At 49.1% G+C, this 70,495-nt stretch overlaps 2 protein-coding genes across 4 annotated transcripts; both read left to right on the top strand.

Annotated features, from left to right (window-relative positions):
- Positions 1-11,796: 11,796 nt before the first annotated feature.
- SLC2A5 (solute carrier family 2 member 5) lies at positions 11,797-35,853 on the top strand. Of its 3 annotated transcripts, XM_036861283.1 has the most exons (13): positions 11,797-11,985; positions 19,208-19,306; positions 20,105-20,265; positions 25,096-25,220; positions 29,937-30,089; positions 32,845-32,970; positions 33,081-33,268; positions 33,387-33,497; positions 33,919-34,020; positions 34,321-34,396; positions 34,865-34,992; positions 35,085-35,314; positions 35,444-35,853. In XM_036861283.1, exons 1-12 carry the CDS (start codon positions 11,953-11,955, stop codon positions 35,286-35,288), a joined length of 1,506 nt encoding a protein of 501 aa, XP_036717178.1. In that variant the 5' UTR covers positions 11,797-11,952; the 3' UTR covers positions 35,289-35,314; positions 35,444-35,853. The 3 variants fall into 3 exon arrangements, with proteins under 3 accessions (XP_036717178.1, XP_036717102.1, XP_036717232.1); XM_036861207.1 differs by having other exon boundaries at positions 11,798-11,985; positions 35,085-35,853; XM_036861337.1 differs by lacking the exons at positions 11,797-11,985; positions 20,105-20,265 and having other exon boundaries at positions 19,223-19,306; positions 35,085-35,853.
- Positions 35,854-41,478: 5,625 nt separating this feature from the next.
- SLC2A7 (solute carrier family 2 member 7) lies at positions 41,479-64,929 on the top strand. Its single transcript, XM_036823020.1, is given in 16 exon segments — positions 41,479-41,547; positions 44,926-45,009; positions 48,191-48,351; positions 50,672-50,700; positions 50,703-50,795; positions 51,607-51,759; positions 53,546-53,671; positions 54,150-54,215; positions 54,218-54,340; positions 54,972-55,000; positions 55,002-55,082; positions 57,149-57,229; positions 61,449-61,546; positions 62,497-62,510; positions 63,342-63,436; positions 64,035-64,929. Coding segments are annotated over 16 exon segments (1,524 nt in total). The 3' UTR covers positions 64,257-64,929.
- Positions 64,930-70,495: the final 5,566 nt, after the last annotated feature.

Below are 70,495 nucleotides of genomic sequence, written 5' to 3'. Positions count from 1 at the left end.
CATTGCGTTGCGCGGGCTTCTCATTGCAGTGGCTTCTTTTGTTGTGGAGCACAGGCTCTAGGCACGCGGGCTTCAGTAGTTGTGGCTCGCGGGCTCTAGAGCACAGGCTCGGTAGTTGTGGCGCACGGGCTCAGTTTGCTCCGCGACATGTGTGATCTTCCCGGACCAGGGCTCGAACCCATCTCCCCTGCATTGGCAGGAGGATTCTTAACCACTGCGCCACCAGGGAAGTCCCTAAATGACCTTCTGAATGAAGCATGTGGGTCCCCCTACCAAAAAAAACCCCAAAACTCAGAATCACTTATTGGAGCAGAATCCAGGCTCCATGAAGAAAAGGTTTGCCTGGTGTTATGGGGTCAGGACATTGATAGTAGCTAACAGCTAATGTTTACTGAGCTCTTATTACATTTGGGGCCAAATGAGGTCACCCTTCTCAGCAGAGGCCCTAGTGACCACACAGGTTGCAGGCCTGCCATAGAGTCGGCCCAGCCTGTTGATAAGACAAAGCCGTGCATTGCTTGCAGGATAAGGAAAAGCACTCCCAACAGGGCCTTAATGGGGTCTCAGAGTGGGAGGGACATTTAGTGGGATATTTAGTGAATTTTTTTTTTTTTTTTTTTTTGGCCGCACAGCACAGCTTGCAGGATCTTAGTTCCCCGACCAGGGATCAAACCTGTGCCCCCTGCGATGGAAGCATGGACCCCTAACCCCTGGACCACCAGGGAATTCCCTTTAGTGGCATTTTTTTTTTAATTAATTAATTAATTTATTTATTTTTGGCTGTGTTGGGTCTTCGTTTCTGTGCGAGGGCTTTCTCTAGTTGCGGCAAGCGGGGGTCACTCTTCATTGCGGTGCGTGGGCCTCTCACTGTCGCGGCCTCTCTTGTTGCGGAGCACAGGCTCCAGACGCACAGGCTCAGTAGTTGTGGCTCATGGGCCCAGCTGCTCTGCGGCATGTGGGATCTTCCCAGACCAGGGCTCGAACCCGTGTCCCCTGCATTAGCAGGCAGATTCTCAACCACTGTGCCACCAGGGAAGCCCAAGTGGCATTTTTGAAGTGTGGTTTAAGGTGGGCCTTTTAATGTGCTGGGGATTGGGCGAGGATCATGACATTCCAGTTTTGCATCAGTGGGCATAGTGGGGTAAGCATCTGTTGGTGAAGAATTTAAAGAGTTTTGGGTGTAAACTGTCACGATGCTTTCTGTTAAAGAATGCATCGTTTCTTAAAAGCTCTTGGAGGGAAGTAGAAGTTACTTGTGGAAACAAAAAAATGTTGCCCACAATTCCAGTTCAACAAGGATGAAGTCATTAGTCCCTGACCTATAGCATACCCTGAAAGGAATTCAGGATGAAGCACTCTGTGTTTTGGGCACATGGGGCCCTAGATAGTTAAGATGCATGTCTAAGGAAGAATTTTGATGACCCCAGATTCTATGCACCTTCCCATGCACAGCAAAGCACTAAAATCATTAACTGGAGATATCTGTTTTCTGTGATTAGCAGTAATCTTTTAACAAGATGTAGGCTTGGCTACATGTATTTCCCAGTCAAAAAATTTCATATATACGCTCCTCCAATACCTCTTTTGGAGCAGTTTCTCAGAGCTCTCTGAGAGGCTGTATCCTGGGCCATAGTCATCAGTAAGATACTGAGTAGAACTCAACTCACAGCTCTTAGGTTGAGCTTTTATTTTTTTCCAGATGACACTTGCAACTTACATCTTTCTGGGCCAGTCTCCTGGGAGTAGTAAAGTGATGCTGATGAGGGCAGGGACGTCTTCACCCAGCCCTGTCTTGGTCGACAAGCCATGGTCCAAGAAAGGGGGTCAGGAGAGACAGGTGTGTGAACAACGAGGCTCTGGAAGGAGAGAAACTGGGTCAACCAGGCCTCTGCCATTCCTAATGGTGTTACTCTGGGCAAAGAATTGTGACCTCTCTTAGTCTCAATTTCATCTAAAAAGGAGATAATAATGAAACTAACATGAGACCCAGTGCTTACTACAAGGACTGAGCCAGAGGAAAGCTCTAGAAGCCGCAGCTGTCATTATTCTCGGTTAGCTTTTCTTGTGTCACCTAAGAGCCCCTGAAGGGTCTACTACTTCCTGCCCCTCCCCCACAGCTGGATCCTCCCCTCTGTTTCCAGTGCCCCAGGCCCAGTTCCAGACGGAACAATCTCACACCTACTCTTGTTGGGCAGTCCCTATTTAACAAGCATCTGGAGAATTTCCCATGACCATTATGTCAGAGATGGGAGCAGACTCTCACTTTTGCTAACATTTTCTGTAGCTTCTCTTCTCCCTGGCACCCAGCGAATCGCTGGATTTGCCTGGACCTGTTGCATCTGGGAGAGCTTCTCAAATACCAGCAGACAGCGTTTGTCTCTTCCCTGTCTTGGCACCACCACCCCAGGAGGAAAAGCAGACGGGGAGCGTCGGGCGTCGGAGGGCAGGTGCTGTCTGAAGTTAACCAACCAGCGCCATGATGAGTGACATGAGTGACGAGGAGAGCACTGGGGACACTGTGTCAACCCTGGGGGTGAGTCCGCCCTGGCTGGGCACAGATCCGGGAGACCTCGGGGCTGGGTGTCTAGGGAGAGTCGCCGATGCCACGTTCAGGAAAAGCGCAGAGCAGTGCTTCTGACTTTCTTGAGAGCCGGGACCACCCGGGGTTCTGGTTAAAATGCAGGTTCTGGTTGAGCGGGTCCGGAGTGGAGTCTGAGAGTCTGTATTTTTCACAAGCTCCCAGGTAAGGCGGCTGCTGCAGACCTAGGAGACCTAGAGGAATTCCGGTTCCGGGGGTTTCAAAAGCGTGGGCAGATGCTTGCAGGGTTTGGCTTCAAGGAGAACTTGAGTGGCCCGGCAGTACCCACTGGGCCTCTGGCTTCCGTAATATGCTCCTTAAGATCCCAGGTTGGACACGTAAAATGTATTCTCTGGTCCTGGGGCGTCACGTAGCACTAGATTCTGTGGGAGGCTGTAACCGTTCAACAACGGACCAACTGGAGGCGGGGGTGGCACTGATTTACAGCCTTTGCTGATATCTGTGATGTGCCCACCGAGGTTCTTTTCAACTGACTGTAGGGAAAAGCGTGTGCTTCAGGGGAAAGTCGCGCATTGTTTACTTCCCGCTGGCACAGCGCTCTGCCCTTGTACTACCTTTGAGCTTACAATTCTGCAAGTTATAGGTAACTGATGCTGGAACTCACACAACTCAACATCAAAAAAACCCAAACAACCCAATTTTAAAATGGGAAGAGGATCCGAAAAGACATTTTTCTAAAGACATACAGATGGCCAACAGGCACATGAAAAGATACTCAGTATTACCAATCATCAGGGAAATGCAAATCAAAACCATGATGAGATATCACCTCACATCTTTCAGAGCGGCTGTTATCAAAAAGACAAAAAATAAGTATTGATGAGGATGTGGGGAAAAGGGGACCCTCGCACTGCTGGTGGAAATGTAAACTGGCCCAGCCACTATGGAAAACAGTATGGAGGTTCCTTAAAAAATTAAAAATAGCACTACCATATGACCCAACAATTCCACTCCTGGGTATTTATCCAAAGAAAATGAAAACACTAATTTGAAAAGATATATGAACCCCTATGTTCACTGCAGCATTATTTACAATAGCCAAGATATGGAAGCAACCCATGTGCATTGAAATATGAATAAAGAGGTGGTGGGAATTCCCTGGTGGTCCAGTGGTTAAGACTCTGCACTTTCACTGCCAAGGGCGGGTGTTCAATTCCTGGTCAGGGAACTATGATTCCGCAAGCTGGGAGACACAGCCAAAAAGAAGAGGTGGTACACACACACACACACACATACACACACAATGGAATACTACTCAGCCATAAAAAAGAATGAAATCTTGCCAGTGGAACTAGAGGGTATTACGCTAAGTGAAACAAGTCAGACAGAGAAAAATAAATACTCTATGATTTCACTTATATGTGGAATCTAAAAGACAAAACAAATGAACAAACATAACAAAGAGATTCAGAGTCATAGTTACAGAGAACAAACAGGCAGTTGTCGGAGGGGAGGGAGCGGGGAGGAGGAGAGAAATAGATGAGGGAGAGTGAGAGTACAAACTTCCAGTTACAAAATAAATGAGTCACAGGCATGAAATGTACAGCGTGGGGAATATAGTCAATAACTATGTAATATCTTTGTATGGTGACCTATTTCATGTAACTAGACTTATCGTGGTGATCACTTTGAAAAGGATAGAAATATAGAATCACTGTGTTGTGCACCAGGAACTAACAGTGCTGTAGGTCAATTATACTCCAAAAACAACAAACAAACTCATAGAAAAAGAGGTCAGATTAGTGGCTGCCAGAGGCAGGGGGAAGGGAACTGGAGGAAGGTGGTCCAAAGGTACAAACTTCCAGTTATAAGATAAATAAGTGTTAGGGATGTAAAGTACCACATGATAAATATAATTAATACTGCTGTATGTTATATATCAGTGGTCCCCAACCTTTGTGGCACCAGGGACCGGTTTGGTGGAAGACAATTTTTCCACGGACGGGGCGGGGGGCAGGCGGGGATGGTTCAGGCGGTAATGCCAGCGATGGGGAGCGATGGGGAGCTGCAGATGAAGCCTCACTCTCTCGCCTGCCGCTCACCTCCTGCTGTGCGGTCCGGTTCCTAACAGGCCTGGACTGGTACCCGTACTGGGGGTTGGGGAACCCTGTTACATATGAAAGTTAAGAGAGTAAATCCTAAGCATTCTTATCACAAGGAGAATTTTTTTTTCCTTTTTCTTTTATTTTGTATCTATAGGAGACGATGGATGTTCACTAAATCATTTCGTGATGTACGAGAGTCAAACCATTATGCTGTACACCTTAAATTCAAACAGTGCTGTCAGTTGCATCTCAAGAAAACTGGAAGGAAAAAAAGTCATAATTTTTACCTTTTTTCTTGAAAATTATCCTTTAACACTATTAATGTAAGGTCACTAACCCCAGAGTCAGAAAGAGATGGGCAAAGTAGCATACTATTCTAGAGTATTCCAGCATTTATTCCCTTGCTTTTACTAAGGAGAAATTCACATAAAGTTAACCTTTTTAAAGTGTACAATTCGGTGGCATTTAGTACCTTCACAATGTTATATAATCACCACTCTATCTAGTTCCAAAACATCTGCATCACCCGCAAAGGAAACCCCACACCGTTAAGTAGTCACTCCCCATTCCCCTCTCCCCCCCAGCCCCTGGCAATCACCAATTTGCTTTCTGTCTCTATGGATTTACCTTTTCTGGATTTCTCATATAAATAGAATCATACAATATGTGACCTTTTTGTGCCTGGCTTCTTTCACTTAACATAATATTTTTGAGGTTCATGTAGCTTGTGTCAGGACTTCGTTTCTTTTTATAGCTGCATAATCTGTTGCGTGTATATATCACAATTTGTTTATCCAATCATCCATTGGTGGACGTGGGGGCTGTTTGCACCTTTTGGCTATTGTGAATAGCGTTGTTAGGAATATGCATATACATATATTTGCTTGAGTGCCAGTTTCTTTTTTTATTCTTTTGGAATTAAAATATATCTAGGAGTAGAATTGCTGAGTCGTATGGTAATTCTGTTTAACTTCTTAAGGAATCACCAAACTGCTTTCCACAGCAGTTGCACCATTTTACATTCCCACTGGCAACATACAATGGTTCCAGTTTCTCCACATCCTTGCTCAGGATATGGATGAACCTTGATGACATTATGCTAAGTGAAATAAGACAGTCAAAAAGACAAATACTCTACGATTCCACTTATATGAAACAACTAAAGTAGTCAGGTTCATAGAAACAAAAAGTGAAAGAGGTTGCCAGAGCTGGGGGGAGTTATTGTTTAATGGATATAGAGCCTTAGTTTAGCAAGATGAGAAAGTTCTGGAGACTGGTTGTACAACAGTGAATATACTTAGCACTACTGAACCGTACACCTAAAAAAGCAAACTTTCGTTATAAGTTTTTTACCACAGTTTGAAAAAAAAAAGAGTTGTCTACCCAAGGTAATGTGTAACCAACGAAGCCACTGGGGTCCCTGAGAAGCCTCATGGCCCCCTGGCTTTCATGCATTCTGTCCAAGATTCCCAAAGGTCACTCCTTAGTGCATGGGCACTCTGATAGGTGAGGTCAAATTCTATTCTTGGAAAGAAAACTTAGGAGCCTTGTATCATCTCTGAAGTTTACTCACCAGGTGTGTCAGCGTGATCCACAGCCTTTCTGCCTTGGGGGCATCTGATAAAATCTTGGCCTGTGGAGCAAGACAGTTTGGATCAGGCATGTTTTCTCCCTCTTCCTTCCACCCACGTCGCAGAGTTGGGTTCCGATGGCCAGAATCCAGGCAGGCCTGGGTGAGGGGTAGCTGGCCCCACTGGGTACTGGGCTTGGGAAGTCTTGTGTCATCCTACCAGGCCCCCTGCAACAGGAGCGCTGCCTGTGTAGATAGCTGGATGCATGCCGGGACCTGCTAATTTCTTCTTCCTTATCTACACCTGGAATGGGGATGACCCAGCGCTGTTTCCTGCCTTCCCGCACGTCCCTCCAATCGAGCAATCCACACACACTCTGCACCTTGGTAGCAGCCTTGTTTTGTGCCCTCCGAGGCACGTGCAGGCACTTCTGCTATAATGCGATGCACATGTTCCTAAAGAACCCCACTTTCTATCATACGGCACATAAATAAATAACAGGATTTAAGGGGAAAATAGGGTTGGGGCAGACCACCACGCAATTTTAAAATCTGAACACAAACAAAAACAAATACAGTCCTAATGAAAACAGCAGCCTGGGTAAATCTCCACTGACATTTGCACCCAGCAGCTAGGGGGTTCTCACTTTCTCCCTTAAAATGAGTGTTCTTAGGCCATTCGCTTCCAGTTGAGAGCCTGCAAGGGTAAGAGTCCCTTCCCATTTTCTGTCCTAACAGACTTTCAGGCAAATGTTTGATGGTTATATCAGTAAGAACTGGGTTTGGCCACAAGTGACAGAAAATGAAAAAGAGGAGTGTTTTTCTTTCATGGAAAGTCCAGGCAGTGGTCTGGGCTGGGGCAGCACTTCAAAGGGGAAGGGACCCAAGCTCCTTCCATCTTCTTGCTCTGTCCTGTGTTGCCTCAACCTTGTGGTCCAAGCTGGTGGCATCCGTATTCCAGGCAGCAGGATGGCAAAAGGAACAAAGAAGAGAGCAAGGTTCTTACAAGCCAGTACGTGACACCTTCGCATATGTTGCTTTAGAGAGAACTTGTCATATGTCCCTGCCAACCGCAAGGGTGATGGGAAACCTAATCTTTCCTTTGGGAAGCCTCAGGTCCTGCCCCAAATTCTGTTACTAGAAGGACTGGGCAAATGGACTTGGGGATGGGTTGGGGGAACCACAGCAGTCTGTACAATAGAGGCCCACGACAAAACTTTAAAATTCCAGAACATTCCTAGTAGACATGAGACCAAGAGTGACTTAAAGTCCTGGTATCGTCTGGTCTCAGAATGATGCCGAAAACTCGGTATCTGTGCACCAGTGCCAAATCTCGGAGACAGAGTTTTGGATGAAGTAGAAAAGAATGGCTTTATTGCTTTGCCAGGCAAAGGGGGACACAGTGGGCTCGTGCCCCTCACAAACTATGTGTCCCAACCCGGGAGGATTTGATGTGGAGTTTTACAGCTATAGTTCAAGGATGGGGTTGCTGATAAGATTAGGGTGTGTGCAGGGCCTGTACTCCTTTAATCTGGTCTCAGGTAATCTGATGAGCTTCTGTGGTTCCTTTAATCTGGCCTCATGTGGTGTTCTTGAAAAGCTTCTCTGGAATGAAGAATGCTGACATCTTCCATTTGTTGGGGGTTTTAGTTCCATAAAGAGCTTAAAGATATTGTCATGTGTATCCCTTGAGGCGAACCAGGACCCTGCCCCAAGGCCGCACTATTGTTTCTTGGCTGTTCCTCCCTTGTCTCTGCATTCCCTCCCGTCCCTGATTGGCAACTGTTCAGATCTGCCCTTTGGAACTGAGGGACGGTCATGGAGGCTGGACTCTGCTCCCTACAAACAAGAAATGGGAGACACAGAAATGCTTCCATGCCCAGGAGCCCCACAGGGTCCTGCTTGGTTTCAAGAACAGCCCAGGGATTTGCCGACCTGCTTTGTGATGCTAATTCAACAGCTTACATCCTGGTTAACTTTTCCTATACAAACTTTTTTTTTTAATTCTGAAAAGCTTCATTTTCAGAAAGACCATTTTTATTTTTTGTTTTATTATAAAAGTAATACAAAAATCCTCTTAATTCCCCTTGGTGTCAATCACCTAGTTTTGTCAATTTTACAACCTAAATATCTCTCAGATGCATTTGCTTCTCTAATCTCTGCCACCACGCAGGTCCAAGTCACTGGCATATCTCACTTGCTCTGCAGCAAAGAACAGCTCCCTCTCCTCTTCCCCAAATCCGATGGTCTCTTGTCCCCTCATCAGTTCTCCTCTAGGCAGACACAGTAAACTTTTCAAAACACAAATCTAGTCACCCTCCACCCTCTAATGCCTTCTTTCTGCTCCTAGAACAAAAATGAAGCTCTTTCACATGGTCTCTAAGAGCTAAATATAGTCTGGCCCTGCCTATCTCCCCAGCCTCCTTCTCCATCCAGCCTTCCTTTCTGCTTTGTGCTCTTCAGCTACACTGATTGCAATTTCTCTTGTACCACAGGGCCTTGGCACATACTGTTCCCTAGCTGGAAGGCTCTCTCCACCACCCCATCCCCACCCCACCCCTCCTTTGCTTAGGTAAGCTCTATTCATTCTTCCTTCCCATCTCAGCTCAAGCTCACTTTTTTAGGGAAGCCTTCCCTGACCAGCCCCCCAGCCCCCTTCTTTAGAGTTCTTTTATAGTTATACATTCATCAGTGTATTTATCTGACTAAATTCTGCTTTCTTAACTGGAGTCTAAGCTGCTTGAGGACAAGGCTTTTTTTTTTTTTTTTTGCACCCTGTTGTATCCCCCCTCTAGGACAGTCGTAGACTCAGTACATATAAATGTAAATATATGCTAGGATTGAAATCATTCCTAATCCCACATCCCAGAATAACCACTGTTTTCAGATTCTGATAAGTCTTCTAAAATCTTGTGCTAACATATTTACATTTTATGTTAATAATAACGTTTAATAGTAATAATATATGTTAATAATAATGATTTGGGAATTGAGATCTGGGACCCAAATCCTCATGTCAGAATCCTTGACAAGCAAGGATTCTTAGCAAGCACTTTCCCCATTGTGACAGGTTAGAGTGGACCTAACACACAGCCCTCTAAGAAAGAGGAAAATTAGCTTTGGGTCCTTTTCTCCCTCAATGATAAAATCCTAATATAATTTCCCTGTAATGAATCAAACTGTATGGAAGGTGGGAAAGAGAAAGTCAGGAAGGCCCTGGCAGAACGCGGGTCTAGTCACTTTCCTTTTACTTTAAAAGTGATTCTTTGGCTCTCAACAGAGGCAGTTTCAAGCACAGGTCCGTTTCTTGGAAACATTAGTACGTGTTCCTGTGACACACCTTGGCCTGCTATGTGCAATTAGCCAAAATATCCTTGGGTTAATCAATGTTGTTTATTATTGTCATTTTAAACCCCAAGGCAAAAATAGGTTTCAACTGGCAGGTCCCCTTCCTAGTGCAGGCAGGACAGAGACAAGGGCAGGGTGGGGAGGGCGAGGGCCAGTGATGGGACACTCTCTTCCTCCCCACCCCCGTTTTCAGCTCCCGTGGGTAATAAATAAATGTGGAAAGTTCACAAAAACAAAAAGACACTTGAAGTGGGCGAGCCCGGCCCACACACCTCAGGTCGCCCCGACGCTAGGGTCCTGCAAGATCCCAGCAGGGACAGTCCCTGCCTCGGACCAGTGGGCCACTCCCCATTCTGAGCCCCCAGATCCCTGGGCACCCAAAGGACCCCCTTCCCCCAAGGGCCTAAAGGCGGCCTGAGACCCCGAGGCTGCTGTGCCCGGGTCCCGGGGCCGGGAAGGACTGGGCAGGGGACACAGAGGACCTGGGCGGGGACAGTCCCCGAGCTCTGGGCCCACTCCCGACCGTTCCCGGCTCTCCGGGGTCCCCAGGTGCCCTCCCTCGGTGTCTACTGGCCGCCGCGGGGCTCGAGGGTCCCGGGCTGAGGAGGCCGCGGGCAGGGCTGAGGGGGACCCGGGGCAGGGGCGAGGGGACAGCGCCGCGCGGCCCAGCATCCCAGCATCCCAGCGGCCTCCCCGCCGCGTTCGCTCCGCTCGTGCTGCGCTCCCACCGCTGAGGCGTTGGTGATGCGAAGGCTGTACCTGCGCTGCCCCGGGGCCGCCGAGCCAGGTACTGCGGCTCGCCCCTCCCCCTCCCCTCTCCCTCCCCCTCCCCCCGGGACAGGGGGGCGGACAGGAGAGCCCCCTCCGGCCCAGGCCGGGCCGCCGGCTCCTCCCACCACCTCCACTCCAGGTGGGAGGTCGAGGCTGGAGGAGGGGAGGTCTGCAGCAGCCCACCACTAACCCCATCTCTCAGCTTTCAGCTCCCCAGGGAGCCAAGTGGAAGCTCTGGGCCCGAGAAGTGGTTCTCTTGATTTCCGCTGGGCCTGGCAATGACCCCTGGTGGCAAACTTCTGACAGCTCTTTTTGCTTTCCCAACCTGTCCCCTTCCCTTCACCCCCCACCCCTCCCCTGCCCGCCGCCCCGCCACTAAAGTGCATTTTCTTTGGAGAATTTTTCAAAACTCTTTGAAATAATTGGGAACCTCTGGTCTTGCCAAACCTCAGTGGGAAATCATGGTATTAGAGCTGTGACCCAGGAGAAAAAGGACAGGAAATGAAGTTAGAGAAAGGAAATGGTCAGTACCGCCCCCCACTGCTCCCCAACACCTCCCTCTCCCTCCAAACCCCCCACGTGAATGGGGAAGCAGGGACCAACACACACACACACACACACACACACACACACGCTGTCACCTTCCTCTCAGCCTCCCACACAGAGGCACCTGATGACAATTCCCGAGTTTGCCACTGATGCCAAGACCAGTGCCCGACACACAGTGGACCCCTAGTTAACTGTCATTTGAAGGTGAACAGGGGAAGATGTGACTACATTAACTGGATTTGTGCCACAGCAAATAAAACAGGGAACATGCCCTGTAAAGATGAAAGCCCATCGGCTTTGAGAGCCTGTTCTGGATTTTGGCCACTTGACCTGGTGTGGTGGCCGCATGGCAGCCGAACACGTGCTGGGCACAGGGAGCCAACAGGGGCCTGGCCATGCATGGAGGACCCAGACAAGCAGCTGTGACTCACTTTCCCTGCCCTGCAGATAAAGGGATTTGAAATATTTACTGCTTTTGCAATAGTGATGATTACACAGAAAAATCTCATCTCTAGGCGACTCTGAGTTCCTTAAAAAGGAAAATAAGAAACTTTCTGAGAGAAGTGTTGTGTGGTAGTTTGGGCAAAAGCCGACTTCCTAGTGGAGAGATTTGGCAGCAGGCTTCCTGGCAGGGACCACTCCTGAGAAGCCTCTAATGACCCCATCTCCTGCCCCTGTGTTACCTGGTGTGTTGTAGGGTCACTGGCACCTGCTGCTTTCCATGTGTTGGTGACAGAAATAACCCTTCCAGTCACTCATCACGAGCCTGACTTTCGCAGTAAGGAAATACCGCAGACTGTCCCAATCGGGAAGGCGCTGCGCCTGCAGTCCCTGGGGGGTGCCCACTTGCTGAGCTAGACCCCAGACATCTCCCTTAAAAGAAGAAGCGAAAACGAGACAAACCTCTGGGTTCCCGAAAGGGTTATTCTGCCTTAGCCTGCCTATAAAAATGCTATTGGCTGTTACCTGGCTTGGCCAAAGTACAGCCAGAATGTCTTCTCTCGCCATTCAGTGCATTTGTTATTTTGGCTGAAAGGAAATAAGCAGAACCCTGCACTTCCAGAGCAAAGATGGAGCAACGGGACACAATCAAGAGGGAAGGGGTAAGTTTGCTGTCAAGAGAGACAGCAAGGAGCAGCCCCACGGCAGGACCTGCTCAGCGTTGCTAGGCGATGCCCTTCGGAGCTCCGTGCACGGCGAGGACCACCGGGGCACCTGCCCTTCAGAGTTCACCCAGCAGCCGGACTTTTACAGGGACTAGAGAGAGGAGACATTTAGATTTAGAGGTTCTTTGGGCTGGAACCGAAATGATGAGACTCAAAGGATGAGTTTGTCACAACGTCCTTCCCCGTAAGAACTTGAGGTGAAGGGCTTCGGAAACCAGCAACAAAATCCTTACACATGGCCTGTGAGAGGTTTTTCATTTGTTTTGATTTTCGCTTCAGGGCATTTTCACTAACCTTTTCAGCAGGCGAAGAGCTAAGCCAGCACGAAAAGATAGAAAAGATGTTGCAGGATTTGAATTGAACTCAGATCTGCAGCAGAGGTTCCCTCCCTTTTAGATAATCAGAATCCTTTTTTTTAGAGACGAAAGATTTTTCTGAACCTCTTCCCACCCACCCTTGCCCTCCATATAATTGCCGTTGTACTTTTAGAGTCTTTTTTTTTTATAAATTTTTAAAAAAATTTTTTGTTTGTTTGTTTGCTGCCTTGGGTCTTTGTTGCTGCGCGGGCTTTCTCTAGTTGTGGTGAGCGGGGGCTACTCTTCATCGCGGTGCGTGGGCTTCTCATTGAGGTGGCTTCTCTTGTTGCAGAGCACGGGCTTTAGGCGTGCGGGCTTCAGTAGTTGCAGCATGCAGGCTCAGTAGTTGTGGCGCACGGGCTTAGTTGCTCCACGGCATGTGGGATCTTCCCGGACCAGGGCTCGAACCCGTGTCCCCTGCATCGGCAGGTGGATTCTTAACCACTGCGCCACCAGGGAAGTCCTAGAGTCTTTTGATTGAGGAAAATGCATAAGGACAGAAAGGTAACATAAATTTATTAACACTTTTAAGAGATTTGCATTTTATTCTTCACAACAGCATCTGCTTATATTGATGGGCGAGGTACTTATTTGTGCAAATTATTATTTATTCAGTTGTGGACAGGAGAGCCTTGCCATAGACAGGTTGGGTCCATGCTCTGTAGCTCACAGATTAAGGACAGGTCTGAGAGGTAGAAGTACCTGGGATTCGTTCCTGCTCCATCCTATTCTAGCTGTGGGAACTTGGGCAAGTTATTTAACTGCTCTGTGCCTTGGTTTTCTCACCTATAAAATGGGAATAATAACCATACCACCGCAGAGGGATGCTGGAACAAGTAAATGAGATCATGTGTGTAAACTACCTGGCACAGAGTGGATCCCCCATAAGTGTTATTATTTTTTGATCATCCTTTAGAGCAGAGCACTACTGACATTTGGGGGCTGGCCTGGGTGTTGTAGGATGTTGAGCAGCGTCCTGGTATCTACTCACTAGATGCCAGTAGCACTCTCGCCCCCGAGATTGCCTGCTTTAGAGATGACTGCGTCACTTCACAGGGATTGTCTTGTCGACTTCATGACAACAAGAACGTGTTAGGTCAAATGTTATCGCCTCTATTTTATAGAAAAGGAGCTGTGAGGTAATCAGAACTCAGGGATTTGGGGGTCAGGGGGGGCCCTGGTCTGGTCTGTGCCGTCTCTTCAAAAGAAGTGCACCGCCCAGCTGTGCCCCCAGGTGGAGCTGCAAAAGAACAGAAACACCCTGCGTGGTGGTCCCTGAAAATGAATGATAACATTTTGAAAGGAGATGATTAAACGGTCACAGGCAAAAGATATGGGCTGATCACAGCCACGTGCTCCTGCAATCCCCCAAGGAAGGGGGCCTCCTCCAGGGATCCATCCAGGGGGATTCAGGCTGCCCCTTCCCAGGTGCCTGAGGGCAGACCTGGCCCTTTGGGTGAATATGCGCTGGGTGTCCCAGGAGACATCAACACAGAACTATTCCAGTGGTGACTGTAAGAACCTTCAAATCACAAAGTGAAGCCAAGGAGGGATTTAGGAGCTGAGTGGAAGTGGGGGGACCAGTTCAGGCCACAGAGGCTGGGCTGCCAGGGGCCGCTCAGGGCTGGTGGGGAGGGCCCGGCTGTCTGTCCCCTGGTGGCTGTGTGACCACGGCCTCACGGGCCTGTGGGCTCCTCATATGTAAAGAGAAAAGACATGAATCTGGTGTGCATCAAGGACTTTCCGCCGGGAAAAAGGACTCTTGGCCTGAAAGAAACAAATAAGATGATTAGAAAAAAATGCCAAAATGCTCTGGAAAGTGAAAACAGAATTTTTTGTGGAGTGTCTCCACCACCAACTAGTTGAGTGTCATTGAGCTACTAACTTCCCCTCTGGGTCCTCATTGTTAATAATTAATATCGATAGCAAACCCGTGATATAATGTGTAATGCTTGGAGTGTGTACCACCACGAGCCAGCTGTGGGCCTGTTTCACATGTATGAACTCATTTATTCCCCACATCAGTCCTGTGAGGAAGGCAGTATCATTGTCCCCATTTTACAGATGAAGGAGCCAAGACAGAGAGAAGTTTAGCAGCTGGCCCTGGGCCACACAGCCAGCAGCAGGGGAGGCAGGATTCAACCCCTGGCTCTTGGGCTGCAGTGGCCACGCTCTAGACCCCCCGCAGCGGCAACACCAGGCACCTCCAGCTCTAAAAGTTTATGACGTTTGTCTCTCCTCTCTCCCCTCGTCACTCGGACCTCAAGGAATGTTTGTGAAACTTTGGGTTCATTCCATAGTGTGATAAAGTGACTTACAGTGTTAATAATTCATAGGGACTCACTTTTCCAGGCATATTTGCATTCTGACTGGAGATGCCTGACAAAGAAAAGTCTGAGACTGAGAGTGTCTCTCTGGTGGTAGAAAGAGAAATTGGAGACAAATTCCTAAGAGAGAGATGGTTTGGGTGGGGCTTGCTTCCCAGAGAGCTTGAATCACACCCTGTCAGAGGGCTAGCCCTGAAGGTGGTTGTTTCACTAAAGTCTCAGAATGTTCTCAACATTTTGAAAAACAGGAAGCCAGTTTACTGTGGGCATGAGGGATTTGGTTCCTAGTTTTTCTCAAAAGCACATCTCATAGTCCCGGCCCCCCCTGGCCTCTGAGGAGGGTCCCCTCTCGTGTCTTGAGGCCACTGAGCCATTTGTCATTTTCAATAAGATGGTCGGAGACCTGGACATCCTCTTCAGCCCCTTCCTCTCCCTCATGCCCTAATCCAGCCCAGTACCAAATTCTTTTCTTTCCCCTCCTGGAAAGGAAAGAAAAGGAAAAGAGAAAGAAAGAGAAAAGAAAAAGAAAGCTTAAGCCCTGAATTTCTCTTACATGCCTTTTTTATATAGTAACTTTATTGAGAATGTAACTCCCAGACCATACAATTCACCCCTTTAAAGTATACAATTCAATATATATTCACAGAGTTGTATATCCATCACCACGATCAATTTTAGAACATCTTCATCACCCCTAAAAGAAACCCCCTACCCACTGACAGTCACTCCGCATTTCCCCCCATCTCCTCCTCTTCTCCCCCAACCCTGGACAATCACTGATTTATCTCTGTCTCTGTGGATCTGCTTATTCTGGACATTTCACGTAGATGGAACCAGGTGGTTTTCTGTGACTGGCTTCTTTCACGTAGCTTGTTTTCAAGGTTCATCCACTTTGTAGCGAGTATCAGTGCTTCATTCCTTTTCATGGCCAAATAATATTCCATTGCATGAGTATCCCACATTTTGCTTATCAGTTCATCAGCTCATAGACATTTGGGTTGTTTCCACTTTTTGGTTATGATGAAAATGCTGCTATGAACATTTGTGATCAAGTTTGCATGAATATGTGTTTTCATTCTCTTGGGTATATACCTTGGAGTGGAATTGCTGGGTCACATGTTTACTCTGTGTTTAACTTTTTGAGGAACTGCCAGACTGTTTTCCTAAGTGGCTGCACCATTTTACAATCCCATAAGCAATGTGAGAGGGTTCCCATTTTCTCAACATCCTCATCAACACATTTACCTGTCTTGTTGGTTTTAACCATCCTGATGAGTGAGAAGTGGTATCACGTTGTGGTTTTGATTTCCATTTTTCTCAAGGGGTACCAAATCCCTTGATTTTACTTCCTAAATAGTCCTCAAAGCTGGTACCTCTTGCTCCCCTGCCAGTCACTCCCCTACCCAGGCCCCCATCCTCTCTCAGTCACTTTCCTGACTCCCCTCTTTAACCACTTCTGTGGATTTTCTTCATAAAACTTACTCCAGTTCTAGTTTCATTATTAAATTATTATGTAGTTTTAAAAAAATGTCTGTCTTTCCCATTGGACCACAGTCTTCTTGAGGGCAGCTGTTTTGCTCACCGGACTATAGCGTGGTACACAGATCATAGACAGCTGTCAATAAATATGCAATGCAATGTTTATTGCATCATCCATGAAAAAAATTAATCAACAGTCAATCTAAGAAAGAAATGAAATTTTTATTCGAGCCAACCTGAGGATTATAACCTGGCAGACAGTCTTTCAGAAAGATCTGAGGACTGTTCTTCCTGTTAGAAGTCAGAGCACAGTTATATAATTTTTGAGACGAAGTGTTATACATCAAAGTAACATATTGACAGTTTACATAGTCTAACAAGGTGAGTAGTGAGTTATTGTGACCCCTTACAGGATTGGGAAAGGAATGTTATCTCCTAAGGATTTATCTTGCTGGTGCCAGGAGGATATTGTTTGTTGTTGTTTTTTTTTTCTTTTCTTTTTTTTTTGTGAGTAGGCATTCCTGTGTCTTCTAAGGGGATCTAGTTAATGTGTAATGCATATGCTTAATGCACACTAAAGGGGAGGGGATAGTGGCTCAAATGGCAGAGAAAATTTTATGTTAAATTTTTCTTTTCCTGCCTTAAAAATAATTTTGTTTCATCAGAATGAAGGCATTTGGACCAGCAAGGTCAGTGAGAACTTGAGAACTTACCCAGAATGTCTTTGCTATTTCCACAAAGTGTGAGCCCTGATTCCTACGGGTCCTTAGAATGTGCCTATGGCTTGAATTCAAGGAGGAAGCCAAGGAATAGAAGTTGAATTATGTGCTCTAGGTTTAGACACTCTACAGCGTGAGGTCTCTGATAATTTTTGCTAGGATCCCATAAAAGCAGTCAGAGAGCTGGCTATCCACGTACTTGGCAGGATCCCCCCTGTCTGGGGCATGAACCTCAGGGCACCAGCCAGCTCCCCCACTGAGCTTTGCTAAGGACTTCAAACCTTAGGACCCATCAAAGCAGAATGTTGGAGTTGCACCTGCAGTATGAATGAAGCCTGGTATATTTATAGTTTATCATTTACTGGGAAGGGAATTAGAAGAGGAGAAATTTTAATCAACACTTTTTTCCTTCCTCTGCTCCTTACCTCCCCTCCTTCCTCCCTCCCTCCGTTCCTTCCTTCCTTGCTTCCTTCCTTCCCTCCCCTCCTTCTTTCCTCCCTCCCTCCCTCTCTCCCCTTCTTCCTTCCTTCCTTCCACCAAATCAAGCAATAGGACAGCTATAGGGCAGGGATCTTTGTTTTCTCCTCCACTATATCCCTAGTACCTAGAACCTAGAGCCATGGCTGGCTCACAGTGGGTGTTCAATCTGTGAATGAATGAATGAATGAATGAATGAATACCCAGAGCACTTCAGGAGGTGAAGTATAACATGGTTGGCCCTATGCTACCTCCTGGGTGGGGTTTTGTGGGTGGGGTGGGTATGCCTACTTGTGTACCCCCTGCCTTTAGAAAACACGGTGTAGCAACAGCCCTGGAACCCGCCTCCCCTCCTGGGCACCATCCCCTGCTCCCCCCCACTTCTGTCACCTGCTGCCCCGCTGGCCCGAGGGGGTGGTGGGGCCTGAGGAGAGACTGGAAACCAGAGTCCGCTGCTCCTTGATAGGCTGCCTTGTCTGTGGCTCTTATCGTCTTTACCAGAAACTTCCTGTGAATTAAGCATTTGTTAATTATCTGGTGGAAGAGGAGACGGGCAGTTTCACTTGCGGTTCTGCTCTTGACCGGGACTCCTGCGGGTCCTGCACCTGCTCTGTGGGGTCGGGGAGGGGGTCACTAGCTCAGCGGTCCCCCCCAGGCATGAGGCGAGGCCCAGGTGCCCCCTGTTTCTCTGCCTGTCCTGCTCCTACATGCCTCTCTCAAGAGATTCCCCCTTCAATTCAGAGGAATGCTGCCCAGAGGAGACACGAGGACCTCAGCTCGCCCCCAGAGGGGCTGAGTCTCATGTGATGGGGACCTCGGTTGTAGTACAGGATGAAGGGCGCCCATGGTGGGTGCAGAGAGCCCAGGCCCACCCCAGTCAGTGGATTCACCTCCACAGCTAGACGCTTCCATAACTAATCCTTGCAATAACTCCGAGAGGTGTTATTATCCTAACGCTAAAGATGAGGAAACTGAAGATCACAGAAATTAAGCCAGAAAGTGGCAGTGAGCAAATTCAAACTGAGATCCATAGATTCTAAGAGCAAAGCTCTTTCCACTTTTATTTTTCTCCCAATTTTCATTCTTTTACTGATGAATTCCCACGTGTCATTAAAGATTGTCTTAAATGAGTGTTCAGTTACCCAGGTGTCAAAGGGGATATTGTCACAGAATGTGTGTGTTTAAGAGTCCCCAGAAATCTATATTTAAATATTTCTTTCACCGGGCCTTCTGCCTCTTAGAGCAACAGTCCAGAGGCTAAAGGAAGTTAATCAGTGGCCCTAAATCATTAAAAATTTTCACATTTTCTCTCTGATTTTTGGGGGGGGTTGTGTTTGAGGCAGTGCCTGAGTGCATTTGCTGCAATCAGCAGAGGCAGTCCCGCGGCAGGAATGTCACAGAAGCAACTCAGACATTAGGTGGAGTGTTGGAGGGGGTGACCCTTCGGTTTTGTTGAGACCCAGTGATTGTCAACCAGGGGCGATTCCCCACCTGCCCCCAGGGACATTTAGCGATGTCTGGAGACATTTAGGTTGTCACAGGTGGGGGGAGGGGTGTCTCTACAATGCACATAGGACAGCCTCCCATAACAAAGTATTATCCAGGCTTAAGTGCTACGGTTAAAGAAACCTGCTCCACCCAAGGCGCGTGGAGGGTAGGTTTCCAGACACGGAGTGGTTGAAAGACCACGGGTCTTCAGATGCCATTACATCCATCTTTCTGCAAGACTCTGAGTAAATCAGGAGTTCCCCGGAACCCCGGGTTGCTTCCTTACCTAAAGCCGTGATCTCTCCTCCTGCAGAGGCTGACACCAGTGCTTGCTTTGGCGACGCTGATAGCTGCCTTTGGGTCATCCTTCCAGTATGGGTACAATGTGGCTGTTATTAACTCCCCTGCCAAGGTAGGTCGCTATGGTGGGCGAGACGCAGCCCCCAGGGAACCGGGAGGTGGGTTTGGAGCAGCCGGTGCCCGGGTGGCCACTAGGGTGGGACTGTACAGACGCTGAGGGCACACAGTGGGACCTCAAGTGAAGGGTGGGGGAAACCCATGAAATAAACAGCGCAAGCCCAAGGGGCTTGCAGGCACAGGGTCACGGGGACACACCAGGTTCTCGTGGAGAGCCAGGTCTGGCTGGGCACATGGTGGGCTGGCCTCCAGGGGTGGGGAAGTAGGTTTGGGGGCACTCTGATCTTCTGCAGCCTTGTAATCCATAGCGGAGTCTGGAGGGGCCGGGATCATCCAACATTGATTCCGTGATTGGAAGCCTGGAGTCATTCCTTTCTGGGATTAGAAACATCCTGGGCAGCGACTTCCCTGGCGGTCCAGTGGTTAAGACTCCAAGCGTCCACTGCAGGGGGCGCGGGTTCGATCCCTTGTCGGGAAACTAAGATCCCACATGCTGCGGGGCGTGGCCAAATAAATAAATAAATAATGAAGAGAACCAACCAAATTCTTAAAAAAAAAAAAAAAAAAGAAAGAAACATCCCTGGCAGCTTGCCCATCAGAGGCCTCACAGCCCCCCGCCCCGGCGTGGGTGCCCCCTGCTAATTGCTGTTAATCTTCACTCCCTCTCCTCCACTTAATCACGTTGATGTTCACGTGCCCAGCTCATCCCATTGGGTGGCCCAACAACGTACACTGTTCTTTCTGCAAAACCAACTCAAATTATTTTGGTGTTCTGTTTTGCTTTGCTCTCCAGCTCATGAAAGCATTTTATAACGAGACCTACTATGACAGAATCAGTGAATACATAAGCGAATTTTCCTTGACCTTGCTGTGGTCGGTTTCTGTGTCCATGTTTCCCTTCGGAGGCTTCCTCGGCTCCCTCATGGTCGGCCCCTTGGTGAATAAATTAGGCAGGTAAGGGAAGGTGAATGTTCAACTCCCTGAAACTCAAAGTTTAAAATCTGGGCCTAAAGCAGAAATCTTATCATAAAACCAGGTAATGACTGCTGCGATGATTTTTGTTTCCTAATGTGGTTAAGAAGACCAGACATTGGGCTTCCCTGGTGGCTCAGTGGTTGAGAATCTGCCTGCCGATGCAGGGTACACGGGTTCGAGCCCTGGTCTGGGAGGATCCCACATGCCGCGGAGCAACTAGGCCCGTGAGCCACAACTACTGAGCCTGCGCGTCTGGAGCCTGTGCTCCGCAACAAGAGAGGCCGCGACAGTGAGAGGCCCGCGCACTGCGATGAAGAGTGGCCCCCGCTCGCCGCAACGAGAGAAAGCCCTCGCACAGAAACGAAGACCCAACACAGCCAAAAATAAATAAATAAATAAATTCATTAATTAATTAAAAAAAAAAAAAAAAAGAAGACCAGACATTGACCAAGTGTTTGGGGACTTAGGCAATGAAGGTCTCAGGGCTGGAGTTGGGGGGGAGTCATGGGTCTCAGGGTCTGGGATGGGCATGGAAAGAGCAGAGAATGCTTCAGATATCAGGACTCACTCCCGCTCTCACCCTCTCTTGCCTTGAAATCGTCCTTTCCAAAACTTCCTTTTGGCCTTTAGAAGAGTCAAATGCCAGATGGCATGCATGGCCAAGACATCAGGCCCAATGTAGACCATAGACTGATGTTCCTGAACTCTGCTTCCTAAATGAACACAAGATAACTGCTCTGTTCTTTTACCTTGGAATCCAGTAATATGCAAAATGTAGCCCAAATTAAATTCCTGTAAAACTCTGAAATGGCTGAGATTAACGTCAAGCCCTTCAGTGTGAGACCGTGTGGTCCCAGGGCGACCCTCACTGTGAGTGCCATCAATGGCAAGAGCAGAGCTTAAATCTTTGCCCCTAATTCTAGAAGCATTAGAGATTCTGTATTTGATTCCAAGAAAGGTCCTTAAGCCCTCCCACTCCCCTGGTAAATGCCATGGGCATGAGAGAGCAAGCAGCCTTGTTATGAACAGTATTTAAGAGTTCTTCCCCTCCAACCCCCTCCCTTCGAGGATGGGCACACGGAGGCGGGTTGAGGTAAAGTCCCCGTTCTCGGCCACAGATCTAGTGAGCTCAAGGCCAGACCCCAGACCTTGGTTCCTTCTCCAGTCTTTTTCAAAAAGAATCTGAGAATAGAAACATACAAGCTGTGATTCAGGATCTAAGGTCCTGAAATCTTCCTGGGATGTTGGTGTTGAACGCACACTTCTCCCTGTGGACCACCAGTGGGCAGAACATCAATCAAGTCACAGATCTGCAGGATGCTTCTCCTTGAGTGAAGGGCTAGCTGTCTGGTCTGAAGATGGAGCTGACAGTTGCTAGTCCAACTGAAAATGTGATAAATGCTATTCAGTTGTTTGTGGTTTTCTTAAAGATTTATCAGTGTTCTTTAAATATCAGTAGCAGCTAACAATCAATTGATGGGTTCCTACTTGCCGGGCTCTATCCTAAGTGCTTTTAGGGGATATTAAGTCCACTAATCCTTACAAAAGCCCCATCCCCTTTTCACACATGGGAAAAGGAGGCACAGAGGGTGCTGGGAGGAAATTTCACTTCTGAGCACGTCGTGCAAGTAATGTCCACATTGTACTCTGTTGTATCCGGCATACGTCTTCTCAATCCGTTGCTTTATTTATTTATTTATTTATTTATTATTTTTTAAAATTTATTTATTTCATTTATTTCTTTGGCTTGTTGGGGCTGCACGCGGGCTTTCTCTAGTTGCGGCGAGCGGGGGCTACTCTTGTTGCGGTGCACGGGCTTCTCATTGCTGTGGCTTCTCTTGTTGTGGAGCACGGGCTCTAGGCACACGAGTTCAGTAGCTGTGGCACGCCGGCTCGATAGTTGTGGCGCACGGGCTTAGTTGCTCCATGGCACGTGGGATCTTCCTGGACCAGGGCTCGGACCCGTGTCCCCTGCATTGGCAGGCGGATTCTTAACCACTGCGCCACCAGGGAAGCCCTGTTGCTTTATTTTTTAATTGTACATGTAGTATCTTTTTGATACAAAATCTTTACATGTTCAAGTGATCACATTTAACTCATCTATGATTTTTGCTTTTTGTGTCTTAAGACAGTCTTCCCTACCAGACGTCATAAAGATAATCTTGTATAATTAAAAAAATAATTTTACAATTTTGTCTTTCCCAGATAGATCTGGAATTTTATTTTGTATTTAGTAGGTGAGTGGTGAGGGAAGGCCAATTTTATTTTAATTTTTTTCCATGTAAAAAATCACTTGCTCTCAAATTTATCTTAGTTATTCATGTTCCTTTAGTCTTCTGTGTTAATTTTAAAATCAGCTTATCAAAATCCCTGAAAAAGGGTTCTGCTTGGAATTTATTTGGATTTATCACTTAATTGGAGGAAAACTAAACATCCTTACACTGTTGAATCTTCCTTTTCATGAGCAAGCTGTGGCTGATTTATTTATCCCAGAACTCATGGCGGTTCCTTGTCTGAGGTTTCATGTCTTTGTCATCAGTTCTGGAAAGTTTTCAGCCATCATTTCTACAGATATTTCCTCTCCTCCATTTTCTATATTCCTCTGGAAGTTCCTCCGTGCCTTTGTGGTTGTTGTTGTTGTCTGTAAAAAGACTTCTTTAAAAAACTATTTTTCAAAAGTTGTGGTGGGAATTCCCTGGTGGTTCAGTGGTTAGGACTCCACGCTTTCACTGCCAGGGCCCGGGTTTGATCCCTGGTCAGGGAACTAAGATCCCACAAGTGACGTGGTGCGGCAAAAAAAAAAAGTGTGGTAAATATACATAACATAAAATTTACCGTTTTAACCAACTTTTAAGTGTACAAGTTTGTTTTTTTTTTATTTTTATTTATTTATTTATTTATTTGACTGCGTTGGGTCTTCGTTGCTGCGTGCAGGCTTTTCTCTAGTTGTGGCAAGCGGGGGCTACTCTTCTTTGCGGTGCACGGCCTTATTGCGGTGGCTTCTCTTGTTGCGGAGCATGGGCCCTAGGCACGTGGGCTTCAGTAGTTGTGGCACGCGGGCTCGGTAGTTGTGCTCGTGGGCTCTAGAGCGCAGGCTCAGAAGTTGTGACGCAGGGGTTTAGTTGCTCTGCGGCATGTGGGATCTTCCCGGACCAGGGCTCGAACCCGTGTCCCCTGCATTGGCAGGTGACTTCTTAACCACTGCGCTACCAGGGAAGTCCAGTGTACAGGTTTTTGGCATTAAGTACATTCACACTGCTGTGCAACCATCACCACCATCCATCTCTATAACTTTTCATCTTACAAAAACGGACACCATGTACCCATTAAACAATAACTCCCCTTTCTTGTCTTCCCGTAAGTCACCAATCAACTTTCTGTCTCTGTGCATTTGACTACTGTAGGGACCTCATATGAATGAATCCTACAAGATTTGTCCTTTTGTGACTGAGTTATCTGACTTAGCCTAATGCCCTCAAGGTGCATTCATCTTGTAGCACGTGTCAGAATTTCTTTCCTTTTTAAGGCTGAATAATACTCTGTTGTATGAATGTACTACATTTAGTTTATCCATTCATCTGTCGATGGACATCTGGGTTGCTTCCACCTTCTGGCTGCTGTGACTAGTGATATTATAATCCTCCCTATCTTAATCTGTCATACTTCCCATCTTCTCTCTCTCTCTCTGTGTTGCTTTCTGTGTAACTTCCTCATGTCTGCCTTCCTATTCATTAATTCTTTCCTCAGTTGCAATTCACCTACTACGTTTTTATTTCAATGACTATATTTTTCATTTCTAAGCTTTATTCATTTGCTTTTAAAATCTATCTTTTTTTGCTATTGTTTTGGATAGTTCTGTTTTATATATGTTCTTGTTCTTTCTATAGTACCCTTTTGATTCCTTATTTTATGACACTACTCATTTAAAACATATTTTATGGCTTCTATCTAATCCTGTTGTCTGAAGCTGTGCTGTTTGTATGTGCAGGCTCTTGCAGGTGGTGGATTGTTTTGTGTGTCCTGTAATGGTGATGCTTCATCTCAGGGGGTGGGGGTCCCTGGCTGGGGGACTCCTGGGGAGCCCAATGGGAGGGGCTGCTCCAGAGAAGCTTTCCCTTTGCCTTTGTCTGGCTCTCCAGGGCCCAAGTCCAACTCTAGTCTTGACTTAAATTGGACTGCTTTGTAAGTTGTATTAAGTTTGATTTTTTTATAGGTTTTCAGGAGATACCCTTTATCAGCTTACGTAAGTTCCCTCATTTTTATAGTTTGTTAAGGTTTTTTTTTAAAATCATGATAGATATCAAATTTTATTGACTTGCTTTGCTACTTCAATTGATAATCCTATATTTTTCCCCGGTACAATCTTTACTATGGTGTTTTTAAACTTGAAAGATTCTTATATATGCTGTTGAATTCAATTGGCTAATATTTCACTTAGGATTTTCACATCTATGTTGATAGGTGAGATTGGCCTAAACCTTTCTTTTAATGCCCTCATCCAGTCTGGGTTTCAAGATTACACTAAAATCATGTTAGTTTGTGGTTGCAGAACCCTTTACTGTATTGTAATATGCAAGCCTTTCCCTCTGTTCCCCACTACTGATGCCCTCTGCACTGGGGTCATTTACATCTGCTCCCACAGAGAATATTCCCACACCAGGCCATGAACTGGACCTGTATCCATCTTATGTCAACAGCAAATCGAACAACAGAACAGCAACTGCTGTAACTGAGTAGATACTCGGCAAACATTTGTTAAAGGAGTGGCAAATCCTTAAACCAAACCAACTGGTATTTTGTCCTCTGCAGAAAAGGAACCTTGCTGTTCAACAACATCTTTTCCATCGTGCCTGCGATCTTAATGGGATGCAGTGAAGTTGCCAGGTCATTTGAGATGATCATTGTGTCCAGACTTTTGGTGGGAATATGTGCAGGTAAACCGTTCTGTGATTCGGGATGGTCAGAGGGAGGGAGAACAGGCACCTGGGGTCTGAACCAATCTGGGGTCTCTGAAGCATACAGGTTCAAGCTGTTCCTACACCTCTGCTGTGGGTAGACGCTTAAGCCCCTGCGTTATAGGGATGTGTGTGGACCGCGGGCAGATCTTCACTGTGGAGCTTCCTGTGAAGAAAGCTGTTCTTTGAAAGACTGAGATACAGAATCTTAGGACCGGACTGGTCCTTCCAACCAATCCTTTATCTCAATGTTTTCTAAACTGCAGGTCGGGACTGATACTGACCAGGGTTCTTGGCCTTCCCCAATCAACAGAAATTGACTAGAGGCCAGACAAGAAATTCAGGCAAGCCTTTGTTGGGGCCCCTGCGGCCCCAGGAAGGAGCAAAAACAAGTAACAAATTCCCTTGCTCACTCTCCGAGGCGGGGGCGAGCTGGTTCCTTATGGGGTGAGGGAAGAGGTGTGTCCAGGCATCAGGCCAGAGGAGTGGCTTAGGCGTTTTGCCCACCCCTTTGTGCCGTTGAGTGCAGGGGGCATGCGCAGTACCCTGCTTTTGCTCCAGACATCCAGTGTTTTCTCCTGGCTCTTCAGAGGTGACAGTTGGGGTTTTTTTTGGTCTTTTTGTATCTTTTTGTCCATAATTTGCTGCAACTACACATGCACACAGTTATTTTTAGTCCCTTATAGTTTCTTTGTAGCTGGTTGCTCAAGGAGATGTTTGTCCAGGTGCAAACACTGCAGCAAAGGGTCCCAGGTCCCAGCCTGTCTCAGGATCAGTTGGTGGGTGGTGACATCTGTTTAGCAAACAGTATTTTCTTTTTTTTTTTTTTTTAACTAGGGTAGACTGTGTCACATGTAGTAAGGATAAGGATTGTCTTCTGAAACGTTTCAGTTCTTTATACGTATGTGAGAACCAAGTTGGATGTAAAATGTATTTCTGTATTTTGCACCGTGAGTTGTGGTCAAAAAAGCTTGAGAAATTATCAAATGCATGAATCCCTCTACCAGAAAAGAGTTAATGGTAGTAACGTCTCCAAAGCCATTCTGCCCAGGCCGGGTTTCCCTGGTTATAGAAAATTCCCCCATGATGGCCTCGGACTGAAGAGACATAATTCAGCCATGCTGTGGCCTTCCTCCAGGTTGGCTTCCTCTGTAGGCAGAAGGGCCAGGGCCGTCGAGGCAAGAGAGGCGCCCACTCTCGGGGCCGTGCACTGCAGGGTGGGCCCCCAAGGGTAAGCGCCCCTGGAAATGCTGCACCCTGGGCGCTTCACTCGCCCCCCACCAGGCTGTGGCATTGCCAAGTGACTCGTTCTCCTTCCAAACACGGGGATCAGGATGAAGAAGGGAAAATCTGGCCGGATGTCAGCAAACCCCTTCCCTGGAGTTTACTGACAATAGAGGAGACAGCAAGGAGCCTGGTATTGGGGGAAGTGGCGAGCGATTGCAGGGCTGGGGAGATAAAGAGGAAAACAAGATTCCCGAAGAGAGAAGAGGTCACCTCAAGGAGGGACTGATGGGCCCCCTGGCAAACTTCATTCATTCTAGCTTTCCCTGAGAGCACCTGGACATTTATCTACCGTCTGGGCAGGAGTCCCGAGGTGCCTGGCTCTGCTCCTGCAGGTTTTCCCTGCAGCCAGGCTCAGCTTTATGAAAAATGGACGATTCCTAGAAGTTGTCGGCAGTGGGCAGGTGCTGTCACGTTTCTATTGACAGCCAGCGATTCAGAGTTGGTTCCAAAATAGAAATGTTAGGCTCCAATAGAAAAATCACAGTTTAACATCCCAACCTTTGCTTTTTTTTTTTTTTTTTTTTTTTTTGGCCATGCCACACAGCTTTCCGGATCTTAATTCCCCAACCCAGGCCCTCGGCAGTGAAAGTATGGAGTTCTAACCACTGGACCGCCAGGGAATTCCCAACCAACCTTTGCTTTTAAATAAGCATGACTTCTGGTAACAACAGTTCTCAAACTTTTTGGCCTCAGGACCCCTTTACACTCTTAAAATTATTGAGGGTTCTAAGGAGCTTTTGCTCGTATGCGTTATACTGACCAATATTTACCATGTTAGAAATTGTAACCAAGAAATGTATTAATTCATTTTAAGATCACAATAATAAGCCCATTACATGTCTTTATGAAAATAATTCTATTTGCTAAAACAAAATAATTTAGTGGTATTGCTTTACATTTTTGCAAATCTCTTGAATGTCTGGCTTAACAGAAGACGGCCAGACTCTCAAACCTGCTTCTGTGTTCTGTTGGTGTGATGTCAGAGGGCATGTGATCTCTGGAAAACTGGTCAGGGAATGAGAATGAAAAGGGCAAGTAACATCTCAGGACGGTTCTGAAAACAGTTTTGATCTCACAGACCCCCTGAAAGGTGTCAGGAACCCCCTGTGTCTTCAGGTCATACTTGAAGAACTCCAGCGGAAGCCTAATCTATTTGCTGTTCATTCCTTCACGTAATTCCTGAAAAGTCAGGAAAGGGTGTCATCAAGCTCTGTGGTACTTAGACACCCTAAAAACGAAGTAAACGGCCACTCTGACCTTGGGGGTTCAGGGTCAATGCAGCTTGGACCCCCAGATGCTCAGTTTGCTGGTTTGCTCTTAGTCAACATCTTTGATAAGAACACTTCAGACTTTCAGTAATGGAATTTAAACTTTAAAAGCTGCTTCTCTGACTTTGGTGTCAGAACAAGCTGGCCGGGGGTTGCCCCGTGGAGTTGTTTTAAAACAGAATGAGACTGTCCTCCACCAGCATGAAGGGAATCCCATCTCTTCACAAACCTCCTGGTGTTTGTCTCTCCAGTGTTGCTGTTAACTAAGTTCAGAAGCACTTGGCCTTGAGAAGCGGCCACCAGGGCCTGAATGGTGACCGGGCAACACGAGGGCCTCGCTTTCTCCATAGCCCTTTGGGCACTGGGCCTGCAGGGTCCCCCCCGTCCACCACACAAGACACCTAAGAGCTGCTCTAAAGACTGTCCCTCTTTGTCTGAAAATCAGAAAGAATTGATATTAATTAATGAACAGTGATGTCCCTTTTAAAATATTAAGCAGAATCCCACTACTGGGCATATACCCTGAGAAAACCATAATTCAAAAAGAGTCAGGTACCACAATGTTCACTGCAGCTCTCTTTACAATAGCCAGGACATGGAAGCAACCCAAGTGTCCATCAACAGATGAATGGATAAAGAAGATGTGGCACATATATACAATGGAATATTACTCAGCCATAAAAGGAAACGAAGTTGAGTTATCTGTAGTGAGATGGATGGACCTAGAGTCTGTCAGACAGAGTGAAGTAAGTCAGAAAGAAAAAAACAAATACCGTATGCTAACACATATATATGGAATCTAAAAAAAAAAAAAAAAAAGGTTCTGAAGAACTAGGGGCAGGACAAGAATAAAGACACAGACGTAGAGAATGGACTTGAGGACACGGGGAGGGGGAAGGGTAAGCTGGGATGAAGTGAGAAAGTGGCATGGACATATATACACTACCAAATGTAAAATAGATAGCTAGTGGGAAGCAGTCACATAGCACAGGGAGATCAGCTCGGTGCTTTGCGACCACCTAGAGGGGTGGGATAGGGAGGGTGGGAGGGAGATGCAAGAGGGAGGAGATATGGGGTATATGTATATGTATAGCTGATTCACGTTGTTATACAGCAGAAACTAACACAACATTGTAAAGCAATCATACTCCAATAAAGATGTTAAAAAAAAAAGCCAAAAAATAAAATAAAATAAAATACTAAGCAGAGATGTCCTTGGGCAGGATTGCAGAGCTTGAAAACTTGGCCGTCAGTTTCCTCTTATCTCAGTGCTATAAAATACCCTCCCATCACCAGCAGCTCCAGCCTCCCCTCACCCCACACTGTTGCCCTTGGTCTGCCCTTGGCCACAGCCTCCGTCTCAGACCCCACGTCTTTCTGAGCATCAGCTTGCCTCTGGCTCCATGTGCGATACTTGGACCAGTAACAACCCACCTGACCTTCCTCCCAGACCCCCAACCTCTCATTGGACTTTTAGGAGAACTAAATGGGATAATATCTATGAAAATACTTTAGAGCCTATAAAATTAAATTTCACCTATTCGTAAGGGGGTCAGATATCGGTAAGACGGGAAAACCAACAAGTTCAAATACTGAGGATTCAGAAGTAGTTCAGTCATTACACAAATCCCAGAATGCAGTTAGTCTACAATATATATTTAATTTTTCAATGCTTACTGACAAATAAAGCTTGTGCTTCAATGTCTATGCATCAGCTTATTATGTAATATACAGTCTCAGAAGGTAAAGCTGGTGGGCAGGGGTCCTTGGCCTTTTATTAACAGGTTTCCCCCCCAAGGAGCAAGAGAGAAGAGATAGTCTAACCACACCTGGGCTTTTCCTCTCTGAAACCAAGCCAATCAGGAGGGAAGACCTGAGGTCCGGCTGGCCTGTGTCCCCAGGTGACACCAGTCTGGAAGCAAACGCGCTGTCCATGAACTTCTTTGGTCAGACTATTTTCTCTTAAAGTTTAAAAGACTAAGAATAGCAAGAGGGGTTGTTTGCTTACTCCTGCAGTTTTGAGAAAGTTTCAGCCCAACTAATGCGATTGCTGAGGAAGAATAAATGTGTTTGAAGACAGAGCTCATCCCTGCCAGATTAATGTTTCCTGATGGTGTCTTTATTTCACCCTCCCTCCCAGGTCTGTCTTCCAATGTCGTCCCTATGTACTTAGGGGAGCTGGCCCCTAAGAACCTGAGGGGGGCCCTGGGGGTGGTGCCCCAGCTCTTCATCACCGTCGGCATCCTTGCGGCCCAGATCTTGGGTCTTCAGAGTCTCCTCGCAAACGAAGAAGGTGAGCTCAGGACACCTCAGACCCCCAGCCCGTTCTATGAGCTGGTCTTTTCTCTCTGAACGACGGGGCCCCCGCACAGCCCCGACCCCACGGTGCTGAGCTGGAGGTTGCCCAGAGCGGGCCTGAACAAGTTGGTGGGGACAGACAGACTGACATTCTCTAGTCCCTCTTGGGACACGGAGGAGGGAGTTGTGAGGGAGCAGGAGGTGCTGCTATCTTTCTCTTGGTTGCTTGGTGGCTGTCACACAGGGACCCGGGGCGTGGTAATGACGGCCACCAGGGTCCCAGGCTCTGTGCTTAAGGCCTCCGGCACCATTGCACTGGAGCCTCCCAGCAATGCAGCTGCCCAGGGGCCCGTGGTCATCCCATCACAGACCAGGTAAGAGGGTCACAAGACCCAGCCTCCGTGGGTGAGGTGGTGAGCCTCAGGGCCGGTATCCACACCAGACCCAGACTTCGAAGCCACACCCCCCCACCCCAAGAGCCTGGGGCCTGGCACATAGTAGGTGCACAGCAACTCATAACTGTCGTTGTTTTTGCGTGACCTCCCTTTTTTTTTGTCTTGGGTCTCGAACCTCTGAAAGGGAAATCACCACTAACAAAGCACCAGTCAAAATGGATGGGCCAGACACGAAGTCTTTTATATAATCCATTTAATCCTCCAAACAACCTATGAAGCATGTACTGTTATTATACCCATTGTACAGGTGCAGAACCTGAGGCATAGAGAAGTTGGATCACATGTCCAATGTCTCCTTAGGACACAAATGCAGGCAGTGCAGGCCTGAGTCCGAGTTTAACTACCATCTCTCCCACCTTTCAATCGCCCTTGTAAAGAGCTGGGACCAGGAGTGGAGGAGCTAGCTTCCTGTCCCCCGGTGATGGCACGTAACCAACCAGCTGGACCCAGAAACAGCCACGGATCCCTGGCACCTGCGAAGTGCTCTGTGGTGTGTGGGAGGGAGCCATGGTTCCACCCAGGGAGGGGGTCTCAGAGAGGACCTGGGCTTGTGGGGGCGGGTAGGACCAGCATTCCAGATGTGGGCAGAGGGGATGGAAGCATAAAGTTCTTTGGGCACGCAGGGAGCCGCAGGTGTTGTGGTGGACTTTCACTTTGTCCCTCCATCCTTTATGGTGACTATTCAGCCATCGGTACCCTCCTCTAGACAAGAGTGTGGAGGGCAGGGCTTGGCCTTCCTCATCTTTGAATCTCCAGCACAATTCATGGCACATACTAGGTGCTCAGTGAAGAAGGAAGGAAGGATGGCAGGAAGGAAGGAAGGCCAGAGAGAACAGAGTTCTTGGAAGTGCGTGGGCAGTCACAGCACAAAGGCTGCATAGAAGTCATGGGGGTCACGATCGGAACAGGGTGTCTGGATTTGGCAGTTAGGGGTCACTGAGATCTCATGAGAAGAGTGTCAATGTAGGGGGTGGGGTGGGGGCCAGAGGGCAGACGGCAACGGCCCGAATGGCAGGCACGTCCATACTCGCTGCAGTCTGTGCAAGGGTGATAGAAGCGGGACCCGGATCAGCTAGGCCCTGGATTCGGAGCCAAGAGGTGGGAGAAGGTTGGGAGGATGGGGATTCAGGGTTCAATGTGCTTGAGTTCAAATCTCAGCTTTGCTCCTAAATAACTGATCTTGGGCAAGGGAGCTACATGCCCTCCAGGCCTCGGTGTCTGCAGGTGTAACATGGGGTTGATCCTGGTACCTGCCTCCTGACATTGCTATGATGGGGAAGTGGGCTACATGTGAAAAGCCATTAGACTCTAGTGCCTGGCACGCTGATGTCTGCAGTTATCACCTCCTGCATAGGAGAAAAGGGGTGAGTCGGGCGTTCACAGCTCCTAGAAGGAGCCTGAACCACTCATTCACTTATTTAACCGTTTTTATCGAGTGATGTAACATATATAAGGGTCCAGAACTAGAACTATGCCGGCCCCCTGTGCACCCCTCAATCACAGCCTTCCCGCCCCCAAAGGGAGCCATTGTGCCAACATTTATGATCATCGCATCCTTACTCTTCCCTATAGTTTCACCACTTTTCTAGAAGATAGAGTTAATTTCCCCTGTTTCCGGACTTAATACAATGGAAGCACGTTGTGTGGAACCACATTGCACCCAACATCGCATTGGTGGGATTGGCTCCTGTCCTGACTTGCTTCATTTTCATCACAGTATAAAATTCCGTCTTATGAATGAACCGTGACTTATGCATCCATTCTACTGTGTGGACATTCGCCTTGTTTCTAGGTTTTGTTTCTATAACCAGTGCTGCTCTGCCCTTGTCCTTCCGGTGTCCTGGTGGCCCAGGCGTGCGTTCCTGAGCGGGACTGCTGGGTTAGAGCATGTGGGTGTCCAGCACCACTAGCTCCTGCCAGACTGTCCCCTAAAGATGCCACGTGTCCACACAGCGGTGTGGACACTTCCCACCTGCCCACATTCTCGTCAGCGCTTGGTGTTGTCAGAATTTTTCACTTTGTCCATCTGACAGGTGGGTAGTGGCTATTCATCAGCCTCCATTCTCTAAGTATTTAGAGTGTCCACTCCTCGTTAGGCACCATCCTAGGTGCTGGGGACAGAAGAGTGAGAAAGATAAAGGCCCTTTCCCCAACCCTGACCCCCAGCCTGTGTTCCAGCTCCAAAGAAAACCAATCAGGATGATGGGCCAGAGCGGCTCCGTGGGGCAGGAGGCGGAGAGAAGCAGGAGAGGAGGCTGGGGCGCCAGCTCTCACCTAAGACTGGTTTCCTTGCAGGCTGGCCCATCCTCCTCGGGGTGACCGGGATCCCCGCGGCACTGCAGCTCCTTCTGTTGCCCTTCTTCCCCGAGAGCCCCAGGTACCTGCTGATTCAGAAGAAAGATGAAGCGGCTGCCAAAAACGGTAAGGCTTTCCCGGGAGACCAGGAGAAAGGACGCAGGTTGCGGCATCTTTGCCGGGGGGAGGGGGGTGCGCGGTTCAGCCCCCAGCGCCCACTCTGCTCCCTCCCCCAGCGCTGAGGAGGCTGCGCGGCTGGGACGACGTGGACGCCGAGACGGAGGAGATGCGGGAGGAGGACAAGGCCGAGAAGGCCGCGGGCTTCATCTCCGTGCTGCAGCTGCTCAGAATGAGGTCCCTGCGGTGGCAGCTCATCTCCATCGTCGTCCTCATGGGCGGCCAGCAGCTGTCGGGAGTGAACGCGGTACCAGGGCAGCCGGGGCCGGGGCAGCGGGCAGGCACGGGGGCGGGTGGGGGGAGGCATCCGCCGAGGGGTCCAGGCTGCCCGGCCGGCCTCACCAGCCTCGGGGGTGGCCTTCCAGATCTACTACTACGCAGACCAGATCTACCTGAGCGCTGGGGTGAGAGCACAGGATGTCCAGTATGTGACGGTGGGCACAGGCGCAGTCAACGTGCTGATGACCGTCTGCGCCGTGAGTGTCCCCGGGCACCTTGAGAGTGGGGAGTCTTGGCCCAGGAAGGAGCCCGGATCTCGGTGACGACGTGCCTCTCGGTCCCCTCCTCTCTAGCCTCTGGGCTGTCCTCAGATGACAGCCTGTCTCTTGGGTGGGGGGGCGGTAGCCTGTGGCACCAAAGATGGAGACCCGTCCCCACCGTCCACTCTGGAAGCTACGCCGTGAGACGTGGCTCTTCTCCAACGTCTCACACTGGGGACCACCACCTGTGCCAGGGCCACCGCGTGACAAATGGGGCCCCTGGACTGGGCAGTGCGGTGGCCCGCTGGCCATTCAAGGACACACACACACACACACACACACACACACACGGGCGGGTGGGCGCACAGGGGAGGTGAGCCGGCTGAGCCTCCCACTTTTCCTCGCCCTTTCCCTCCAGGTTTTCGTGGTGGAGCTCCTGGGGAGGAGAGTCCTTCTCCTCCTCGGCTTCTCCATCTGCTGCACCGCCTGCTGCGTGCTGACGGCCGCCCTGGCTCTGCAGGTGAGGAAGGTGCGGCCTGGGGTGCCGCGCACCCTCGTGCGCATGCGCGTTATCACGGCGAGTCCGCTGCCTGGGGATCACGTGCAGCCCTGATCCCCGCCCCAGCAGCGCATTGCCCACTTCCAGCCGATATTCCAGGGGCATCCAGGTGGCGCTGCTTGTAGAAGGGGGGGTGCCAGGCGCCCGCCTTCCCAACCCAGGCAGAGCTACTGGCCCTCCGGGAACCGAGAGTCCTGACGCTCCCGTCCCAGGTTGTCTCCGCTTTGCCAGGTGTGATCCAACTCTGTTTTCTCCCCACAGGACACAGTATCCTGGATGCCCTACGTCAGCATCGCCTGCATCATCTCCTATGTCATAGGACATGCCCTTGGGCCCAGTATGTACCCCAGAGCTGGTTCTGTGGTTTCACTGCCCCTCTCCTGTACCACCAGCCCTAGAAACTTCTGGCCTGAGCTCCTTAGAGAGGCTCCAGGGAGGGACGAATTCGGCCCAAATGGCTTCTCTGCCTGTGTCCTTGTGGCAGAGGGGTTTGGGCAGAGCATGACTAGAGCGAGGACAGTTAAGCAGCCTGTGTAGGCTGGAGCACGGTGCCCGTGTGGTTGGCACAGAGAGTCTTACAGGTGGTCATGGGCCCCCTTTAGGGACATCACAGGATGTCGCCTGTTGTGCCCGACTCTTGCTAGGGGCCTTCTCACACTGCTTCTCCACGAGACCAGGAGTCCTGGAGACGCACTGCTCCGCCTTGGGCCGGATGCCCCTGGAACCTTGCATGGGCAGGGGCTCCAGGACCCTTTGTGGGCTTGCTCAGCCGGCAGGGAAGACAGCTCTTCCTCTTCTTCCCCAGGTCCTATCCCCGCTCTGCTCATCACCGAGATCTTCCTGCAGTCCTCCCGGCCGTCTGCCTACATGGTGGGGGGCAGTGTCCACTGGCTCTCCAACTTCACTGTGGGCTTGATCTTCCCATTCATTCAAGTAAGTGCGACCCAGGGGCCCCAGATGCACAAAATACTCCAGCAGTAAATCGAGAACCTTTTCAAGAACGTGGACCCTCTCCCCTCCCACAGGTGGGCCTCGGAGCCTACAGCTTTATCATTTTTGCCGTGATATGTCTTCTCACCACCATCTACACCTTCCTGGTTGTCCCCGAGACCAAGTCGAAGACCTTCATAGAAATCAGTCAGATCTTCAGCAAGATGAACAAAGTGTCAGAGGTGCACCCAGAAAAGGAGGAGCTAAAGGACTTTCCGCCCTCTACTGCGGGGCTGTAACTCAAGAGCAGGAGCCTGTTAATCAGGTCTGCGTGGAGCTTCCCTCCTGGGCTATGAATCCAGAACTAGGACAAGTCCGGTGTGGAAGGCAGACCCTGATGGGACTGTCGTAAGGGCTTCTGTGCAGTTCTTAAAGCCAGGCTGTCTCTTTCCAGATTGACCCGTCACCAACCCCAGGGCATGCCGGGCAGCTGTCCTTCAACCATGCTGGGTCAGCCATTGTGTGGCTCCTGGCAACACCGGCTCTTATAATGAAAACCATTACCGTGGTGTTGAGATGGAAGGAATCAAATGTGGCCAAAGAAACTAATTCTTCTCCAGTCCCGTAGTCTTCCGGGGGCCACGGGCACGTGTTCAGGGTGGAATCCATCCTCTTGTGAGATCCATCTCCAGAAACACTAGTTTTGAAAAGTATGATGTCACAAGTAATGATGTCTAGGAATCTGGGAAGCAGGTCCCTATGGAGACTTTAACCAAGTCAGAGATTATTGTTCCCAAATTATATTATTAGAGGACAATAGAATTGCCTCTGTATACTCAATAAAACAAATATGATCACTTTTCACCAAGATGTGCTGCTTTTCTGTGAGCCGGTGGAGGGCAGGGGGGCATTCCCTGCTCCTTCAAGCAGCTTGGCTGCACTGGAGTGTCAGCCCCTTCAGGGCAGGGGTTTGGCCAGTTTTGTTTATCCCGGAATCCCCACCGCCTAAAAGAACCTGACATGGAGGAGGCCCCTCAGACGATATTTGCTGAAAGAAGGGGAGGAGTGAGAGATGAGGTGGTCGCTAAGTTGTGATTTTTAAGACTTAAGGTTGGGGAAGCCTCTGCATGTGTTCAGGTGCATAGCGAACACCAAGGGGTCCTGAAGGTGCATAGCAAACACCGAGGGGCCCTGAAGGTGCATAGCGAACACTGAGGGGCCCTGAAGGTAGACAGGGAAGGGTGTCGGGAGAAGAAGGCAGTGCCCCCTACACACACACAGCAGAGCTAGAGGCTTTCATAGAGGGGTGTGTGTGAAGAGGGCGTGTACAAAAAGGTGGAGAAAACTGAGGTGTAGGAAAGGAAAGTGCAGGGACCACCTGCTGAAAGGCTTCTGACAGGATGTGAAATCTTCTCCTGGGAGTTAGGGAGGCAGAGGCCAGGGGCCGGGTGGGACAGAGGTGGGGTTGGGAGCAGCTTTCGTGGGGGTGGAATGGGGATTCCCCAGGTGGTGAATTCCATGACTTACAAAAGTAGTGAAGGCCCAGACAAATTAAAGAGCACAATGCTGTGGTTGAACCATCCTTACCTTCTGCCACAGGGACCTACAGTGTGAGGGGGCACAGAAAACAACCATAGATGGCAGCTTGCAGTGCTGAGAAACAGTAAGACCAGAATGTCAGAATTAAGGGACTGTGGCATTATTAATTCAGCTCATGTTACCTGCAGCACCCCTAAACCAGGGGAGGCCCTGGAGTTCATGATTCTGTGTGTCTATTCTCTGGGGTCAACCATGGTTCTGCCACTTAGTAATTGAGCGACTTGGACAACTTATTTGGTTTTTCTGTACCTCGGTTTCCTTTTTGGTTGAGCTAATAGTAAATGCCTCACATGGTTGGTTATGAGAATTAAATACTATGCTTGTAGCTTTTAGATCAGTGCCTGGTGTGTATTAAGCACTTAGTTATTTTTAAGTGTTTGGGAGTGAATGTTGATCTTGTAGACAAACACACAGGGAAAATACAGTGAGAGACCACTCTACATGAATACTGGGATTAAACAAGTAAGTGGATGGCAGATGCTGGGAACCATCTCACAGTTGCAGTGAGAAATTACAGATAAGCCAAGAGAGAGAATCTAGAATGATCCATGTGGTAATAGACTAGAGTTGGAGATATTGTTCAGCTGAATATAGACACAGGTGGCTACACATAGAAATATTTATAGATATGTGGATTTACAAGGGTTGGTAAAATACAACAGGAGGAGAAAGAGATGGGCCTGGTGCTATGGTTGCACAGAAGGAAGATGGCGAATTAGGAAAGACAAAAAGGATTTCTCCAGGAGAAAATGCAGTAGGAAAGAGAAGAATGGTCATTCCAGGCGAGGAACAGCACAGAGAGATGATAGGGTTTGAGGGGAACGCCAGGTAGCTTGGTGTGAACGTGAAGCCAGAAAGCCCGAACTAGATCCTGTAGGTCCCTGTGAGCCACACTGAGCCTGAACCTTGTCCTCAAGATAAAGGTGGCGGGACTTCCCTGGTGGCGCAGTGGTTAAGAATCCGCCTGCCAATGCAGGGGACACAGGTTTGATCCCAGGTCCGGGAAGATCCCACACGATGGAGCAACTAAGCCCGTGCGCCACAGCTACTGAGCCCACGTGCCACAACTACTGAAGCCTGCCTGCTTAGAGCCCATGCTCAGCAACAAGAGAAGCCACCGCAATGAGAAGCCCGCCCACCATAACGAAGAGTAGCCCCTGCTCGCTCATCGCAACTAGAGAAAGCCCGTGCGCAGCAACGAAGACCCAACGCAGCCAAAAAAAAAAAAGATAAACCCGGTGGTACGTGACCGTTGAGTTTCAGAGAGTGCGGTTGCAGTAACAAGACCAGGCAGGACTTGGGGAGGGAGACCGATTGGTGAGAAATAATGAGGGCCCTGCAAAGCCAGCAGTGGTGAGACCGAGAAGTGAGGGAGAATTCAGAGAGACTTGGTGGGATTTAAGGGCCACTCGGCCACTGTAAGTGAGGCATCTGGCATACGTGCCAGGTTTCTAACAGGGGCCAATGGCGAATGGTTTGGGGAGCTGAGTGGCAGGTTTTGGGAGAAGACTAACATTTTTGGACCTGTTGAGATGGGGGAGCTCACGGAACACACGGCAGGCATCTAGAAGGAAGTTGACCGTATGGCTCGGAAGCCAGAAGAGCAAGGATGTAGATTCAGGGGAAACACACATGCTTATCAAGCATCTACTGTGTTCCAGGCACTGGGGCTGCAACAGTGAAGAAAACCATGTCACTGAGTGAGAGGTGCGATAAAGAAAAATCGAGTAGCGTGAGGGTGACAGGTGGAGAACGGCTGCTTTCCAGGGAGGGGGAGGAAGGCCTCCCTGAGGGAGGGAGAGAGGGGGCGGCCACAAGAGAATCTGCACAAGCACCGGCCTGGTGCAAACAGTCCTGAAGTGAGAGAGGGCTGGCCGCAGCTCGGGAGGGAGGTCGGTGGAGCCGGAGCAGAGAGGGAAAGGAAGGCGGTGGCTGGCAGAGACTCAGCAGGCCACCGGGAGGACTGGGGATTTTATTCAGAACGTGACGGGAAGTCACTGGTTGACTTGAGTCCGACAATTCTGATCTGATTTGCAATTTAAAGAGTCACTCCATTAGAAAATGTCAGGAGATGGGAGGTCCGTGGATGCTGATCAAGGTCAGTCAAGGTCAGGGCAGTTAGCAAGTGAGAGAGATGGCGGTGAGGGGCTACAGACCCTGTTTGTTCGCTGCTGTGTATCCACGGTGCCAAGAGCACGCGGCAGGGCTCACTGGGTGTTGTTTTGAATCGATGAGTCTTGGCCGGGAGGATTTTAAGTGCGAGAGCAGAGCAGCGTGAGGCTGAGCTGATGTAGGGAGAGCATAATTGGAGGAGTTGCCAGCCCCAAGGCAACACGTTCATAACCCCATGAGGCTGGTAGCTTTCACCAGTGGTTTCCACGCTTCTGGATTTCACAGACCAAAACTGGGTGAACTAGCGTTGGGCTGCCTACTTTTTATTTTGTAAGTAAAAACCTAAAATAGGGAATTCCCTGGTGGTCCAGTGGTTAGGACTCCATGCTTTCACTACCGAGGGCGTGGGTTCAATCCCTGGTCAGGGAACTAAGATCCCACACTGCGTGGTGTGGCCAAAAAAAAAGAAAAAAAACCTAAAATAATAATAATAACTCTCGGGCTTCCCTGGTGGCGCAGTGGTTGAGAATCTGCCTGCCAATGCAGGGGACACGGGTTCGAGCCCTGGTCTGGGAAGATCCCACATGCCGCGGAGCAACTGGGCCCGTGAGCCACAATTACTGAGCCTGCGCGTCTGGAGCCTGTGCTCCGCAACAGGAGATGCCGCGATAGTGAAGAGGCCCGCGCACCGCGATGAAGAGTGGTCCCCACTTGCCGCAACTGGAGAAAGCCCTCGCACAGAAACGAAGACCCAACACAACCATAAATAAATAAATAAATAAATTTAAAAAAATAATAATAATAATAATAATAATAATAATAACTCTCAACTACTATCATAATGAGAAGTAGGTGATTTAAAAGAAAGGGCATTTTACTATATAGGGAGGATGTGACCACAGAATAAATTTCAGTCCTTTAAATTGAATGGATTTTTCTTCATGGAAACCTCACTACATTGCCCTCTGTCCTGAGGTCACTTAACCAGCAGAAGACAGACTTCAGGAATGGGGGGGCAGCAACCCTGGCGATGTTTGTTACGGAAGAGCTTGGAGGGCAGAGTCTGAAGTCCCTCTTTGGAATGAAAGTGACACAGAGTCTTGCCATCTTCAATCCGCTTCCTCGAGGGCTGGTTCCTCAGTCCCCAGAGGAAGAATGAGGAGGCAGGTAGTTGCCATTCTGACCCTCACTTGCATGGGTTTCATCGTAAAAGTGCGTGGTGGTTTGGCTCTCTTACCCGTGGACAGTTCCTCTTCCTCCCCTCGCCTGTTATTCCTTAACCAGCTGATCGAGTGCTGCTGAGGGCTCTTCAGTCGCCCAACATTCAGCTCAGCACTGGGACACGGCAGAGTTGCCTACATGGCATCTGCTGTCTTCAAGGAATTTACAGTCTAGGCAGGAAGATGCAGACCACATGCAAAAAGGAATTACGGGGCAATAAGAATTGACAGAAGACTGTTGTATCTAGTTTTGAGTCTGCTCTGAGCATTAACCATCCGAGCAGCTCCAGTGCCTGATAGGGAGCTTGACACTTGTTGGCACTTAGTAAACGTTGACTGAATGGACGTGACCTGGAGTGGTCTTCAAGGAAAAGGTGGTGAGCTGAGCCTCTAAGAATGGGTGAGATTTGTACAGCAAGGGAGGATAAGGTGTTTGGAGGGTAGTGGGGGAGGGAGCATCATGAATCAAGGACATTCATTCATTCAACAAATATTTGTTGAGCACCTACTATGTGCCAGGCTGTGGATGTAATGGACCCAATGGTCAAAAATACAAGTAAGCAAATACTGGAGGTCATTTCAGATAGTGCTCAGGGGAAGGCAGTGGAGAGTGCCGGGTGAGGGGTGTGGGTTACTTTCGAAAGGGTGGTCCTAGTGAGGACCTCCCCAGGGAGGTGACATTTGACCTGAGACGTGGGGGAGGAATGTTTCAAGCAGAAGGAACAGCAGGAAGGAGCTTGGTTTTGCCATCAGCTTGACTTTGTTGCTGCGGTTGACTCAGAGAAAGGAGGGGAGGCAAACAGCGTTGAATCAGTGTTACTAGACTGTAAGCATTGTGACTAGGTATTGTGATTTCTGCCAAAAGGATACAGAATTCGGCTGATAAAGTGGAAAGATCGAGCGGATTGGCATTCGAGAGTCCTTAGGAACAAACTGAGAGATAACTGTGGTCTGCGAACCCTGAGATGGGAGACTGCTGTGGATTATTCAGGTGGGACTAATGTAATCACAGGGGGCGGGAGGAACCAGAAAGATGGCAGCATGAGAAAGACTCAGTCTGATATTGTTGGCCTTGAAGATGGAGGAAGGCTTCTAGAAGCTGGAAAAGGCAGAGAAATGGCCTTTCCTTACAGCCTCCAGAAAGGTGACACCTTGATTTAAGCCCACTGAGACCCTTGTCAGACTTATGACCTCCAGAACTGTCAGGTAATACATTTGTGTGGTTTTAATCCACTAAATGTGTGGTAATTTGTTACAGTGGCCACGGGAAACTCATACAGATCTTGGTGCTGAGAAGCAGGGGAAGCTGTAACAAATACCTAAAAATATGGAAGTGGCTTTGGCATGGGGCAATGGGAAGAGGCTGGAAGGTCTTTCAGGGACATGATAGAAAAAGCCTAGATGGCCTTGGACAGACGTGGTAGAAATAGAAATGTTAAGATTTCACTGTTCACTGGGGACCAGGCTATGCAGTCAAGGTTAAAAGGCAGGGAAGTGCCCCCCAGGGGAGAGATGAGTGCATGATTCAAGGTTGCTGAGGACAGACCACTCACACACCATGCTCACGCGGTACAGCGTCTACTTACTGCAGAAGAGGAGAGAGAGCACGTGCCAGATCCAGCTCCCGGCAAAGCATCCACCACCCCACAGCCAGTGGATCCGCAGGCCTGGAGGCTGCACACGCCCCACTTTGTGCTGCGTGGGAGGACCCCACCCTCTCCCCCCCAACCCCGCGAGGGCTGAAATACAGAAGCTGGGGGCCTGCCTTTGGCCACTGCTGAATGTGCTTTAAGCAGAACCCTGGAGCGCACACTGAGCCTGAGACGGAAAGATAGTCCCTCCCAGGGTGAAAAGCCCAGCACAGGCTGTGCGGGCTCTTCATGTCTTGGTAGAGAAGTGTCCCGGGCCCAGGCCTTTCCCAAGAGTTAACACTCTGCTAGCAAGGCCTCAGAAGGGATGAGGGGCACAGCAGACAAAACACATAGCACTTGGGAGAATACCTAAATTGTCATGAGCAGACCGTTAGGAGAAATAAGGCCCCCATGTTCTCTCATCCCTGTGGCCGTCATGCTGCTGTCCATGTGCCAACACGTTTTTACCCAGGCACACAAGTGTATTTTGCTTTAGTCACCTAACATGACGTTCATAACATGTCTCCATGTCCCTACGTAATTTTCATAATTATCCCTTGAAATGGCAGCCTGGCATTCCAGTTGATTTGTCATAATTTATTCAGTTATTCCCTACTTTTTTTTTTTTGCTAATAGAGATAATTCCTTTTTTTTTTTTTGCTTTATTTTAACTTTTTATTCTATATTGGAGTATAGCCGATTAACAATGTTGTGATAGTTTCAGGTGCATAGCAAAGGGACTCAGCCATACATGTACATGTATCCATTTTCCCCAAAACTCCCCTCCCATCCAGTCTGCCACGTATCATTGAGCAGAGTTCCCTGTGCTGTACAGTAGGTCCTTGTTGGTTATCCATTTTAGTTTATTTTTATTATTGGAGTATAGTTGCTTTACAATGTTGTGTTTGTTTCTGCCATACAGCGAAGTGAATCAGCCCTATGCATACACACATCCCCTCCCTCCCCCCCATCCCACCCAACTAGGCCATCACAGAGCACCAAGCTGAGCTCCCTGTGCTATACTGCAGGTTCTCACTAGCTAACTATTTTCCACATGGTAGTGGATTTATGTCAAACCTAATCTCCCAATTCATCCCACCGTCCCCTTCCCCTGTGTCCACACGTCCGTTCTCTACGTCTGCCTTTCTATTCCTGCCCTAAAAATAACTTCATCTGCACCATTTTTCTAGATTCCACATATATGTGTTAATATACAAAATTTGTTTTTCTCTTTCTGACTTACTTCACTCTATATGACAGACTCTAGGTCCATCCACATCTCTACAAATGACCAATTTCATTTTTTATGGCTGAGTAATATTCCATTATATACATATACCACATCTTCTTTATCCATTCATCTGTCCCCGACTTCAGACTATACTACAAAGCTACAGTAATCAAGGCAGTATGGTACTGGCACAAAAACAGAAATATAGATCAGTGGTTATCCATTTTAAATATAATAGTGTGTACATGTCAATCCCAAACTCCCTAACTATCCCTTTTCCCCACCCTTCCCCCCTGGTAACCATAAGTTCATTCTCTAAGTCTCTGAGTCTGTTTCTGTTTTGTAAATAAGTTCATTTGTATCATTTCTTTTTGGATTCCACATATAAGTGATATCATATGATATTTCTCTTTCTAATAGTGATAATTCTGAAATGAGCACTTTTTTGTTCAATATTTTATTGACTTATTTAATACAAATAAGTGTAAGTAGAAATAACTAAGTTGTATCTCTTTAAAAGTACTTAGTTTGCTCTTTCCCCCAAACAGACGATTAGTCCAAATTCGTAAGAGGAAGCACAGATGGAGAGATAACACAGGAGACGCATAAAGGATCCAGGCAATCAGGCCCGACTTGGTTTCCAAGACACCTCATTTCTAGGGACCCAGGGCAGGTGGTGTTTTTCTTCTCCTTGGTGCAACCAGAGAGTTTCTGGTTTGAGGCTTGGTGGAGACAAAGACAAAATTCACGCTGAGTGTGAATCTTTATCTTATCAACACGTCCAAGGAAAATATTCTCCTGGGGAAAGTCAGCAGGGTCCAGAGACCAAAAGGGTAATAAAGCCTCGCAGGCCCCAGGCTGTCAACACAGAGCAGGACCCAGGTGTCACTTGGGAGGCAGAGCACATCTGTTTCTCAGCTGAACAAGGACAGGGAAAAAAAGAGGCAGGGACTCCTCCACCGCCCCCACCCCCCCAGGGAAGGGGTAAGTGCCAAGTCTAGGAAACTGTCACTGCCACTGTCCCTTTGCCAGCACGTGAGGGGACTGTGGAGGGAGGGGAAGACCCCTGAAATGCTTCTAGCAAGGAGAGGACAACACTGCCCCTGCCTTTCCTGGGGAGCCACCCGCCCTGGGAGAGCAGTGGGGGGGAAGCAGCTTCCCCAAACATCCCAGCTCAGACACAAGAGAGGAGGGGTTGAGTCCAGCTCTAGGGAAGTGTGGGAGACCCCCGTCCCCGTCCTGTTCCCGCAGCCTCTGAAGTTGCCCAAATCCTGCTTTTGTCTGCCTGGCTGGTTTGCTGGCTGCACAGGGCTGAGGGCTGTCGGCAGTCAGGCAGATAGTGGGGGTGGGGGTCAGAGGTGCAGGTAACAGGCAAGCAGAGGGGTGGGGGGATGGTCTGGGGCCATGGCTCTGCACCAGCTGGCTTCTTGGAGCCCTGGGTGGCACCGACTCAGGCAGCCACAGACCCTGCCCCAGTTCTGCTGGCCCCTCCTCAGACTTTGGCCCGGGGGGGGGGGGGGGGGGGCCAGTTCCCGGGAACTACCCTGGGTGCTGGGGTAGCCATGGAAACGTGATTGCCTTGGTTTTCCTCAGGGCCTGTCCAGGAGTGAAAGGCAAGCCATGCCTTTGTTTGCTGCTTCCTCTGTCCGGAAAACTCCTCCCCCAGCAGCTCACAGGCCCACCTCATCCTTTCAGGTTTCAGCTTAAAGGCACCTGCTCAGAGAGCCCCCTCCTCTGTCCCCCATTGGCTTCTATCCCATTACCTGTTTTATTGTCCTCATAGCCTTACCGTTATTTGGAGGTCTCGTACTTGTCTGTGTTTTTGTTTTGTTTTGTTGGCCTCCCCTCACTAGAATGTAAGCTCCTCAAGGGCACAGTACGCTGGACCTTTTTCCTGAAGCTTCCCCTACTTCATCCAGGGCCAGGCCCAGAGGAGACGCACAGATATATCTTTAAGGAGGGGGATGCGTTCAAGGAACAGGAAATGATGCCATCCACTCCCCCCAGCCTCCGGCACCTTCCCCACTCTCCTGGGCATGGCCTGGGGTCCTCCACCCCCACTTCCAGCCCAGCCTCGGCCCCACTTCCGGAAGTTCCCAGGACTAACCTCCCAGTTCCTGACCGTAAACCTCCTCTCCCGCAGCGCCTCCAACCCACACTGAGCACAGCCTTTGGCTCGGCCTTCCAACATGGCTGCAACATCGCTGTGGTTCACACGCCGCACAAGGTGGGTGGGCAAGAGGTGGGCAGGAGAAGGCTGCCATCTTGCTCTGTGGAGGCCGCCATCTTTCTTCCGGAAGCCACTGGCTTTTTTCCGGAAGCAGCTGCCTTCCTCTAGTACTCTCGGGAGGCCGGCCTCTGCAGACCAGGGAATGACTAGGGTTGTGGGCTATTCCCCTCCCCCTCCCCCCCTGCCCTGCAATGTCATCCTTTCTGGGCACATTGGGAAGGGGGTGGGAGGGGATGGACTTGGATTCCCTGCCCAGTCGCTTTGGGCCTTAGTCCCACTGCCGTTCCCCTGGGAAGGCCACTTGCAGATGACAAAAAGGATGGGGTCAAGGACTAAACCCTTAGGGGTTGGGATTGGGGTGAAGCGAAGCAAAGGAAAAAGAGTATCCCAAAGGCCTAGTAAAGCATGTGAGTCAGGAGGGAGGGACAGGCCCTGATGACGAGTAAAGATGAAGAGTGAGAGTTGACCACTGGCTTTGACCTCATGGAGGCCATGCGTGACCTTGACAAGAGCAGCTGAGTTGAGACAAAAGCTTGATTGGAGTGGGTTCGGGGAGAATGGGTGGGGTGGAGGAGAGACAGCTTTTTAAGGAGTTTTGCTGCACAGGGGAACAAAAAATGAAACTTAGTGAAGGGAGATGGGGGGTTGTATTAGGGTTTTTTAGGGCAAGAGTCATGTTAGTATTGTGATGAGAAGGATGCAGTAAAGAAATATGGACTGGGAATTCTCTGGTGGTCCAGTGGTTAGGACTTGGTGCTTTCACTGTGGAGGGCCCAGGTCAGGGATTGAACCTGGGCCCACAAGCTTCAATCCCACAAGCCATGCTGCGTGGCCAAAAATAAAATAAAATAAATGAACCAGTGATGCAGGACAGACAGGGAATAGTTACAGGAAGAAGGTCCCTGAAAGGGCAAGGACAGGACCCAGTGTCTGTTCCCATTCATTTGGGTGTATGAGTCCTGCTCTACTTTTAAAAATCACTGTCATTACTTTATAGCTACACTTTATTCTGCTTTATAGGAGGTACTGCAGTAGTTGCTCATGGCTTATATTAATATACTTATCATTATTACCATTGAAGGAACATTTTTTTTCCCAGTCAAGCAATGTACCATCACTATAGCACAGTGAATGCTCATAAATTCTCTATTGGATATATATTATTTCTATAACCAAGGAGGAAACTAAGACTTACAGAGGTAGAACTTGCGCAAAGTCATACAATTAGTAACAATATTTCTTTTTTTTTTTTTTTAGCATCTTTATTGGAGTATAATTGCTTTACAATGGTGTGTTAGTTTCTGCTGCATAACAAAGTGAATCAGCTATACATATACATATATCCCCATACCTCTTCCCTCTTGCTTTTCCCTCCCACCCTCCCCATCCCACCCCTCTAGGTGGTCACAAAGCACCGAGCTGATCTCCCTGTGCTCTGTGGCTGCTTCCCACTAGCTATCTATTTTACATTTGGTAGTGTATATGTGTCCATGCCACTCTCTCACTTTGTCACAGCTTCCCCTTCCCCCTCCCCGTGTCCTCAAGTCCATTCTCTACATCTGCGTCTTTATTCCTGTCCTGCCCCAAGGTTCTTCAGAACCTTTTTTCTTTTTTAGATTCCATATATATGTGTTAGCATACAGTCTTTGTTTTTCTCTTTCTGACTTACTTCACTCTGTATGACAGACTCTAGGTCCATCCACCTCACTACAAATAACTCAATTTTGTTTCTTTTTGTAGCTGAGTAATATTCCATTGTATATATGTGCCATATATTCTTTATCCATTCATCTGTCAATGGACATTTAGGTTGATTCCATGTCCTGGCTATTGTAAATAGAACTTCAATGAACATTGTGGTACATGACTCTTTTTGAATTATGGTTTTCTCAGGGTATATGACCAGTAGTGGGATTGCTGGGTCGTATGGTAGTTCTGTTTTTAGTTTTTTAAGGAAGCTCCATACTGCTCTCCATAGTGGCTGTATCAATTTACATTCCCACCAACAGGGCAAGAGGGTTCCCTTTTTTCCACACCCTCTCCAGCATTTATTGTTTGTAGACTTTTTGATGCTGGCCATTATGACCAGTGTGAGGGATACCTCATTGTAGTTTTGATTTGCATTTCTCTAATGATTAGTGATGTTGAGCATCCTTTCATGTGTTTGTTGGCAATCTGTATATCTTCTTTGGAGAAATGTCTGTTTAGGTCTTCTGCCAATTTTTGGATTGGGCTGTTTGTTTTTTTGATATTGAGCTGCATGAGCTGCTTGTATATTTTGGAGATTAATCCTTTGTCAGTTGCTTCGTTTGCAAATATTTTCTCCCATTCTGAGGGTTGTCTTTTCATCTTGTTTATGGTTTCCTTTGCTGTGCAAAAGCTTTTAAGTTTCATTAGCTCCCACTTGTTTATTTTTGTTTTTATTTCCATTTCTCTAGGAGGTGGGTCAAAAAGGATCTTGCTGTGATTTATGTCATAGGGTGTTCTGCCTATGTTTTCCTCTAAAAGTTTTATAGTGTCTGGCCTTACATTTAGGTCTTTAATCCATTTTGAGTTTATTTTTGTGTGTGGTGTTAGGGAGTGTTCTAATTTCATTCTTTTACATGTAGCTGTGCAGTTTTCCCAGCACCACTTATTGAAGAGGCTGTCTTTTCTCCATTGTATATTCTTGCCTTCTTTATCAAAAATAAGGTGACCATATGTGCATGGGATTATCTCTGGGCTTTCTATCCTGTTCCACTGATCTATATTTCTGTTTTTGTGCCAGTACCATACTGTCTTGAAGTAACAATATTTCTTATGTTGCCTCTTGCATAGCAAGGTTCTGCAAAGTGATTTTTTTTTTTTTGCCGTGCCGCTCAGCATGTGGGTTCTTAGTTCCCCAACCAGGGATCAAACCTGCACCCCCTGGCGTAGAAGCTTGGGGTCCTAACTGCTGGACCACCAGGGAATTCCCAGCAGTGAATTTTTAACATTTTGAGCAGTCTGGTTCCCCATCTCACCCCATCATACAGTAAGCTTTTTTTTTTTATCTCCAGGTAACAACAGAGAATCAATTGTGTCCTGAGGGTGTTGGTAGACACATCCTTCAGGACAATGACCAGAGGCAACTGAGAACATTACCTCTTGGTCTCCCATGAGTTGCCTGATTATCTATGGATGGGGCAATGTCTTCCAGGTCTTGAAGTCCTTTTATAATGAAACCTACTTTCAGCGACACGGAGCCTTCATGGATGAGAAAGTCATGGTGCTGCTGTGGTCCTGCACCATGTCCATGTCTCCTCTGGGCATCTTGGTGGGGCCCCTGCTTACTGGCCTGCTGGTTGACAAATGTGGCAGGTAAAGAAGAAAGGTGCTGCTGTCACTCAAAATTCACATTAGTAAAGCATACTGTCTCTTGGCATTTGTGCATGTGGTGGGGAGTTGTGCGACCTTGAAAATCAGGAGGCCTGAAGTCCAGCCCCCACTTTGCCATAGACATCCTGACCCTAAAGCAAGTCCTTGAATCCCTTGGGATTTCTTCCCCTTGTCAGCTGTCCCTCTGTTGCCCACCCCGTGGAGATGGATCAGCCTTTGAGAGCAAAGTCCTGACCATACTCAACACTTCTAGCAGGTGTTCAATAAATGCTTGTTGACTGGGTTTAATTCGAGGTCAGGTGACCCATGGCTCCAAGTTGTAACAGCTGCAGCCTCTCCCCATGCAGCCACATCGTGTTGTTCTGAGCTTTGGGGTTCAGACTGAGTCAGTCCATGTGCCCCTGACTTGTGTCTTGTTTGAGAATGAAGAATAGTTCTTGTACTTTGCTTGGTTTACACAGACTCACTAATCTTTACACGTAAGCCCAGTTGCTGCCAAGGCATGACTCTGCAGATAAGGAGGGATGTCCAGATCAAGGTTCCCAGGAAGGAAGGGCGTGAGCCAAGTTCTCAGGGTGAGGCCCCACGGAATTCCAAGTGGCCAGATCTCACTCTTTGGAATTCACGGTTACAGTTGGACTTGATGTGCCATGGTCGGCAGTTTGTAGGGAGGAGTGGGAAGTCCTCTAAAGAAAACTAGCTCTTAAAGAACCATACCAGTTCAGTTTTCATGCATAAAAGAAAATACTGGGGAATTCCCTGGTGGTCCAATGGTTAGGACCCCGAGCTCTCATTGCCGAGAGCCGGGGTTCAATCTCTGGTCAGGGAACTAAGAGCCCACAAATGGCAAGTCTCAGCCAAACAAACAAACAAAAACAAACAAAAAAACAAAGAAAATATTGGCAATTGAAAATTAATTATGTATAAAGCAGGACTCATAGGACCTCTTCTTATAGATAGTTGATTAACAATTAATTTGCCATTCGTTGTACACTTGAATGAAGGAAACATGCACTATATTGCAATTATGCCATAATCCAAACTTTTTTGTAATTCAGACTGTGCTGTTCTCAGCTACACCAAGAGTGATTGGACTGTTCCAGAAGCTTGGCCCCCACCTCCTTGTCTGAACCCAGAGTCACAGAACTTGGGACCTCAGAGATGGTTTCATCATTGCTCTCATTTTGCACATGAGGACCCTGAGACCAGCTGGTGTGGTGGAGCTGGCCTTGCCCTAGTGGGGTCGGGGCAAGCCCTGAGCTAAGCTAAGGCTTCCTGGTCATCAGGAAGGGGTTCGTGTGGGCTGTTTGTTCTCTCTGGACCTGCAGCCTCTGGGCAGGCTGATCCTCTGCTCTGAGTTTGGGCTTTGACGGCAGTTCTCTAGGGGGTATGGCCACCCCAGGAAGAGAAAAGTGGCCTGAGAAAACCAGTCTGTGTATCTGATGAGTCTTCAGTGTTGCCTAGCAGGGGACTTTTGTAGAACTCTTAGGACTATCCCCCCAGGAGGGGTGTCTGGGTTTCTGTTTAGAGATCCCCCCTCCCCCAGTCCTGGCATCAGAGATGATGCACCTGTGTCAGTCAGGGTCCTGATGGTCCTCGAATGTGGGCAGCCTGTGGCGAGATCACCAAGGGTGGGGCAGCCAGCAGCCACGCTGTAGCTGGGCCACCATCTTCCTTCCGGATCCACTGCTGTTTTCTCCTTTGGCAAAATCCAAGCCACATGTGGGGATGAGGGGGCAAGGGAGCCACTGATGCCAGTCAGCCTGGGGCACAGAACACAGTCTGGAAGGTAGGTATGGATCCTGGGGGACAGGCAGGGGGCATCCAGCATAGTTCTGTTTTTCAGACACTCCCTCCCCCCACTTCATAGACTCATGGTTTTTCAGCCTTGGGAGGAATCTTAGCGATCATCTAATCCAGCTCTGTCTCCCACCTGTTGTGGGGTTCCCCTGTTCACCATTCTTGACAGTCTTCATCCGGCCTAGTCTCTGCTTGAATACCACCAGTGACAGGAAGCTCACTACCTGCAGAGGCGGGCCCATTCCTTTTCCCTTCCCTACCATCTTCAGGCAGCTCCAATGGTTAGCGTGCTCCCACTCCTCACCCACCCCTGCCGACCCCAAACCTCCCTTCCTGGGACCTCTGCCCACTGGGCCTTGCTTTCTGTGCTTCCCAGCCATCAGCCCTTCTCAGGCACGTTCCTGGCACTTCTATAACGGCTGCCCTGGAGAATAGGAGTTGGTGTCAAGAGAGCTTCTGCTGCCTCAGCCCCCCTGCCCTCTGGGCTCTGCTGTCCTTGCAGAAAGGGAACACTGCTGATCAACAATGTCTTCCTGCCATCCCTGCCATCCCGAAGGGAGTCAGCAAAGAGAGCAAAGCTTCCGAGCTGATCATCTTTTCTCGAGTGGCGCTGGGAGTCTGTGCAGGTACCTACAGTGATGGCTGAAGCCCCAAGCCCATGCTCAGGGTCACCAGTGGGGGGAAGGGTCTGAGTCAGACACACCCAGCACCACTGGCCAAGACTGGAAGCAGGGGCGGCAAGGGTCTTCCTGGTTCTGAATGGCTCTTTTCCCTTTGGGGGCATCCTCTTGTCTCCATCCCCGGACTCTCGAAAACCTCATGTTCTCTCTCCCCTTCCCCTTATTTAACAAAATCTATCAGGGGAAGATCTTTAAAAACACACTTTTACCTTGAAGTATAAACTGATAAGGCTTTACTAGGTATCTTCCAAGGAAGGTGTAGAGTTCACACTGAGGATGAGGAGCTTCAAGCAAAAGAGTACAGAATCTGGGGACTCTGTCAGCAGGGGACTGAGCTTTCTTAACTATGGTGGTTTCTTCTATTAAAAAAAAAAAAAAAGTGATACAAGTAACCTGTGGTTCAGAAAAAAATCCCAAGCCAAAGGCTTAACTTTCAGTCCCACATCCCAGGAACACAGTCCTTGCCTGTAACAAGGGGCCCCAGCTCCGCAGCTAGGAAGGAGAGGATATCCTGCCGTGCCCCCTGGGAGTCTGAGGATTCTGGAAAGGCTTCCTTCTTAGTGCGAACTAAACAGTCCACGTGGCCAATTTCCATCTCCATGGAGGGGAAGCGTGGGGTACAGGCTGCCCGTCAGTGGTGCTGACACCACAGAGAAACTCAGGGACTATGAGATGAATTAAATCTCAGGTTTCCGGGCCCCAGGAGGCTGGGACCGTTTCTTTTCTCTTCCCCTGGTTTTTGTTTTGCTAGATCCAGGCATCTCCTACAGTGCCCTTCCCATGAACCTGAGAGAGTTAACTCCCAAGAACCTTAGGGGTGCTCTGGGAACAATGACGGAGGTGTTTGTCATCGTGGGGATCTTCCTAGCACAGATCTTCAGCCTGCAAGCCATCCTGGGCAACCCTACATGTACCTGCGGCTCACCGAGGTCCGGGGTGGGGGTGGGGGCGGTGGTGAGAGGGAGCCTGGGAGCTATGGCGGGGCCGAGGGGGCGGGGTCTGGACACATGGGGCTCGGCTGTGCCCATGTGTCTGGCGGATCAAGTCAGGTGAGGCCAAGAGGTGCCCTTTGGGTTGGGCAATGTGTGGCTCGCTGGAGACGGGTGACCTTGACGAGAGCAGTTCGGGTGAGCGATGGGGACAAATTGTGCGTGGGACTGGGAGGAGGAGACCGGAGACAAGGGGCACACACGACTCTTGGGAGTTTTGCTGTAAAGGAAGGAGAGAAGTTGAGGGGTAGCTGGAAGGGGAAGCAGGCTGGAGAGAAGGGTTTTTTGTTTTGTTTTGTTTTTTCAGCTGGGATGCTGTGGGAACGGTCCTGCAGCGAGGGCAATCGATGCAGGAGGGGCAGGCACACAGCCAAGGTCACTGTCACGTGGGTGGACGTGGCTCCTCTAGACGTTTTCTTCTGGTTGCTTCTACTTTCCAACTGACAAAAAATTTTTAAAAAAGACTCAATCCTCAATTTAGGACTTCCCCGGCAGTCCAGTGGTTAACATTCTGCCTTCCAATGCAAGGGGCAGGGGTTCAATCCCTGATCTGGGAACTAAGATCCCACATGCCGTGGGGTGTGGCCAAAAATTTTTTAAAAAGACTCAATCCAAGTGAAAGGTGGCCAGGCCATTGCCTGAGAGGGCGGGTTGGGGAAGCGGGAGGGAAGCTTTAGGACAGAGGAGAAAGGGGGAAATGGTCCTCTGGGGGAGTGGGCGAGACAATGGCCCCGAGAGTGTGGCTTGAATGCAGGCCAGCATTAAAGGCCCACGAGAACACAGTGGGGTTTATTTATTTATTTATTTTTCCTCGTAAACATTTTCAAATTACTTAAATTCCACAGGAATTCCTTAATGGGTGGATTTATGACTTTGTATTCCCCAGAGTACCTTGAAGAGACTCAGGACCCAGTCGTGCTCAGTGAAAGGTTATTAGTTTTAACGATTCCCAAACTACCCCAGTGCAGCTGAAGGGGAAGCCAGACTGGGCCCGTTGCTGCCAACAGCTGCCTTGTGCTGATGCCTAGTGTGCGATGCCTGTCACCCCTCACCACTCTTCAGGGGGCACTTTATCACCACCATCATCATCATCATCATCATCATCATCATCTTTATTTTACTGATGAGAAAACTCAGGCTTAGAGAAGTGAAATAACTCTTCCGGTTCCCATCATAGCTAGTAAGGCTTAGACGAATCTCAATGCCGCCTCCTTAACCCAGACCTTCCAGAAGGAGCTCACACAGCCACAGTGCTGGTTTCAGCACCCTCCGCGACCCCAGCCTCCAGCAAGGCAGGGATTATGCCATTTCCAGCCATAAAGTTAGGAAAAAGACATGGGTTCACTTTTTCTAAGGCTCACACTTTTAAATCATATGCTGTTCCTAAGAAAAGCAATACTCTTCCTGCAGAATGAGTTAACAGCAGATCTTTTGAAAATTGTAATTATTTTCTCCATTTTAAAATGTGGAACCCTGCTGTGGGTGGGTCCTGGGCAGCCACATCTCGGCAAGGACTAGGTCCCTGCTGTCCTTGGCTCTCACGGAGGGCTGGAACAATGTGGGTGAGTGAGTTTGTAAGAGGAGAGAGTCAGGACAGAGTCAGGACATGCGGAAGGTCGGCTGGAGGGCAGGGATTCCCCAGTGTTGGGTGTTCATGTTCTCAGTGTTGGGTCCTTCCAGGCTATTCTCAGTGTTGGGTCCTTCCAGGCTGGCCTGTGCGCTTGGCACTCACGGGGGTCCCCGCACTGCTTTGGCTCCCCTCTCTGCCCTTCTTCCCTGAGAGCCCGAGGTCCACCCTGATTCAGAAAAGAGATGAAGAAGAAGTTCGACAAGGTACTGGAGATACAGGCTGCTCCGTCAAGACCCTCCCACCATGTTCACTTCCCAGCCGCCTCCCCGTGCCCGCCAAACATCCCTCCTAGTGCCCGAAGCAGAGAACGGGCAGGGGGCAGGGTGGGGAAAGGCACTCCACGACGCAGGCACCAGTGGGACGGGACAGAGGTGCCGTTGGCACTGGGGAGTCCAGGGCAGCTCTGGGGTGTGGTCCAGCGGAGAACATGGTCAGAGCCGGCATCATGGTTGGTGGGCGTTGACTTCTGCAAGCTTGCCCAGGTGGGGGCGTGGTTGTGACGGGGGACACGGTCACGGTGTTGGGGGCCTAGCTGGGGTCCAATGAGCATCCTGCCCTGGGAAAACGAGGAGCCTGTGGCCAGGGCTGGGCCAAGCTCCTGGGGAGCTGCCCCCCTGTGTGTCCCTAAGCCTTGGGTCAGCTGCTGTCAGCGACAGGAGGGGACCGCTCTGCTCCCCGCAGCTCTGCGGAAGCTGAGAGGCTGGGCAGATGTGGAGGACGAGATGGAAGAAATGCGCGTGGAGGACCGGCCGAGGGGGCCGAGGGCCGCCTGTCCGTGCTCAGCCTCTTCACGTTTCCGCCTGTCCGCTGGCAGCTGGTCTCCATCATCGTGCCCATGGCCGGCCAGCAGCTCTCCAGGGTCAACGCGGTATGCGCGGTTGTTATAATTGTATCTGTTGATGGTGTTGGCGAAGGGTGAAGATCTGCAAAAACAGGGGTGGGAGGCTGCTTCCAGAAACGTTGGAGACTGGATGCGTAACCCATATGGTGCTTAAGGAAAGTGTCAGGAAGTGGTGGCATCAGGCCCTCGGGGACTCACGGATGCTCAGCAGGAGACGTTGAGTGGTACACAGCCCAGGCAGGGGCCAGGGCACGTGGTGGCTTTCGGAAGTGCTGCATTGCCCACATCCTTGGGGCTGGGCCACGAGAGAAGCTGAGCTTGGGGTTGCCTAGGCCTGGAATGAGAGGCGAGGGGTCATTCTGTGGGGCCTGAGATCATAGACTAACAAAGCGACAGAGGGAAAAATCTCAGGGTCCCATTTTACAGATGCAGAACTCAAGACCCCGAGAGGGGAAGAGCTATAACCTGGGCTCCGGCAGAGCCAGCCTCCATCCCAGGTCTCAAGTCTTCAGGTCACGGCTCTTTTCTCCCACCTACTGCCTCCTTCCTGTCCAAGGGGTCCCCTAGGCTTTCAGGACTGTGTGTTATAGAGTCAGGAAGGTTGTCAGCGGCCTGGGCCTCCAGGCCTCTCCTCACAGCCCTTGTGCTTTTGTTTTGGGTCACCTACTACGCGGACATGATCTACGCCTCCCTCGGCTGGCATGGAGGCGGCTCATTCCCAGTAAGTAACAGTGGGTGCCACTGTAGTCAACATAGTGATGACCGTCATCTCGGTGAGCCACCCAGAAGTGTCCTTCCCATTGGGCATCTCTGAGTCGGTGCCCCGCAGGCAGACAAGAGCCCCCCAGGGTCCACTGCTGGTGGCACTGGTCCTGGGGTGACTGGAGGGACACAGACTTTCAGATGTGCCCATACTTACCACAGTGTGGCCTTAACCACTTAAACACCTTCAATTCAAGTTTCTTCCTTTGTAAAATGGTTACGGTGACTGTAATACCCAGTATACCGATGCAGGTGTTGTTTACTGTTGGCATAAAACTATTATTTCAGAGTTTTATATTTAAAATCTGAACCACTTATGCCTGTGTTAAAAAAGTGAATAGACAGAGGTGTGCTCATTTACAAGGTCAAGTGACCATGATGGTCCTTTCTCTAGAATTTTCCAAGTTATCTCACTATTATTTTGGTTCCTGTTTCTTGAGTTACCTTGGCGGTCAAAGGTGTTTTAGAAAATTATTTATTACTTATCTGTATTTTCCCCAGAGCCAGTTTAAGCCCCAATCAAATTTCAGAGGATTCAGCATGATGGGGAGGGCCGAGTGAAGGAAAAGCGCCGGAAATGGGAGGAGCTGGGAGGCCCCCAGGCCCAATTCTCCACCCTTCCTGGAGTCTGTGCACCCCTTCCTCCAGCGGATTCCCGTAGCCCCTCGCCTTCCTCTAGGGCAGGGTCCACCCTCTGTCCTCAGAGCCCTCCTCCTCTAGGGTACATCGTCATAACTAGGACCCTCTTCCCCATCATCCTACCTGGAGAAACCCAAGCCAGAAAGACAGGGGCGCCTCCCTCTCTCTCCCTGAGGAGCGGTGTCCGGGTACTAAGCACAGTAGGACACATTGGTCTTACCTCTACCTTGTTTATACAGTCCTGGGATTGCCGTTTTGCTCCTGTTGGGCCCTCACTGAATGGCAGTGATAATCTCCGTCTGTAGGGTTGTTGGGAGGACGGAGGGGACATGTGTAAAGTGACCATACAGGGCCTGGCATGGAGTGACGGTGATGCCTTGCTGATGGCACTGTTGTGGATGCTGCAGGTGAGGATGGAGTAGAATGAAAAGGGTATTAGAACAAGAAGGAAGGAAGGCATGCTGGTCGGACGAAGCATTGTCCAAGCTTGGAATATTCGAGAAGGTACAGGCTGATCAGGAGGTGTGTGTTTCCTGGCAGTGGAAAAGAAAGTACCTGGGGGTGAGAGGGACCCTCATGATGTGAAGCCAGAGTCTGGGTGGCCTCGATGTGAACTGAAGTAGCAGGTAATGGGAGGGGGCTATTTGAAAATGTAGGTATTATTATTATTTCGGGGGTGTGAGATGATTGCCACTGAAAAGACAGCGTTGCTCACGGTTCCCAAGGGAGAGAGGTGCACACAAGGCCACATGGAGAAGCATCTGGGGGTGGGCGGGGGGCAGCAGTACGTGGGCAAGAGCCTTTGTGGTTTCCGTGGGAAGGAACAGGCAAGACAGGGTAAGCAGGTTTAGGACTGCCTAGTTTGAAAGATTTCCGGAGGTTCCAGGGCATCGATGCCGGGCTGTTCCTGGTTGTCTGGTACCTGCCCTGGGTGATAAGGCAGGGGGAGGCTGGCTGGGGGCGGCGGGGGCAGGTGAGAGCCTGATGGAGCAGGGGGTGGGGATGGGGTAGCTCCGGGCTGGTTTCCGGGCGCACACACAGCTGAGCTGTCTGCTATCTCTAGAAACTGGCTAACGGTGTGTGCAGGGGGCAGTCTCTCCAGCGTCAGGAGGGCCCCCAGATGTCAAAGCATCAGACGCAGAAACTAGAAAACGTAGTTATTACAGTGCGGGGGGGGGCGGGGGTGGGGAGGTGGTCAAGGAGCCTAGACCCGGGGTCTGTAGACGCCTGAGACAGGGAGGAGTAGTGGCGCAGAGTCTGCGGCACGAACGTCAAGTTCCCGTCGGGATAAGGGCCTAAGTTCCACGGAGCAGGCAGCAGGGGCGAGCGGGCACGTAAGGAGGGGCTGAGGAGGTACTGGGGGGCCCAGGCCCAAGAATTCCGGGCGCCCCCCGCCTGGTGCCGTCGAGGCTCCTCACCGCCTGCCCATCCCCTCCAGGCAGGCGCCGTCGAGCGGCTGGGTAGGCGGCGCCTCCTGCTGGTCGGCTACGGCATCCGTGTCTCGGCGCTGCGCTTCCAGGTCGGACCTCGCTCTCCTGCCCGGAAGGGACGGGGCGGGGGCACGCAGAGGGGTGGGGCGGGGGCGGGGCACGCAGAGGGGTGGGATGGGGGCGGGGCATGCAGAGGGGTGGGGTGGGGAGGGGGCGGGGCACGCAGAGGGGTGGGACGGGGGTGGGGCACGCAGAGGGGTGGGGCGGGGGCGGGGCACGCAGAGGGGTGGGACGGGGGCGGGGCACGCAGAGGGGTGGGGCGGGGGCGGAGCACGCAGGGGATGACGAGCCGGGGGGTTGGGAGGTCCCTGTAACAGAACCCACACCCCTAGAGCCAGTGATCTCAAACTCCGCGTGTCAAACTCCACGCCCCCTTCGTGTGCAATGTAATGGCCCGTCCTGAAGTAGAGTTCGTGGGTGACTTCAATTACCTACCCATGTACATGCAAATAAATAATTAAATCGAACGCCCTTAACCATGAAGTAAAGGAGAAACAAGAAGTTCCATAAAACATATATTTCAATATGCAAATGCTTAAGCACACTGCACTAGAAGATGCCCACCAATAATGATCTAGAGTAGAATAAAGAGACGGAAGATCGGACGTCATTCCATTCAACAAGCAGAAGAAAATGAGAACAGAGGTCGGCGTGGACGGCAGACTACACTAGTGTGAGGATAAGTGATGACCAGGGACCAAACGTATTTGTATGTGGTAAGACAAAGAGGAAGATACCTTAACTAAAGTAGGAACACCACTCACAGGCCAATCGGAAGGTTAGGATGGAGGACATGAAGAAGAAAGGTGAGGTGCTGGCAGGTGAGCTTGGTCTGATTGATGTGTGCCCCAAGTATAAAATGGGGTAGAGCTCTCATCTTGAAATCCTAACACGTGTCAACAAGCATGTCGGTCTCTACTATTAAAAATATGTTGGGGGCTTCCCTGGTGGCGCAGTGGTTGAGAGTCTGCCTGCCAATGCAGGAGACACGGGTTCGAGCCCTCGTCTGGGAAGATCCCACATGCCGCGGAGCAACTAGGCCCGTGAGCCACAATTACTGAGCCTGCGCGTCTGGAGCCTGTGCTCCACAACAAGAGAGGCCGCGATAATGAGAGGCCCGCGCACCACGATGAGGAGTGGCCCCCGCTTGCCGCAACTAGAGAAAGCCCTCACACAGAAACGAAGACCCAATACAGCCATAAATAAATAAATAAATAAAATTAAAAAAAAAAAAAAAAATGTTGGAGCCCAGATCAGAAAGAAGTAGGAAAAGAAGCAATGAGAGGCTGTGGAGTAGCTGGGAATCGTATCGGAGTAAAATTAAAACACAAAAGGCCGCCCAAACAAGAAATACATCACTGTAATTTGCCATTTTCTTAGCATATTTTTGTTATGCGTGTTCTACAAAAATTTTGAAAATACATAGGATGGCCATACTATGAAATATTCTGAAAGCAGACAGCATTTTGTATATCCTCAGCTGTTTCTGCCCTGTTGTTGCTTTTGCAGTAACTGTGCCTTTACAATTAAAGCTACACGCAGTTGGGACTTCCCTGGCGGTCCAGTGGTTAGGACTCTGTGCTTCCACTGCAGGAGGCCCAGGTTCAATCCCTGGTCAGGAAACTAAGATCCCACATGCCGCATGGCAGGGCCAAAAAAAAAAAAAAAAAAAAAACCATACACAGATAGAGAGTTAGTTTTCCTGGGTCTCTGCCTTATATACGTGTTATTAAACTTTGTTTGATTTTCTCCTGTTTAAAAAAAAAAAAAACTATATACAGATCTTCCTTGACTTACACTGGTGTTACATCCCCAATAAACCCATCGTAAGCTGAAATATTGTAAATCAAAAATGCATTTAATACACCTAACCTACTAAACATCATCGCTCAGCCCAGCTTACCTTTAATGTGGTTAGAAAACGTCCATTCGTCTACAGTTGGGCAAAATCATTTAACACAAAGCCTATTTTATAATGAAGTGTTGAATGTCTCATGTAAGTTATTGAATACTGTACAGAAAATGAAAAACAGTGTGATTGTCACTGACCCTCATGATCACGTGGCTGATGGGGAGCTGCCTGGCATCACAAGAGAGGATCGTACTGCCTATTGATAGCCCGGGGAAAAGATCAAAATTCAAAGTACAGTTTCTTATTTTTTTAAATAAATTTATTTACTTTATTTATTTTTGGCTGCGTTGGGTCTTCGTTGCTACACTCGGGTACGGGCTCTAGGCATGCAGGCTCAGCAGTTGTGGCGATTCATGGCATGTGGGATCTTCCTGGACCAGGGATCAAACCTGCATCCCCTACATTAGCAGGCAGACTCTTAACCACTGCGCCACCAGGAAAGTCCCTGAAGTATAGTTTCTAGTGACTGTGTATCACTTTCCCACCATGGTAAAGTTGAAAATTTTGGACCTTCTTAAGTCAGGGGACCGTCTGTAGTTGAAAACACAATCGTATGTGAGGATGAGAATGTGCGAATAGATTATTCTTGTAATTCAGAGACAATATCTTCATTCCTTGCCTTTTTTTGCCAAGCTGTCCTCTCCATCATGACTTCCTTTCTAATTCCTGGGTGAGCACAAGGACCTTCAGGGGGACGAAGCTGGCTGTGGTCAGGGAACAGCAGGGCAGGGGAGCATGTGGAGGAACAGGCGAGGTGGAGGGTGATGATGCAGCTATCGAGGAAAATGCTAGTTTCAGGGACTTCCCCGGTGGCCCAGTGGTAAAGAATCTGCCTTACATGCAGGGGATGCAGGTTCGATCCCTGGTCGGGGAAACTAAGATCCCACATGCCGCCCGGCAACTAAGGCCCGCGCGCCACAACTACTGAGTCTGCACACCTCGACTAGGGCCAGCGTGCCGCAAACTACAGAGCCCACACGCTCTGGAACTTGCACGCCACAGATAGAGGGAAGCTCGTGCACCACAACGAATATCCCGTGTGCCACAACTAAGACCCGACGGAGCCAAAAATAAATTAAATAAGTAGATAAGTAATAAATAAATCTTTACCCAAAAAAAAGGAAGTGATTTTTTTAAAAGCTAGTTATGGTCCTGTTTTGGTTTAATCAAAGTTTCCTTTTTAAAGACCTTATTTTCTCATTTGAAAATAATCTAAGTTCTTAGAACATTTAGGGACTTAGGTGAAAAGAAGTAAATAAAACTGGACATTATCTATAGAGATAGTTGCCAGTTGCCTTTTGGAAACCTTGGTGACATCCCTGGCAACTTTTTTTCTCTCACTCTCTCCTCCCAACCCATTGGCCAGTCCTGTTGGCTCTGCCTGAAAACGTAACCAGCAGCTGCCCAGGTGGCACCAGACCCAGGATATCCCTTCCAGCTGCAGCCAACTCCTCTTTTGCTTCAAATATTGAAATGGACCCCACCCTGCCTGCCTGCGTGGATCAGAGCTTGTCACGCCTCTGCTCCGCAGCCTGGCTGGCTCTTCACCCCCAAGTCATCGATTCTAGGAGGCTGCCCCTCCCCCAGCTCACCTCTCACCTTGCCCCTGGAGACAACTTCATTGAAGGAGTCGTTCTTGGTCCACCTCCACCGCCAGCCCTGCACGAACCCCACCTTCGCAGCGTTTTTCATAACTGTAGTGAAACAGTTACCTGCATAGTTTGGTTGAAGTCTGTTCACCCTGAGTTTGTGTCATCTGCTGCCCTGGTAGTGGGGAGCAGAGATGGGGGTCTGCCAGCTCTCCTGGTCTGATGCCTTCTAGAAGGATTCTAGCAGAGAGTGCAGAATCCGGGTCCCAGCTCCATCCCCTGCTGATCATTTGACTTGGGCCATCGCTGGACCCCTGAGGGACCCAATGTCCTCTTTGTCTGTGTTCAGGCGCTCTGTGCTCTGATTCCGCATTTGTAGGATTGAGACAATAATATCCTCTCTCAGAGGGCTGTCAGGAAGATTCAGTGGGTCAGCATCTGTGAAGGGCAGAAAATAAATAAGTGGTCGGCGTTCCTCCTGTTACGTTCCTCTCAATCAGGTACGGCTCCTGGAGGCCCCCGTTGACTAGAATGCTCGGTGTCACTCCTGGTCTCATCTTCCCTCTCTTGCCCTCAGAGCCCTGGAGGCCCACACAGGTGCTCAGAAATCCAGGTGTGGCTCCTCCCTGTGGCAGGAAGGTGAGGCCCGCACGTGGGCTTGTCTGCACGTGGGGCTCTTGGCCTCAGGCTCTTAGAGGTCCCAGGCCTGGGCCTCTCAGGCGCAGACAGCCCTGCCCCTCCCCACAGAGCACGGTCCCTGAGCTGTCTTACCTTGGCATCATCTGTGTCTTCGCCTGCATCGCAGGACATTCCATCGGGCCCAGTGAGCACCTGCATGCCCCACTGTCCCCCAGGGCCTGGTACATAGGAGGTGCCCGGTATTTGTTGAATGAATGGATGCCCTTGATTGGGGATTCTCATGATGTTCTCTCCACCTTTTCCCCTGTTCCTACACAAGCCCCACCCACACTGGAATTCTCAGTTCAGTTTACCTTTTTCTTGAAAGGCCGTTCCAGCTCACATTCATTCATTCATTCAACAAACATTTACTAAGTACCAACCAGTGCCACGGCCAGGCTGGGGGCCCCCCAATCTCCTGTGGCTCCCAGAGTTGCCCAGCTTCAGTTCCAGTGCCCAAAGAAGGAGATGAGCCTCTTGCCAGCCAGACCCCCACTGGGGGCCCCTCAGTTCACATCCAAACCCTCTACATGCTCACTTTAGCCTCCAAGTCCACAGCCCACCCGACGCTCAGTTGTCTTTGGTCCCCTGGCCTCCAGCTACAGTCTTGTGTTGCATATCCCCGTGTCCATGTGCTGGCAGCCTTGGGCCTTCACTTCCACCTTCCTTGGGGGCAGCCTCCAGACTCCAGGCTTCCCCCTCCCCCGTGTGTCCTCCTGAGAATCTAACGCAGTTCCCACTACTTGGGGAAAGACTCCTCTGACTCCTAAGGCTAGAATATTCCCTGCAGAATCTTGGTTTTGAAAGAGCTGTCCATAAACCAAAAATAAAGGTATTGATCCATTGAACACATGCTGATGGAACACCTGCTGTGCCAGGCACTGGGGATGCAGCTGTGAATCAGACCGACACGGTCATGTGTGAAGGATATTTAAGTGGGGTTTTTGACAGGAAGCCTCCCGGCACACCTCCAATACGGAGGCAGGAGGGCCTGGTGGGAGCAGTGCTGGTGTTTGTGTCGGGAGACCTGGGTTCTGGGCCATTCCGCCCCTTACTGCCTGTGCGTTCCCCGAAGCAAGCCACTGTGCTTCTCTGGGCCTCGGGCTCCTCCTGGAAGACCAGGGGTAATCAGCTGTTGCCGGCAGATGCGGGGTCAGATGGTGGGCTGATTTGACATGTGAGCCGGCTCCTAAAGGGCTGCTTGGGTGCCCGGCCCAGGGGGCAGGAGGGAGGAGGCCAGGGGAGGGCAGCGTGGGTAACTTCCCTCACTGCTACCCCTTTGGGGCACAAAGCCCTGAGGAAGGGGCCCCCTCCTCACCAGTTGTAGGAGGTTTCCCATTTGCCGTCCCAAGGGCAGCTCATTCCGGGGCTCTGAATTCCTCTTCCATCTTCAAGGGTCGGAAATTAACTGGGGGGAGAGGGAGACAGAATCTTATTTTTTTAATAAAGAATATAGAAAATATGTTAATATATAAAGAATATATAAAAGTCATAGACAGACCTACTGTATATAAACGGATATACAGTATATCTGTTGTATTATAATTTCATGAGGGGATGGTGTGATTAAGGGGGAAAAATGGCCTTAGGACATTTTAGACAAGACTCCTGAATGAAAAAAGGTTGAGAAACTGCCCCAAGGCAAGGTGCCTGCCATTCCCCAGATCTACCACAGGGGGCAGCACGTCCCAGGCGCAAGCGCTCATTCAGCTCTGCTCCCCCTCCCCTTGTCTGCGAATTTTCAAAATGACACCACCACGGGGTAGAGCTGGTCCTTGTGTGACCTCAGGGCCCTCAGAGGCTCAGCTCGAAGCTCAGCTATGGGCGCACCCGGAGGAGACATGTGAGCTTCCTCGGCCATCCGGAACAGACTGTGCCCCTAAAGAGCCCTCCGTGCCCCCTCTCCGCTCCACTGGTTCCTGCGCTCTCTTGCCCCCAGGTCCCGTGCCCTCCTGTGGTGAGGACTGGCGATCTTCCTGCAGTCCTCGCGGTGGACGGGGGCCGTGCTGCGGGCGCTCACCAGCATTATTGTGGGCTTCGCGTTCCCTTCTGTCCAGGTGAGTGGGGACATGCGGTGGGGGAGCACGGCGTCGGGGGGGCGGCCCCTTGCCCCCAATTCCTGCTCCATCTTGCCTCCCCCCCGCCGCCCCAGGCAGAAGGGGCTCCGGGAAATAGGCAGGGGTCCCTCTTCTGCTAAGAACATCTGCTAATTTGACAAGGGGGGGCGGCTCTCCAAGGTCCATAAAACACACATGGCGCCACTTCAGCCAAACTGTAACTATGCCAGTTTCCCACCACTGAAGGGAGGTCCCACACTCAGGCGGTGACGCGTTCATTATGTAGGGGCTCTGGTCGGCCACGTGCAAAGCAAGCTAGAGCCAGGGTGAGGGAACGATTCCCCCACGTCCGCCTCCTTCCTCTGTTTCTGAAGGTGTGCAGTCAAGCCTAGAGGACATTCTGTCCCTGTTGTTAAAAGGCCGAGTCCTTTTTGATGTGAGGGCAGGACCCAATTGTCCAGCTATTCCACTCCTCTGGGTGTAAAGTAGAACTGGCCACTGAGAAACTCCTGTGTGACTCACAAAGGCCTCACCCAGAGCTGTCCCTGGCATTCCTTTCTTCCTCCGTCCCGTCCTGTTTTCTTGTCTCTTGGCCTAGGAGGTCAGTGGTGCCTACAGCTTCATTATCTTTGCCAGAATCTGCCTCCTCACTGCTGTTTACATCTACGTGGTCATTCCTGAGACCAAGGGTCGAACATTTATGGAGATAAAGCGAATTTTTGCCCAGAGAAACAGAGTGGAGTTTCTGGAGAAGAAAGAAGAAATCACAGATGCTGGGCCTCACGTACCGTCTCTGCCTGCCAGGGAGACTTCCTTTTAGTGGCTCAACTCGTCCCCCAGGTGGCACATTTAAGGCTTCCTTCTCTGAGGAAGGGTCTCCCTGCCCCAGGCCTCGAGGGAAGGTGACTGCTGTGAGATTTCTGTGCCCCCAGTGGCAACTGGAAGACTTTGGTCTTCCAGTTTGGTCCCTGATCTAGTTAAGAAGCAGTTAGCTTCCAACGCTAACCCTGGGAGGAATGACCTAGGAGGACGGGCAGGTACGTGAGTATTGATTGGCAAGAATAGATTCGTCGATTCTACCTCAGCATCAAAACTCAAATGGTGGATGGACACACTTTTTTAAAGTAAAATTTTTCAAGTTCAGCATTTGATATGGAGGCTGAATCCTGATCAACGTGTCAGAGAATCAAAGAACTAGAAACCAAGGCTCTGGATTCCATCGCCTTCCTGGGGTGGCTTCCTCTCTCTCTGTGGCTGAAGGTTGCAGGGCTAATCCTGGTCAGCGTCTACAGATTGCAGGAGTTGTTCACTCGCATTTCTGATGGTTGATGCTGGCTGAAACTGACGCATGATCTGGGCTTCCTCATACCTTGGTAGCTGGATTCCTGCGTGTGGGGGAAGGAGAGAGAGAAACAAAATGCTATACACACTCACACCCCTAGCTTTGAACATCACATAGATAGCATCAGTTCTGCCACATTCTGTTCTTTAGAAACTAGTCACTAATTCCAGCCCACACTGAGGGTGGGTGGAATCAGACTGCAACTTTTGAACAGAGGCATGTCAAAAAATTTACAGAAATCATTTAAAACCGTCTTAAGATCTTTTTTGGGGCCCCAACATTTTTGCCTATCTGGTCCTTTGTCAAGTAAGTTAATCTTGTTTAGCTTCAGTTTCTGCATCCCTGAGTTAAGGCTGATCATTCTTGCCTCATATAAACCAGGTGGAAATGCTTGGTAAGTTAAGAAGCATTTTACAAATGTCAGGGGTTATTTTTATGATTACTATTATAACCTATCTGTTAGCTGAGCCCCCCAGCACACTCATCCCAGAACGCACCCCCCCCCCCTGCCGCAGGCCTCGCTCTCATTACAAAGATGTGTCCAATGCCCTGTGGCAGTGACTGAATCTTCAGGAGGTTCAAGATGTGGCCCCAGCAGGTCCTGTGGCTCATCCAGCCCGGGTATTTCATACAGGAATTCCAGGAGCTCACCAGGATTCTCCCCCAGAATGATGATTCCTCCCTCCTAGATCACATACCCCATCTAGAGGTCTTCTCCACCAGCCTTTCCCATGAGCCACAGATAAGCCTGTCCTGAAGTGGAAGCCTGGGTCTCATGGTGCTGGGCCCAGTTGGTGGTGCAAGAGCAAAACAATAAAGGAGACGCCCACCACAATGTTGGCTGAGTGAGCCCAGGGTCATCCAAACACATTAGCTGCCTCTGGAGTAAAATAGAAGATGGTCTGGTGCATTTGTCGTTGGTGGGAGTGGACGTACAGTCTGAGCCTGGATAAACCTGACTCGCTTCTACCCAATAGAATACAGCAAGGTGATGGGATAAGAAGGGAATATTATGAACAGTTTTATGCCAATAATTTGGCAACTTAGATGAAATAGACAAGCTCCTCAAAAGATACTAAGTGCCAAAGGCCACACAATAAGAAATAGATAACCTGTATAGTCCTCCATCAACTAAGGAAATTGAACTTGTAGTTAAAAACCTCCCCACAAAGGAAACTCCAGGCCCAGATGGACTTACTGGTGAATTCTACCAAAGATTTAAGGAAGAAATAATACCAATGTGACACAAACTCTTCCAGAAAATTAAGAGGAAGGAATACTTCTTAAATCATTTTAGAAACCATCATTACTCTGATACCAAAACCAAACTAGAGACGGAAAACTACAGACCAACACCCTCATAAACATAGATAGGAAAATTATTAACCAACTTTAAATAGAATACAATAGGGACTTCCATGGTGGCGCAGTGGTTGAGAATCTGCCTGCCAATACAGGGGACACGAGTTCGAGCCCTGGTCTGGGAAGATCCCACATGCCGCGGAGCAGCTGGGCCCGTGAGCCACAATTACTGAGCCTGCGCGTCTGGAGCCTGTGCTCCGCAACAAGAGGCCGCGATCGTGAGAGGCCCGTGCACCGCGATGAAGAGTGGCCCCCACTTGCCGCAACTAGAGAAAGCCCTCGCACAGAAACGAAGACCCAACACAGCCATAAATAAATAAATAAATAAAAATTAAATAGAATACAATAAAGTGTTATAAGGACAATAATATATCCTGTCCAGGTGGGGTTTATTTTAGGAATTCAAGGTTGGCTTAATCTTCCCCAAGTTGATCTATAGATTCAACACAATTCCAATCAAAATCCCAGCAGGACGTCTTGGGGGGATAGAAATTGACAAGCTGATTCTCCCATTTATGTGGAAATGCAAAGAAGCTAGAATTACCAAAACAACTTTGAGAAAGATGAAGTTGGAGGACTAATATTACCTGATGTCAAAATTATTATAAAGCTACAGTAATCAAAACAGATTTAGATATAGACAACTGATTTTTGACCAAAGCAATTGAATGGTGACAGGATAGTGTTTCTAACAAATGTTCTGGTGCAACTACATCCACATGCAAAAAATAAAAAAGAAGAAGAAGAACTTTTATCCATACTTCACATCATATATAAAAACTCAAAATGGATGATAGGCCTAAATTAAAACCTTAAACTATAAAACTTCTAGAATAGAACATAAGAGATAAATATTTGTGAGCTTGAGTTGCACAAAACAACACCCAAAGCACAATCCATTCAAGAAAATGTTGATAAATTGGACTTGGACAAAATTAAGAATTTCTGCTATTTGTAAGGCACTGTTATGAAAATGAAGAGACAAGCCGCAGACTGGCACAAAGTATTTGCAAATCATATCTCTGAGAAAGACTTGTATCTAGATGTATAATGTATAAAGAACTCTCAAAACTCAATAATAAGAAAACAAACAACTCCATTTTTTAAATGGGCGGAAGATTTGAATAAATACTTCCCCAAAGAAGACATGTGATGGTAAGTGAGCACATGAAAAGATGCTTAAATTATTAGTAATTAGGGAAATGCAAATTAAAACCACAGTGAGATACCTCTACCTACCTGTTAGAATGCCTAAAATTAAAAAGACCAACTATATCAAGTATTAACAGGGATGTGGAGAAACTCTTGCTGGTACACTGCTGTTAGGAATGCAAATGGTACAGCTACTTTCAAAGATAGTTTGCCAGTCTCTTCCAAAGTTAAACATACATCTACCATATGATCCAGCATTCCCTCCTACGTATTTACCCAAAGAAATTAAAGCGTATGTCCATATATCCATAAAAAGGCTTGTACACAAATGTGCATAGCAGGTTTATTTGTAATGGCCCAAAACTGGACACAGTATCAAAGTGCATCCCTAGGTGAATGGATAAACAAGCTGTGGTATATCCATACAATCGAACTATGCAGCAATAAAAAGATATGACTGTTGACACATGCTACAGTATGCATGAATCTCAGAGTAATTCTGCTGAACGAAAGAAGCCAGACAAAAAAGTATATACTATATTATTTCAATTATGTAAAATTGTAGGAAACGCAAACTAATCTATAGTGACAGAAAACAGATCAGTGGTTGCTTGGGAGAAATTTTGGAATGATGGAAATGCTCACTATCTTCATTGTGGGGGTAATATCATGGATGTGTACAGATGTCAAAACATCAAATTGTGCATTTTAAATAAGAAATAAAATGGCTAATAAAAATATTTTCAAAATTCACATTAGTAAACCATGCTGTGTCTTGGAGATTGTGCATGTGATGGGGAGTTGTGCAACCTTGAAAATCAGGAGGTCTAAAGTCCACTTTGCCATAGACATCCTGACCCTAAAGCAAGTCCTTGAATCCCTTGGGATTTCTTCCCCTTGTCAGCTGCCCCTCTGTTGTCCACCCCGCGGAGATGGATCAGCCTTTGAGAGCAAAGTCTTGACCATACTCAGCACTTCTAGCAGGTGTTCAATAAATGCTTGTTGACTGGGTTTAACTTGAGGTCAGGTGACCCATGGCTCCAAGTTGTAACAGCTGCGGCCTCTCCCCATGCAGCCACATCGTGTTGTTCTGAGGTTTGGGGTTCAGACTGAGTCAGTCCACGTACCCCTGACTTGTGTCTTGTTTGAGAATGAAGAATAGTTCTTGTACTTTGCTTGGTTTACACAGACTCACTAATCTTTACACGTAAGCCCAGTTGCTGCCAAGGCGTGACTCTGCAGATAAGGAGGGATGTCCAGATCAAGGTTCCCAGGAAGGAAGGGCGTGAGCCAAGTTCTCAGGGTGAGGCCCCACGGAATTCCATGTGGCCAGATCTCACTCTTTGGAATTCACGGTTACACTTGGACTTGATGTGCCATGGTTGGCAGTTTGTAGGGAGGAGTGGGAAGTCCTCTAAAGAAAACTAGCTCTTAAAGAACCATACCAGTTCAGTTTTCATGCATAAAAGAAAATATTGGCAATTGAAAATTATGTATTAAAGCAGGACTCTTAGGACCTCTTCTCATAGATACTTGATTAACAATTAATTTACCATTCGTTGTATACTTGATTGAAGGAAACATTCACTATATTGCAATTATGCCATAATCCAGGCTTTTTTGTAATTCACATTGTGCTGTTCTCAGCTATACCAAGAGTGACTGGACTGTTCTAGAAGCTTGGCCTCCACTTCCTTGTCTGAACCCAGAGTCACAGAACTTCAGTGGTAGAGGAACCAGAGATGGGTCCCATCACCTCCATCATTTTGCAGATGAGGACCCTGAGCCCAGGAGGTGCAGGGTGGAGCCAACCTTGTGCTAGCGGGATCGGAGTTTGCCTGAGGCGAACACGGCTCCTGGTCATCAGAAAGAGCTGGATGATTGCACGGCTAGCAAGGTTTGGGCTCCAGCAGGCCCCCAGGGTTCTCTCCTCAAGATGTGGAGCCAGGTGGCCACCAGAAAACCCACTCAGCAGAGACTTCTTCTAGGCCCCACCCACCCACCCCCATCTTCTGGCATCAGAGCCTCCAAGGTTGTCTGCCTGGACCAGATTTTCAGGTACTCCCCCTGCCTCTTGATAAGATCTTGGATTTCAACACTGAAAGGGGCCTTAGCTGTCTCTTAGTCCCTGTCCCCAGTGGGAATCCCTCGTTCAACATCCCTGCAGTTGTTATCAGGCCTCTTCTTGAATGCCTCCATTGACAGGCAGTTCACCACCTCCAAAGACAGCCCATTCCAGCATGGACTCTGGAGCCAGACTGATGGGCTCTGCACTTGGGTAAGTTACTTAACTTCTCTGTCTCATTTTCCCATCAGAAAAATGGGGATAATAATAGTATTCGCACCTGCCTTGTAGGATTGTTGAGAGGATTATATGTGTCAACGTGTGGGGGGCAGACACCCTCCGCGTGCTCTGGCTGACACTGTATGTCCGTGTCTGCCTTCCTTCTCTTCACCTGAAGGCATTTTTCTGAGCCCAGGTGAGCCCGAAGAGCTGGGTGGTGGGTGCCCTGCACCACTGGCTGATGGAGGTGGTGTGTAGATGCTCTGGTTTCCACAACCCCCGCCAGGTCAGTCTGAGTGTGTTCTACATGTTTCCTCATGTACCTTCTGGGGATAAAGCAACAGATGCCTGTTGGTAGCTGGCCCCATAACACACCCTTCATGGGCTCCTTGCTCTTTCCAGGATCATTTCTCCACTCCCTTGCCGTGTTTTCTTCCACTTTCCAAATGAACTACTTGCCCTCGACTCAGGCTCTGCTTCTGGGGAACCCGAACTAAGCCAATGTTGAAAGCACTTTGCACAGTGGCTGGCATGAAGTGCGTGCGTATTCATGTTAGCAACTGATGTCAGCAGCTTTATCCCATAAAACGCTCTTCCTACATTGATCCCAAACCTTCCTCCTTGCAGGTGGGCCCCATGGTCCTCACTTTTGTGTTTGTCCCCTCCATTGTCCTGTCATAGACACCTTCCCGGCATCTCCGTAAGGATGCTCACCCATTACATTCCCCCTTGTCATTCAGGTTGTTGTGTTTTTATGTCCAAGTTAGATACCACTGTCTCTGGGACTTCCCTGGTGGTCCAGTGGGTAAGACTCCACACTTACCATGCAGGGGGCCCAGGTTCGATCCCTGGTCATGGAGCTAGATCCCGCATGCATGCTGCAACTAAGAGTCCGCATGCTGCAGCTAAGACCCTGCAC

Source organism: Balaenoptera musculus, chromosome 1 (assembly GCF_009873245.2).
Source record: "Balaenoptera musculus isolate JJ_BM4_2016_0621 chromosome 1, mBalMus1.pri.v3, whole genome shotgun sequence".
NCBI lineage: Eukaryota > Metazoa > Chordata > Mammalia > Artiodactyla > Balaenopteridae > Balaenoptera > Balaenoptera musculus.
This window is presented reverse-complemented; position numbering and strand designations above follow the sequence as displayed.

Coding starts and splice junctions, on each gene's coding strand:
- SLC2A5 (XM_036861283.1), top strand. CDS start 11,953: ATGGAGCAACGGGACACAATCAAGAGGGAAGGG. Junction 25,221..29,936: donor TTTGGTGGGAATATGTGCAG/GTAAACCGTTCT, acceptor CCTCCCTCCCAG/GTCTGTCTTCCAATGTCGTC. Junction 34,993..35,084: donor TGATCTTCCCATTCATTCAA/GTAAGTGCGACC, acceptor CCCCTCCCACAG/GTGGGCCTCGGAGCCTACAG.